At 39.9% G+C, this 67,579-nt stretch overlaps 3 protein-coding genes across 5 annotated transcripts; 2 read left to right on the top strand and 1 right to left on the bottom strand.

The window, feature by feature from the left end:
• Positions 1–722: 722 nt before the first annotated feature.
• CHMP4C (charged multivesicular body protein 4C) lies at positions 723–20,994 on the bottom strand. Its single transcript, XM_075213723.1, has 5 exons — positions 20,633–20,994; positions 7,629–7,806; positions 4,862–4,976; positions 3,233–3,341; positions 723–1,265 (listed from the first exon to the last, which is right to left on the bottom strand). Exons 1-5 carry the CDS (start codon positions 20,823–20,825, stop codon positions 1,201–1,203), a joined length of 660 nt encoding a protein of 219 aa, XP_075069824.1. The 5' UTR covers positions 20,826–20,994; the 3' UTR covers positions 723–1,200.
• An 11,019-nt stretch (positions 20,995–32,013) lies between these two features.
• ZFAND1 (zinc finger AN1-type containing 1) lies at positions 32,014–44,807 on the top strand. Of its 3 annotated transcripts, none has more exons than XM_075213722.1 (8): positions 32,014–32,242; positions 32,996–33,038; positions 34,403–34,442; positions 35,291–35,380; positions 35,506–35,597; positions 36,922–37,043; positions 37,563–37,718; positions 44,152–44,807. In XM_075213722.1, exons 2-8 carry the CDS (start codon positions 33,017–33,019, stop codon positions 44,320–44,322), a joined length of 693 nt encoding a protein of 230 aa, XP_075069823.1. In that variant the 5' UTR covers positions 32,014–32,242; positions 32,996–33,016; the 3' UTR covers positions 44,323–44,807. The 3 variants fall into 3 exon arrangements, with proteins under 3 accessions (XP_075069823.1, XP_075069820.1, XP_075069821.1); XM_075213719.1 differs by having other exon boundaries at positions 35,291–35,418; XM_075213720.1 differs by lacking the exon at positions 32,014–32,242 and adding an exon at positions 32,541–32,759 and having other exon boundaries at positions 32,791–33,038.
• A 6,079-nt stretch (positions 44,808–50,886) lies between these two features.
• On the top strand, positions 50,887–63,898 carry LOC142157860 (aquaporin-4-like). The gene is made up of 4 exons (XM_075211390.1): positions 50,887–51,338; positions 56,774–56,938; positions 61,825–61,905; positions 63,027–63,898. Exons 1-4 carry the CDS (start codon positions 50,973–50,975, stop codon positions 63,213–63,215), a joined length of 801 nt encoding a protein of 266 aa, XP_075067491.1. The 5' UTR covers positions 50,887–50,972; the 3' UTR covers positions 63,216–63,898.
• Positions 63,899–67,579: the final 3,681 nt, after the last annotated feature.

Raw genomic sequence — 67,579 nt, 5'->3', positions numbered from 1 at the left:
ATAACAAGAACTGACTGTTCAAGTGCTGCCTAATATATCCCACCCCTTGACAGGTGCCATGTTAATGAAATAATCAATATTATTAATTTCACTTGTCAGTGGTTTTAATGTTGTGGCTGAACGGTGTATACTGTACTGTAAATGTGTGTGTGTGTAATATTACCATCTACTGGTCACTTATGGTATAGCATCCTGGAAAAGTGGTTTCATTTTATACTGTACTATTATGGTATAGGCATTTGCCTGTTTACCTTTAATCAAGAGCGGAGATGGAAGAAATATTTAGCATGAAGTTTACACGGTGGGTTAGAAAATCTGAATTGGGGCAGACTCACTTGCAAAAGCCTTTGACAATGCAAACTGCAAACGCAGCCATTATCATTCCTTTATTATTCAGCTAACAATGGTAATGCATCCCAACATGTGTTCCCAACATGTGCATCCCAACAGCTACCACACTTGGCATAGTCATGGGTTCTGCCTTGAGGGGCTGAGTGTATCCAACTTTTTCCAGCTGGTTACAGAATGTGATGCTCCAGAACTGCTTTATTTATTTTATTTGCTGAATTTAGTTTTTTTCCAATGTACTCCAGCCACATTAGGTACATGCTATAATCCCTAATACACAGGATTATAATATTTTACATGGTAGCAATAAATCTATTATTCCTTTAGTCTGCATTGGGAAAAATGTAAATAATTATTACTCAACAGTCCCCAGATTTTAAGCAGAATAGTGTTTTATTAAAACCACCAAATAATAAAGCACAAATAACCCTTAAATACAGTTTGCAGTGCATATCACATGTACAATATAGTGGTTTCAAAATCTTAGTCATATACTAACGTTTATACATCCAGAAAATAATTAAAGAAAATACTAAGGTCATCACAGTTCATACCATACAGAAATGACTTGGTACACATGTATGTATTGATGTTTGTATTTATGTATATACATATGCATGAACAATTGACATCCTTTGTAAATGAAACAAAAGACAAAAGCTTCTCCAGCTACAAGTTTGCTAACTTGCAGATCTCCAGCATTCTATATCACTTATAATTCCTATAGCAATCAATTATAATTCAGTTAGAGAGGCACAGGTTCATTATTCCTGAGCTAGAAACAGACACGTGTGTGTAAAGTTTATTACATCCTGTATAAAACTGTACAAATAATAGAAGAAATGTTCCTGGTTAAGTAGCCCAAGCCTCCAGCATGTGCATATCATCATCATCCTCCACCTTTCTCCGGGACGATGCTATAATACAAACAAAATTAGTTTAGAAAAGAAACTGTCATTAAGCTGTATCCATATTCAAGTTTTTTATTATTGTCTTGGAGTTTTGAGATGTCCTATACAACAAACTGCAGTGCATGTAAAAGCGTAAATATCATTTTTCTCATCCATCCAAGGCGTTGGGCATAGAAAATTATTTCTGCTATGTTTTCATGCTCCTACATATGTTTGTAATAATAAATGATACAACCATGTCTAAACAACAGTGTTTGGGGGCTTTTTATTTTAATATTAAAATGTGGCTTGTTCCTTCTGACAACATGCAAATAAGATACAGTCTGTTCTCCTGATTTATAACTTGATCAATTTGACTGATGTCATCTTTTGGCTGGGCTGCAGCAAATGTTGTTATAGAGCATGATAATGAAGATACATTATACTAGAATTCTCAGTCGGCATATTCCAGCATCAGATTGAGTACCCAGGGCCTGATTCATTAAGGATCTTGAGAAACTTCTTATTTCAGTCTCCTAGACAAAACCATGTTACAATGCAAGGGGTGCAAATTAGTATTTTGTTTTGCACATAAGTTAAATACTGACTGTTTTTTCATGTAGCACACAAATACTTGATAGCTTAATTTTTACACTGAAATTTAAGGTTGATATTTGTGTGCTACATGAAAAAACAGCCAGTATTTAACTTATGTGCAAAACAAAATACTAATTTGCACCCCTTGCATTGTAACATGGTTTTGTCCAGGAGATTGAAATAAGAAAACCAGGAGATTGAAATAAGAAGTTTCTCAAGATCCTTAATGATTCAGGCCCCCAGTGATCAGACTCTGCTATACTGCTAGATTAGGGGTATGTAAAACAAGAGGTGTGACAGGGATCAGACCTCTGCCATATTGCTAGTGTGGTATGGTGGAGGGTGATGGTAATATAATAATAATTTATAAAAATAAACAAATTTAACATTGTAATTTTAAGCTTCATTTACATATAATTCTGTAGTTTGCATGAGAAGGAATGATACTTTCTTAGTGGTACATGGGAAAGCATATAAATTACCTAGTCATTAATCTGCAAAATTAACCCATGACCTGATAGTCCTTCGATAATCCTGATTTTTGCCACTAATATTTCTTAAGCAAAATCTTCCACAAATTCATGCTCTTAAAGTACATGGATGAGCAGTTATCGTATGGCTGTAGTACAAAACTGAATGGCTACCTTTCACATGCAAGGCATGGGCTTTGTAGCAGCACGGTGGCTTAGTGGCTAGCACTGGGGTCATGAGTTTGATTCCCGACCATGACCTTATCTGTGTGGAGTTTGCATGTTGCATGTTGCCCCTGTGTTTGTGTGGGTTTCCTCCCACATTTGAAAAACATACTGGTAGGTTAATTGGCTGCTATCAAATTGATCCTAGTCTCTCTCTCTCTCTCTCTGTCTGTCTATATGTGTGTATGTTAGGGAATTTAGACTGTAAGCTCCAATGGGGCAGGGACTGATGTGAGTGAGTTCTCTGTACAGCGCTGTGGAATTAGTAGTGCCAGGACATCTGTTTTGTGAACGGGCAGAAATATATATTCAATAAGAAGCCATATACTCTATATACATGAACATAGTTAGATCCATGCAGGTTATTAATTTGTCTTCTCAGGACTTATGTGGCAGACCTGCACTGTGTCACACAGACTTTTCCATTAAGTACATTGTGGTACCCATCTGCCAGGTCAGCAAGGCAGTGGGAAGACGGCTGGAGAGAAATTGAGTAGGGAAAGGGCTGGAACAGGGAGGGTAAAAGGCGGAAAATATTTGTGGGCTCCCCCACTAGAGAGCCGTACAACCCCAGTAATCTCCTCTCTGATTCATGTAAATATCTTTATACTTTTTCTGGTCACAGAAGAGACAATAGAATAGTGAGTACAGAATGCATAGTTTCTAAGGAGATTCATTTGCCGGTTTGGGAGAGCTCTTTACCTGGTCTGGAAGGCAGTCTGGTGGAAGGAACACTTGGCAATGTGACACTGGCCAGGTGTTTGTTTAGATCCTCTTGTTCCATCTCTTCTAATTCTGCCAGCAACTCATCCTGCAAGGATAACAGAGACTCTCACTTCAATGCTCTGGAGCACAGCACAATAAACAAAGGAAGATGGTTTGTACAACACAGACATAAATAACTAACCTGACGACACAACACATTACAAGTTGCTGACAACTTAAATGTATTCGTAGCAGGGGCTGGGGGGCATTTTATTTCCCTTTAAAATAAGCTGCCGAGTCGAGTCTTGCCCCCCAGGCTAAAATTTGCCAGCCCTCCCCTGATTCATAGTGAGATGTAAAAGATAATTAATTTATTTACTGGGCTTTCTTCTCACCTCTTTCTCTCGTTTGTGAAATTTTCTAGATAACAGTCAGTGACTATGTGTCACCTTACATTACAGAACTACCGGTGTGTAGGATCCCGACTCAATCCTGAACAACTGATCAGTGGTCAAGTTTCCTGAAATGTCAAACTCTCCATTACTAGTTCCAACTAGCCAGGAGGACTACACATTAATCGGTGCTGATGAAAGGTTATTTTACAGAGACTCTGCCCCTCTTTGGTGCTGTTAGTGTATGTGTGGGGGAAGGGTTATAAATTTAAAGCAGTGGCAGAGCAATTCCACATCCCAAAATAAGTTACTGGTGTATGTTTGTAAGTAAAATCACTGCTTCCTCTTGCAGCTCAATTTTATACAGCTAGACAATACTTGTGGTCGTATTTAATATAAATGTTTTTTTATTCACTTGGCCAATAATTAAAAATAAAGTTTTCTTTTTAAGGAATGTTTACCTGCAACTTTCTCAAGCTCAGTTAAAATTGTAACATGTGGCGGATTCTGGCCCAGAATACCGTCACCTGAAGTCCGACTTCAACCCAAATTGAGCAAGTAACATAATTGCTGGTCTATTTATGAATTTGCGAAAAGCCCTGTGGCTAGCAAAAAAACGGACATGGGGAAGTCCATTTAACAATGTTTATGGCTGTACCAGTATTGCCACATTCCTTGTTCTGTAATATAAATCTCAGAATAGAGATAACAGGAAGAAAAAAGAATGTAAAAAAAAATGCTTTATTTGAATAATATTTTTCAACCGTCGAGCATTTTAAAATATTAAAAAAAATATTTTTATTTATGTTTAAACTATTTTATTATTATTATTTTTTTTACTAGTGGAACTGAAAGCCCAAGTCTGGGCTGTGGGTTCGCTTGCCCATACACGAAGCGGATAGCCAGCTCACCCATGTCCATATCCCCTGAAACCGGCCCTGTGAAGTCAGTATCATTAACACATATGTAATATCCAAGTTTAATGTAAACATTTGTTTACTACTGCGATATTATATATGACAACCCCCAAGTAAATCTGGCCAGACATATGCAGATTTTATTGGCCAATTTGATAATTTTTTTGGCTAGATTAGAAGACTGTTACACAGTGTATTTCCCTGTCCTGCCAAATCAAAATGCTGTTCTGTCATGACGGATGGTTATGTAAATTGATTCGTAATAAGCACAGTGCAGAATTCCTCTCAAGTCCCCAAATTGCATCATTATCATTTACCTCATCAAACTCTTCACCGAAACCGACTGGGCGAGAAATGGCGTCAGAAATTTCTGCTGCAACGTCCTGCTGCTCGTGGATATCCTGCATCAATTCATCAATCTTATCTAGATCCCTGCAGGTAACAATACATGTTATATTATAAACAGATTCACTGATATCTAGCACAATAAATTACAAATACAAATATAACAATCTTTTCAGGTTTTTTTAGAGCTAGTTAAAATTAATTATTATTTACCCAATTAAAAGTATACATTTCTTAATTATCCTTCGATATTTCTAAATAACAAGTCCCATGATGCCATGCCTGCCGATATCTGGAAATGATAGTTCAGAAACATCTGGCAACATTTCATCTCATAGTGTTATAATAATACTAAACACTTCATAAACCATCCTACAGACACTACACAGGGCTGGTTATAGGGCCATTGTGAATGAATCTGCCTTTAGTGATATTGTGAACCCTGGAATTATTCTGTTGCCCTCTACAATGATCAATAAGTAAAACATCATCTTTTCTGGTAAAACCACATACGGGACAGTGCTTTTATTTTTCAATTCTAAGAGTAATCTTTTTTTTAATGGCAGAGATAAATCAATATTTTATCCTTTGTGCTATCGACACGCTGCAGACTGATCAAAAGAAACAGTAAAAAAGTTAAGACCTATTTTATTGGATGAATGAGAGGACAGATATCAATAAGTAGCCTTCACAAAATGAATATATCATAATAGCAGAACCAGTCTAATTGTGAATTCTTTCCTTAGCTGTGTAGTCCCTGCAGGGTTACTGGATATCTAGCTCATGAAAGCCATTGTTATATATCTATGAGGTCTGGTGTATAGGTTGTAAGTCAATTAAAAGTCAGGCTAGAAGCAAACCGTGTGACTGTGTCTTGTGAGCTGTCACACTGACACCAGAGTCTGGCTTGTGATATCTCCTATGAATTAATCAGCTACGTATGTAATACACACTGGAGTTGGGTTAGCTTTTTTTTTTAACTGTAGTGAAAACACATCAAACGCGACATGACATGACATGTATTTGTTACTGGAATTTTTACTAGAATCTGCAGCTACAGGGGTAGGCGGTAATTGCATGTAAATACAACAAGATGTGTTCCGCTAACTATAAAGCAAACAGAACTCTACTGCAACGCTAATAATCTGCAGTGGAGGTGGTGACAATAGAAACAATGTCAACATATAGGGGTCTATTTATGACCCCCAGCATTGTAGCCATCAATATGTATCACTGCAAATCGCAGAAGTACATAGAGAAACAACACTGCAAATTAGTATGCCGGGGCTGCCCCCTTCACCGGCAGCCTAACACTGCCAGCGGATGGAAAAAGTGCTATACACATAGCGCATTCCCTGTGAAGGATCCAGCTGCTGGATCCCATTGAAAGAGATCAGTAACAGCATCCTGAGATAGCATTACTTTGCTGCGACAAGCAAATACACTAATGCTGCTGTTCTAGCCAGTTTTGTATACATTGGCATCCATCCTTCTGTCGATTTCTGCCTCTGTTCATGAATATGTCATTTAACAATTTAAGAGTTCACTAGCTAGTGACACAGTCTATATATTCACTAGCAACCAGTTAAAACAGTGAGGCGTGAGGCACATGTTTTTTTTGTGTACCCAATGGCTAGTTGGAACTAGTCCTGGTAAGTGCACTACACTTAGCAATTAATGCAATTCTCAGGTTTAGGTAGTGTTGAAAATACTGAGACATGCGCCACATAGTTCCCATGTCTAAAGCTGGGTACACACTACAGAATTTTCCACCAACTTTTTATGCCGAGCGATTTTACATGCGATCGATGTTCCGATCGCTCGGTCCATGGACTGCATACACACTAGCCTTGTTTAGGACGATAAAGGGAAGAGAGGACGTTCCTTTAGCGACTTTTTACAGCCATGTTGTCGTGAGCAATGACTGTAATTTCGTACTCACTGTTGTGGATCGGTCAGAAACTTATACACACTACACAATGGAAACGAGATTGGAACGAAAATATTTAACGGTACGACCAACCAAATGAGGCGACAATCGTCCACTTGGGCAGACTTTCGACCATCGTGTCACAACACATACTGACCCGACTTTTGAACGAGCGGCTGTATGTCGGCTGATTGAGCCGATTATTGGACGAAAACCGTGTAGTGTGTACCTAGCTTAAGTGATGTCACTAGATTCTACTGGCAATGATAGGCTCATAGGGAAAACTTACGTTAAATCAAATGCTGAAAGGAATAAAGTAATTCTTTAAAGCCTAACAAAGGTTCTCGAAATCCAAGGCTCCAAGAAGTAATGTAAAATAAAAAGAACTCTTCTACACGCTTTGTGACAAGTTTTTGCTGTGCTGCAGAGCTGTTGTCTATTAACACTTGTTAAACTATAATAGAGTCTTATGGGAGCATACTTCTAACGCTGTACAAAGTGAGGACAAGGTTTTTTCTACATTTTTAGCTAACATTGTTTTTCAGTATAAACGAATTGATTATTTATAGTACTCCAAATAGTATATAATATGTATAACAAAGAAATATAATTCTGAGCTACAATAGAGCCTAGAATGTATTGAATAATACTGAAACTGTGTATACGTAATTGTTTGTGCCACGGAGGTTCCGGAGCTGTGGACATTATTTCAAACTCGCATCGTAAGTCTAAGTTTTATTTTACTTTGTCACTGATTTATAACAAGTCTACCTCTCACGCACATTACATAAAATACAAGACATGCTTACATGTTTTGGTGGACTGTTTTCATTGCTTTTGCAGCATAACCCATGTTTTTCAACACCTCTGTGTTGGTGTGGGAGTTCTCAAGTGCTTCTCTCTGGAATTCAATAGTGGAGAGGGTCCCATCAATCTGCGTTAACTGCTTCTCCAATCTCTTCTTTCTCTTCAATGCTTGTAATGCAGCTAATGAAGACAGACATTTAGCTGTTAAAGGGGACTTGTAGACATCAAATAGTTGTTGTTAATATAGATGTATGATTCACCTCTACTTTCTATCAGACAGTTATGAATTAAATCCCATTGGGACTAGTTGCTATCCCTCATCACAGTGAAGGAATACAGCATGTGTATTTCAAATGTGTCTGGATGTACAAGGCTGATGTGATGACTACTGTCATAATCTGCCCCATTGTCTTGTTTGCTGATGCTCCAATGCGATGACAGAGAGACTGTACACACAGGATTCCACAAAAAGTGCAGAACTGAACCTTCAACGAAAAAAATAATACATAACCTAAGTAAATATACAAACTTCTCAAATACAGTTAAGAGTTACTGAATCTTACACTGTAATAATAAAGCAAAAATTAGAAGATGCTGTTCCAGAATAAAGTACTCCAAACCGTTTCTAACAATGTTATTGATAAATGTGATGTTTACAGGCCTTGTGAATTGTGGAACATTATTAGTTATATAACTGGCCTGCATTAGATAATAGGGTTGGTAAATTATTGAAATCCAATGCACATATGATATATCAACATAAGGAAAACAGAATAAAGTGACAAAACTTATTTCAAAACATGTTTAAATCAGTGTTAACCGACAGCAGCTTGTATAACGGATCTTTATCTGTGTGCGTGTGTGTGTTTGCTCCATGTCCTCTTGGGAGCTCCTGTGCTGATCTGCAGGGCCGTAATGATGGAGGTATGGGCGATGCAGCCACCCAGGGTGCAAGGCCAAGGGGGCGCAACACCTGTCCACTATATGCAGTCCCCCAGATAGACATTAAGCCACGTGTCATACACCGCAGGGCTGCAAATGCTCAGTGGCAGGGAGCTGGGACAATGAGGAAGGCATGCGGCTCAATGCTACCTGCTGTCTGCATCGCTGAAGTGAAAACATGATGTCAGGACGCTGTACAGAGGAGCAAGCACGGAAGCAAGAAGAAACAGGAAGGAGACAGACAGAACAAGACAATGATAGAGCGGTGACAGCAAGAAGAAGACAGAGCAAGATGATGGCAGAGCAAGAAGAAGACAGAGCAAATAGAAGCAGGAAGGGTATCTGGGTGGAAGGAGGCCTGTTTATAAAACAAGAAGAGCTATTGATTTAATGTTGGACTGGTTGGGGTTAGGATGGCCTATCGTTTATTTATTGCTCAACTTTCCAGGAGGTGAATAGTAACTATCTCTTTTCTAAACAGGGACCCAATGTTCCAGGATCCAGTCAAGCAGCAACTGAGCTTAAGACACCAGCAGGAGCACCAAGTAGCCAAAGCTCCAAGAACAGGTAGGAGAGTGCAGTGTTGGAAAAGGTCATTGCACTTGGAAAGGGCTAGGCATGTATCCTATGGTGGTGTTTTCTTACAGATGTACGGAGGACTGGGGGTAGCCAGTACAATGGGCCTCATTTAGAGTTCTGAACAAGTCTAGTCAAAGGGTGGAAACTTGCATGTTACAATGAAAAGGGTGCAAGTGAAATTTCTTTTGACGTGCCAGGAAAATACTGCCTGTTCTGCCTGTAGCACAAGAATACTGGGCAGCTATTATTTTAACACAGTGATTTATTTATTTGTAATCAATAATTTGTATTCCTAGATATGCAAATATCAACATGTGCAGCATGTACAATTGTAAACAGAATGAAGAGTCCAGATAATGACTTAACAATTCTCAATAAACATGTATTCAAGGGGGTATATTTACTAATAGAACCAAGTTAAAAGGCTTGAAAATGGTTCAACTAGTTTGTATAAATCATGTTTTAATTGCATTTATATTTAAATCCGAAATTGAGTGTCTCAGTCACTGAGCCACATTACTATTGTTATTATCCTTCAGCTATAAAGCACCAACATATTATGCAGCAATCATGATATGCACAAAATACGTACAATGGCATGAAACAAAAGGTAAAAATGTCCCTGCCCAAAGAAGCTTACAATCCAAGAGCTGTGGCATATACTTACATAAGGGTAGAATAACAATTGTATCGGTCATGGGAAAGTGCCTGTGGCTGCTGTAAGGAAGAAGCAGTATCAGCCATTAATAAAGCAGTCACTGGCAATTTAGTGCAGCTTATGGTGGTATGGTACAGTTGGAACATCGAGAAACAATGGAATGTGTCACTCCTCCACTTGAGATTTGTTGGTGGCACCAAAGATCGGTGGCTCATTGGTGATACGCTCCTCAGAGGACACAGAGAAGGGGGTACACCACTAGACCTGCACATTTTGGGGTTCTGGCGATTCAACTCTGGGTAATTGTTGGGCTTTCCAATGCGGTAACTTAAGCACAGACGGTATGATAAATCACCGGCTCATCAACTGCTCATAGTTACGGACCCACACTTTCCTTGACTGTGATGATTCATAAATAAAGCATAGCCAGGGTTGAATGCTCTACCAAATAACTAACTACAGCTGGTACTTTCTAGGTGGCAGATAAGCTGTCCTGAGAAATTAGGTATAGTGAGAACTGAGAATGGTACAGTTAGTTAGTCAGGACCACCTGTCAACATATACTCAGGCTTATCGGGAAAGGCAACGATAGAGTGAAGGCCATAGCAGTAACATTTGTATTCAATATGTTCAGCAATTGAGCAAAGGTTGTAGTCCAACACTCATCAACTCTACTTTGAAATTTATCACTGTTATCACAACTTTTTTAATGTTTTACATTTGTGAGAAGAAGATTATGTTAGAGGTAGGGCACAGAGCTGATCTAAAGTGTAGCCATCACTATCTGCCATCCGTATTCCAAGAAGTGACTGTCTAGTCTCTACCTCCCACACGAGGAGGTAACGGGCTTCACTGTGGAAAAACCAGCCTTGCCCCACTGGGTAGAGCCTGAGAGCTAGTGACAGTGGGGATGATACACAGGTATATTTATCATTTACCATTTTCCTGAAAGAAAACCTAATAAAATTCAGGTACTCCTGTTTCCTCCCATAATCCCAAAACATACTGGTAGGTTATTTGGATGCTGACAAAAGTGAACTTTGTGTGTTCGTGTGGTAGATAAATTATACTGTATGTTCCAATGGCGCACTGTGTAATATGGTTGTACTATATCAACTACCTCAAGGAAGAATGGTAGTAACTTAATATTTCTGCACTGGAGTTGAACAGGAGTTGAACAGAACACTTCTTTCAGAAGCTGAATGATGGACACCAATTCTGATGACCAAACTCTATAACAGGCTGACTTTTTGTTGGTCAGAGCTGAAATAGGAGCATTGACGGAGGTGTAATATATATATATATATATATATATATATATATATATATATATATATATATATATACATAAATAACATAAATAAATTGTCATTCATTGTCAATAGTAATTTGCAAATCCCAGTAAACAATGCATAGTTTTCAGACCTCTGTGTTGGATGGATAGTTCAATACTGCTGTTTGTTTCTCAGGGTCTATTTGAAGACTGGACACAAATATAACACATTTCAAGGCTCAATTTCTGGTGCATTCCCCTTCATACAATATACTTGCATAGGATTTTTTGGGGAAGATAATAGTGGTCTCTAGAAGTTTGGAGCCAAGTAATTATATGTTATTTTTTCTGAATACATTCCCTGAAGCGGACATCAATTTTATTATGAAGATAAATGAGCTTGTGAGGGCATGCTGGAGCACCACAGTCTGCCAATTTATATTTGATCTTATGTAAAAGGCATTGCCAAAGAGTGGTTACCAGGGCTTTGCTGTTTCACCCAAGTTTCTAGGCCAAAGTGTGAAAAAGGGTAGCACAACATTTCCAGGCAGTAGCTTCAACTATATAGCACAGTGATTATTTAAATCTCTATAGGTCATTGGATATCCTTTGTAACAAGGAGACATGGAATATGTAGGATGTAGAATGCATGTATAGGTGCAGGCATGGCAACTGCAGGAACAAATTTAACATTGAAACTGATGCTTGTAGCAAGTAATGTCTGAAGTGAGTCTATGTGAGTAGACAGACCTTGCACAAACTGGATGATGCGGTATTGCTTGACTTCCTGCTTCTCTATTTTATCAGATAGGTCATAAATATCTAAGGTAGGCAACAGAACATCAGCGGGGTCCACTGTCACAAATGCTAACAGTGGACCCACATTGCTGCCAGCGGGTGATACTGGCTCACCTAGAGCTCTGGTTCCAATGAGTGTTTAGATCTTGTGAGGGACCCCCACAAGGTGGCAATGGACACTCACAGATTGTGGCCCCCAAGTTTAATAGGCAGCAGATAAAACCAGACAGCACTTGTACAATTAGGACCATACAAATAGATGAGAAAAGCCATGTGGTCCGGCAAGCAGCACAAACTTAGTCAAGATTCAAGCCTCAGGTCAGTGTCACTAAAGACTATGATGACAATTCAGTAACAGGTGGTCAGAGCAGCAGGCTAACAACCGTACCATGTAGCACCCAGACTATTTGTTTCACAGACATAGAAATTAGAGATGCTCAGGCTCGGTTTTCTGAAAACTGAACCCCACCAAGCATGTCCTCGGATCTGAATCGAGGCAAAATGTCATTGGCAAAACGTTGTCGGATCTCGCGGGTTTTGGATTCCATAAGTACTTCCCTCCCCAGGAGATCCAGTGCCATTACTCACACAGAAACAGAAGTAGCAGTGTTCTTGTTACTCTCCAGTCTCCAGTGACATTGCTCAGTGCCATTGCTCACACAGAAACAGGAGTAGCAGTGTTATTGTTACTCTCCAGTCTCCAGTGACATTGCTCAGTGCCATTGCTCACACAGAAACAGGAGTAGCAGTGTTATTGTTACTCTCCAGTCTCCAGTGACATTGTTCAGTGCCATTGCTCACACAGAAACAGGAGGGGGTAGCAGAGTTATTGTCACTTGACAAATATTGACTGGAAATTAATGTTATTGAGGTTAAAAATAATGTAGGAACAAAAAAAAGAGCCAAATAATGTGATTTTAGCATTTTTTTAGCAATTTAAAAAAAAAAAAAAAAGGGATCCAAAACCAAAACACGTGAGGGTGGTTTTACAAAAACACAAAGTTAATACAGATCCAAAACCAAAACCAAAACACAGGGGTCAGTGAGCATCTCTAATAGAAATGTGCATTGAGCCATCTTTTAAATCCAGCATCTAGTGATATCAACAGGTAAGACCCAAATGTGCAGACTTTTATAAAATCAAAGAAGGAAAGAACGTGGGGCCAAGAGATGTCCGCAAGTGGGCGAAGCCATTCAGGTGACACTGCAGCAAGCAGCAGATTACAATGGGAAATTACATTTTTTATACTACTGACACTCACCCAAACACAGCAAGCATAACGAATGACTGGATCCTGCATTGCCACCCATGTGTGTGACCAAATTGTAAAGTGATTTTGTCAGTCAGATTGAATGACAGAAACAGACCCTGTATGATCAGATTAACACGAGAACTGAATTATTGATTGCATAAGAGAGTATAAGACAATCTTACTTGTTTAAAATATTGTTTCTGTGTAAATGATCAATCAAGTTAAACATTAATATCTAGCACAGGTGAATAAAGGTTAGGATTTTAATGTAAGAAAGGTCCCCCGCTGGAGCGGACTAGTGCCTCCAAGAAACAATTCCCAGGCTGCATTGTACCTAAGAAAATGTATTGCAAGAACCTTTTACATGAAGGGGACTAAATAAAAAAATGATGTGTCCCCTGCCCAAAGCCCCTACTTGTCCCTCAGAAGCAGAGGGGAGGGTTGGGACAGAGCGATAAGCCAATCTGAAACAAAGAGGAACAACGGTGGCTGTGAAGTGTCTGGAAATGTGGCTGCATTCGCTCAAAACAGTGTGCCTCAAGCCTACAAAGTAGCTGGCAAGACCAGCCCAGAAGATCCCCAGGGACAGGGGTCAGCACCCGAGGAAACCCAGCAGTGCCATGGCTGATCTGATTCCTGGGCTGATCTGGCTGAACTGGGTATTGCCAGAACAGACGGAAGAAGGCTAGGCAATAGAGCGTGTGTGGTATGATATGAGGTAGGTAATCCAGCAGGTATGCCACATCCCTATCCAGTTGCGCAAGTACCCCATTCCCGGTGCATGGTCACAGATGGTCCCCATTGTAGCAAGGATATCAAGTACACGTGAGTGGTCAGTGAAGTAATGGGAGCACAATAGAGGGATCTGGGTATGTTGGAGGGGAGACAGTTTGCAGAGTGAGCCTGGACTGCTTGTGGAATTGGGCCATGGACCACAGTAGGGGAACCTGGTGAACTATCTTACTCTACCAGAGAGAGGCTATATCACTTTCTCAAGCAGGAAGTGAAGAAAAGATTTGGAGAGACAAGTATGTGGTAATATTTGTCTTACTCCCATTGGAATTATTCAATCTAGACCAAGAGGAAAGGGATATGAGTAGAAGAGAGGAGGATAATTAGAGGCAATATAAATGATTTGCAGGAATTATGGGAATTGTCCCAATCCTTTGAGATTCTGGCTATTGTCATTTTGGAATAGAAGCTGTAAAACTGCTTGGCTTATAGGGCCTCTGAAAGTCAGGGCTGGTTGCTATATTATTAACAGCTCATTAAGAAAAGGGTCCCACCCAGGATAGAGCTGTGATAACCGAACCATTAGTCTATGGGTGAGGTTGGATTTCATGCAAAGGGTTAACAGCCTTTTCCAGGGCCTGTTGGCGCTTCAGTAATGAGTTTGGGCATTGGATGGACCAATGAGGAGAACATGCTGGAAGTTTACTGGCAGACGATGAAAGTGGGGCCTCTCAGATTCAGACATGAATGTTCAAGGTGTGGATGAAGCCTTCCGCTCCCTAAGTCTATCTAAAGGGTAAGAAAGGGGAGACAGGGGGAACCTACAGGGAACAGGCTTGATACCAGTTGCTTCTGGATATGTTACATTTTGCAACAAGAATTATCCCTATGCGATGGATCTTTAAACACAGCTTAGATAAGAAGTTAGGGTTGCGGCTCACAGAGTAAATGAGGAACTTAGGAAGGATTTAAGAATATGAGATGAATTTCTGTGCAGTTTTAAGGAAGGTCAATGTGGAAAGCACAGGATGTGAATAATGGGGAACTACACTTGTTTACAGATGCAGCAGGGGCAGTGGGGTTCGGGACATACTTTCAAGGTAAATGGTGTAATGGTAAAAGCAGAACTGACAAATAATATGGTAGTAATAGTGTTGGTGGTGGAGCTATGATGAAAACTCTTCCAAGACCAGAGAGTATGTGTTCATGAGTTTGGTTATACTATAAGTACTGTGGCTTAGTGGTCAGCACTTCTGCCTCACAGCACAGGGGTCATGAGTTCGATTCCTGACCATGGCCTTATCTGTGTGGAGTTTGTATGTTCTCCCCGTGTTTGCCTGGGTCTCCTCCAGGTGCTCCAGTTTCCTCCCACATACTCCTCCCAAACATACTAGTAGGTTAATTAGCTTCTATTAAATTTTCCTTTGTCTCTCTCGATCTGTGTGTGTGTGTGTTAGGGAATTTAGACTGTAAGCTCCAATGGGGCAGGGACTGATGTGAGTGAGTTCTCTGTACAGCGCTGTGGAGTTAGTGGTGCTGTATAAATAAATAGTTGATGATGATGATTCATCCACCCTTGTTATTAACCTGTTAGAACAAACAGTGTTTAATGGGAAGCACATCCCAGTGGTTGAGAATGAGGTAGCTGATGCTTTACCTTAGTTCCAGATGGACAAATTCCAAATACTGGTAACAGAGAAAGAGAATATGGCTGCAAGTTCCCAGAGTTGCTCTTGCAGATGGCTTGTGGTGGTACAGTCACTGGCAAGTGTCATAATATACAGTATTGAATGAGTGGTGATTAGCCCCTCTAGCTACTCCCTGATTAGATATCTTATCATATATTCCAACAGTCATACAATATATCAACTCTATTTTGTCAGGAAACTGCTCCTAAACCCCTTTATCTGTCACAAACCGCCCTCTGCGCACTTGTGACTTGGAAGCTTACTGTAAGGGAACACACGGGATTCCAACTCAAATCTCACACTCACCTCTCTCTAAGGCTACAGATTTCGCTGGTCCCTTCTTAACACACTCTTCACACCTCTCAGCAACTGCCACCAGCTACGTATAAGACCCGTAGCAAACCTATGACTTAATCACCCAATTGTGCACACTCTGTGCTCTGGTAGCTAAACCCTTCACACACTGGTTTTTAAAGAGTTAATCCAGCCAAGCAATCTGTCTCTAAACAGGCAATGAATTTGTTTAGAGCAATAAGGACAGAACTATTAATTTTTAGATTTAAAATACAAAAAGTGCAAAGCTTACAGAGAATAAAAAAACAGTTAGATAAAGATTTGACATACAAGTAAAAACTTGCAAACAGTTATAAAAACAAATGGGATGAAAGTACAGAGCATCACTTACATATAATAATCTGTATGTCTGGGGCATGCAGAAAAGATGGACAGTCCGTCAATTAGATTGTACCCCAAGAAGCTGACAGTTTGTCCATTCAAAACACAGGTTTTTAAGCAAAATTAAATGGGATGGTCTTCACAGGGGCTGTGTTTAATGCTAACAGGGGGTTGTGGCCCGTGCCACTTTTTCAATCACCATTTGCATGTTGCCTGATTTACTAATCAATTCTACTATGTAATATAACTTTTTGTAGAGCGTTACATCGATCCAATTTTATCATTACTAAATCCCCTATGACTCTGTCCATCTTTTGATATCAAACACGCCTAAATACAGTGTATTTGCAGCTTACACTCGTTTCCTTGATTTCTCTGTGGGCAGAATTCTTAATTCAACATATTAGCCGCCCTTCATCATGCTATTGAGGAATATGTGGTTGATCACTACTTTATTTGATTTTAAGGGGCATATTTTAAAACTGAATTCTTTTTGTCTATATTACATATAGCCTATGTCAGCACATGGCCTTTTTGCGCCAGACCACATGCTGAGCGGTACCTAAAGGTCTATTCAGGTGTCACAACCAGGCTATATGTCACCCTGGGAGCTCTTTCAAGCTGCCCCCAGGTGACACTTCTACCTTCTCACACTGGGATGTGTAAAGTCATCAAATACATTTACATCAGACTCTCTGACTTCACATTTTACACTTTAACTAAACTTATCAATGGATTCATTTGATATAACATATTTACACTGCAGTTATGATTTATCCCTTATAAATAACTGCAAGCTCTCTATGTTCACGACAAGTGGCAAAGCTGATTGGCACAGTTTGGCGATGATTCTAATGTATAGGAACTATTGCTCTGGTTTTTAGGAGACATGATATGCAGGAAACTGTGGTTGTCTCTGTGATCTAGTGCACGGCTGGTTTCTGCCTAAGTGTCAGGGAATAATGGACCTGACAAGCATTTATATTGGAACAGGCCATTACAGGGTAAAGAAAAGACAAGGTGGGAAGTGGTGCATGGAGACCAATGTCATTTGGGATACATAAGATCAATGGGGGCAGTATTGGGATATATGCTCCTCTGAGTTTAAAGTTAAGCTTTTCCCTTGGGCCTTTCTCTCTGGCCTTTTTCTGAGCATTAATAATAGGGAAGCTAATGTGCAGGTCAAATTCTAGTATGAGAGAAAATGGTTTACGCCATGGTATATAAGGCATGAAACTCTGGCAAACATCAAGGAACGGCGTTCAGAAAAAGTTACTTCTTCTAAAAAGAGGTAACTGCAAACCTCAAAAAAAAGAAAATCAGATAAACACTATAGAAGTGCTAACACTGTTTTTAATACTGTGCTATAATAAATATATCAAGCTCTGGTATGTAAGGTTGAGATAGTGGTTGATATATTTTCTATAGGACAGTATTAGGAGCGTTGTCTGCAAAAACAAAACAGTGTCTTGCAACGGAGGGATGCGCAGCAGTCAGGGGAAGCATTGCATTTGTGTTGAAGAATGTCCAAGATGGATCTTTTGTGGAAAGTCTGCAAGATGGTCCTTAATGCAGTACCAGCCTGTCGGATGTGCCCCTCCGCATGCTGGAACCTGTACATTGTGTGAGAGAGGGTCCACTGACAACATGAGGGTGGGAGTTTATTGTCTCGTTTTCAGTTTATATCCATTATGTTATTACCATTTATTTATATAGCGCCACTAATTCTGCAGTGCTGTACAGAGAACTCACTCACATCAGTCCCTGCCCCATTGGGGCTTACAGTCTAAATTTCCTAACACACACACAGACTAGGGTCAATTTGATAGCAGCCAATTAACCTACTAGTATGTTTTTGGAGTGTGGGAGGAAACCGGAGCACCCGGAGGAAATCCACGCAAACAAAGAGAGAACATACAAACTCCACACAGATAAGGCCATGGTCGGGAATTGAACTCATGACTCCAGTGCTGTGATGCAGATGCGCTAACCACTTAGCCACCGTGCTACTCCTTAGCCACCGTACTGCACCTGATGCACCCAGTTTAGACATTGTATATCTTATCTGGATGCATCAGGGGCAGTGTATGGGTCAGTTTCAGGTTGGCCTACAACAGATGCTGCCCGATGGGGTTTCAGTGATGAAATGATTACAGTTAGATGCATTTGCACATCAGAAAAAGACACACTAATAAAGCGTACTTGTGTGTTTATACTGAGAAAGACGACTTTCAAGATGCTTAGACACGGTAGTGTTAATACCAGACGTGTGCTGAGCATTCAAGTGTGTGTCCTTACGGCCGATGATGGCGTAGAGATATGGCTTGGCTAAATACTAAACTTGCTTTACTCTATTTGTATACAATATAATAATGTAATGGAGCGTCCTATACACAAGAAAAAAAACAAACTGTAAAATCAAACTGTAATCTTCTTTCCCGCAGTTGTCAAAACAGAAATGTCAATTAAGTCATTTGATTAGATGGCCGTGACTTGATATACTATAGCCGCTGCACTAGTAATATTATTATAGCCATACGCGTATTGAGAATCACGTTGTTTCACATCCTATGTTAGGCCTCAATTTGTGTGTTTGTTTGCATGTTTTTAAAGTAAGTGACAGGGGGATGAGGATGGAGTATAAAGTATGAGTACGCATAGGTGACTAAACTGCTTTATCAGTTTATGTAATCATTACATAATGTAGCCAGTTTGCATCCATGTATTGGTGTCTGTTCTTGGGGGTCTATTTATGCAACTAAAAAGTGTGTTCAATCCCCAAAAACGTCAACCGCAAATTTCTTATTTACTATCGCTGCATCGCAACAGATATCATAGACATTTGCTGCTTTGCATTCCTCTTCGTTTTACTGAGCAGTCCCCATAACAGTGTATGGGCACTGCTCAGTAATGCTATTTACTAAAGTTTGATAAAAAAAAAATATCGTTTTTTTTAAGCTGAAGTTGGCGTACATTAACATAATTGAAAAATTTCACTGAAGACAGCTCTGCTCCGAAGAGCGCATGTGTGGAGGGATCATGTGATCCCTCCCTGTCACATGCTAATTTGACTTTCTTTGTTTTACAATAAGCTGCTTTGTCTGCATGCGTGCGTTTTGCGGTCGGGGCATGCGCACAACGATTGCGAAGAAGCCGAAGAACATCACTGAACGACCGCAAGAGATAAAAAAAGTGCTAGGTAGGTGATACACTTCACAGGAACAGCTGTTTTTCGGAACGGCTGTTCCGGTGTTGGTTTTTTAATAAATATGAGAACTAGTTCAATCCTTATCAATGCGATAAGGAGTGAAAACTATTTTTCATTTTATGCGGTTGTTGGTAAATGTGCCCCTATATGAGTTACAGCTATGTCATTGTGTGAGTGAAAAAAATATGCTATACGTAAAGTCAAGAAAATTACTTAGACCAGCGTGGAAAACCCTTGAAAATATGCTTTATAGATGGAAAGGACAAAGGGTCTCAAGAATTGGAAATAAAGGGTTCAAAACATTGTTTGGCTGTGGCACAGAGTGCTAGTAGAATGTCATATTTTTACTGACCACTATATATTGTTTTTACTGCAGGATGAAAAATGTACTGATGGATGGTCACCCTGCCTCATATGCTTCACGAAATACATAATACCAATGTGTCAGATGATAGGGATAGCCTCTGCTCATCAGTACTAATTCCTTTCAGGAGCTTTGGGTATCCAGAAAACTAGACAAAACAGCCCTTCTCTTTCTCCAAGATACTATTTCACGTCAGCATTCTCTTCACTAATAAAATAACTTAATTATTCATTAGAAGACACAAACGGAACAACTTGAGAGTACTAACATTGAATGTCAACATTTCTCCCAGCAGAGATTATGAAGGAGAGCAAACTGGAACATAATGACTGTAATCACAAGGCCATAAAAGAAAGAAAACAAGTTACGCCTTTCCTGCTGAGTCCTAAGAATAGACCGGAATCCTAAGATGTCTGTTTTCTGTTCAAAAATCTCCCCTACATTTTCTTAACCCTGTGGTTTCTTTATGAACATTTCTGTTGTCCAAAGTATTATCAGAGAGGCATCCGATGTTAGCATAATAAAACAATCAAACAATGAAAATAAACTAAAAGTAAAATAAAAGAGTAAAAGTGAAAAGTAATGTTAATAGAATAATTCAAATATATGCTGTTTGATGTCTGTGTAGAAATGTCTGTTGTTGTATATAAGTTATATTGAGTATTGTGTAAGCAGATATAGACATTGTTAGTTTGGAACACATTATAAAAATCTGAATAATAAAGTTAACAATTTGTTGACCAGACTTGAAAAGTGGAATAGAATTTATGTAAACAAAACATGGTTTTAGTAGCAAAATGATAACAAACACAACTACTAACGTCCCCTCCACTCACCTCTCTTGTTCTTGGTTCCGTGTTTCCTTGCAGTTGCCAGTTCCTGCTCAATCTTCTTTTCCAAATACTCCTGCTTTTTAGTTAACATTTCCTCTGTTTCCCGGAGTTTAAACAGAGCCTCTTGGGCACTGGGGCCCCCTTTCTTACTTTTGGAAGAACCAGAAGGCTTGAAAAGTTTTGTGATCTTACTCATGTTTATGTCTGATTTACTGACTAGCACCAGTTAAAGGAGATACATCCAATACTAAAAGATATCCTTCAGACACAATAATGGATACAGGGAGAATTGTCCTCCAAGCTGATCTGGTGTCAGGCACCTGTCATTTCCTGTCGTGTAGAACTTGAAAGGCAACTTCAAAGATCAACCTGGTAGAAGAGGTGGGGCAAGCAAGAATATGATCAAGTGACTAGTTACGTAACTGAATACCTGTCATATAATCACCACCTTACTCACAGCAGACTGACTGAAATGTGTTTCCTTTACACAATGCAGCTATACCAGAGAGTGACATACTGTTTGTGTTACATTAAAGAGTAATTAAACCCACTATTTAACATTAAACAGTATATAACAAAAGCTGTGTATTTCTGAGCTGAACAATATACCTGAAAAACAGACGTGTTTATACTAAATATATGTATATTGTGTTCTTATTACAGCAGGTTGTCGTGTTTAAGGTGTGTCTCTATGAAACAGCAGAATATGAGAGACAGGCTTGCACTGCAGAAATTTAGAGTGTGGTCTGGAGGACTCATAGAGAAGAGCAATGACAGTAATGTCACAGCAGCTTAACTGACTTAAATTTCACCTTTTTTTCTTTGTATCAGATCCAGTTTTGACAGTGTTGTAAACATATAGGATAGCTACAGCCGTCTGTAATTGTTTCAGCTGTCTAATTACGTTTTAATGGTGTAGCAGAAAATTTTAGGGTAACACTGAAAAATATATTTTACTTTAACGATTTAGATATTAATTTTTCAATTTTGGAATTAAGTGATCCTGGCATTTTTTATAACTTGCTGTAAGTAGCACAGAAGGTGGGAGATGAAACGAAGATAGTACCACAAAATTATACAGACACAAACTACATCTCTGGCATCGCTAGCTACTAATGACATTCACAATTTACATGAAAACTGAACATGTTAGAGATAAGGCACACATTCAGCATAACACACAAATAACCAGATCTGTATTTTAAAGAGCAATATTGGCATTCATATATATATATATATATATATATATATATATATATATATATATATCTATCTCAAACACTATATATATATATATATATATATATATATATATATATATATATATACACACTTGGTGGTCACTTCATTAGGTACACCTATACACCTGCTTATTAATGCAAATATCATGACAGCAACTCAATGTATTATTTGCTCAGACTACTGCAATTACTATAGGCAATCTCTGCTTGTCTCTCAGCTAGCAAAGTAGGATGTTTCACATACCACACAAAGGCTTGGACTACAAGAGAGAAATAAGTTGTCACATAGGACGGATGGATAGCTGCTTTTAGACCCAGTTTATCCTTATCTAGGGAGTCTTACCTAGTGCTGCCAATAATCATGATTTTACTAACACTAGTAAAGGCATGTAAATGGTATGGAGATGGAACCTATTGGTTCCAGTGACCCCATACCCACTTGTACTTGCGGTTGGGAGAGGTGGCGCGGTAGCATGATTTTGACAATGTCTGCTCTATTAACTTGCATTCACTGTAAGAAACACAAGGGGTCAATGAAGCACAATAGCAGCAGCTTACTGGTTACTACTGCATGTCAAAGTCGTATGACATGGAGCACAGACGTTGTAGGCTCATTGGAACCAATAGGTTCCATTAACATACCCATTTACATGTTTAAAAATGCAAAAAAAAAGATAGATATATAAATATTTTATTAGAATTTATTTTCAACAAACAAAGCATAACCGGTAAATATCCGCTTTGGGCCTGATGCAGAGTTGGTCGCAAATTGAGCGTAATTTACGATCAAATATGCTGCAAATAAAAATTGCTTATATACACACATTGGCAGAGCCATGTTCATCGTAAGACCCATGCACGTCTGCACCAACATAGTATGCGCCCGGGTTATGCCAGACAAGTCACAGATACTTACAGTCCATTTGTGCCCATGTTTTTGTTCATTTGTTTTATGTGCAACAAATGCATTTGCTATTAGGCATCAATATAACTTTAAAACCTCTCTATTCCAGCAGAAACAATTCCCAGTCTCATGTACAAAAAAAAAACGTTTTACTTAGAAGCACACAAAAGTATATTATACAACAATCAGCCTCACATTAAAAACCACCTGCCTAATATTGTGTAGGTCCCCCGGGTGCTGCCACAACAACTCTGACCCGTCGAGGCATGGACTCCACAAGACCTCTGAATGTGTCCTGTGGAATCTGGCACCAAGAGGTTAGCAGATTCTTTAAGTCCTGTAAGTTGCGAAGTGGGGCCTCCAAGGCTCGGACTTGTTTTTCCAGCACATCCTACAGATGCTCAATCGGATTGAGATCTGGGGAATTTAGAGACCAAGTCAACACCTCAAACTCTTTGTTATGTTCCTCAAACCATTCCTGAACAATTTTTGCAGTGTGGCAAATCACAGATATATTACTGCATGCACTCATTTAGAAAACTACAGTTCCCCAGAGTGCCTCTGGGAAATTCAATGCAAATTGCATTGGCTATTTTGGGGTGGACAAAGGCTCACTAGAAACCCTGACTGCACTAGAAGCATGCATAGATGTTTAGATACTGCAACAAGTTGCAAAAGCCTGCCTGTAATTGAAAGCTTCAAAATATTCTTTGGGGGGAAAGGGGAGGAGCCAAAAATGGACTGTTGGAACCTAGTGGGTTGTGGCTGCTGGCAGTGAGTTATGCTGTGTGACTGTTGGCTGTGCTGATGAAGGATCTTCCCTCAAACACCCACTGAATGCTATTGCTAAACTGTTGTCTTGAGGGATGATTGCAGCCAAAGTATGTAAAAGCCAGCCCAGAAATAAGCATCTTTGGAGTACAGGAAAATACCCAACTTGCCCATGCCCATGAGGTGTCAGCATATCGCATATGAAGACAGATAAGTGTATGGTTTATTTTCCTTTTCTATGTTCAAATTATTTCAGTGAAATAAGTGAGACATCAAACTGTATTACTAAAACCTCTGACCGGGACTCTAATATTGCTATTGAGAGGTTATGCTGCTGTCTGAAGGGAGAGATTATTCCAGCCAAATCTGCTGTATATAAAGTTGTCTGCAAGCTGACGTAGTGTGCAAGGGACATAGAGAGAAATAATGTCACAACAGTTTGTCTATATTGCATCAGAAATTTGATTCTATTGTGAAACTGCCTAATATTGTTGTTGAGGAGACAATAGCAAGTTGTTTAACTCTACAGTTGCTGGAAGAGATTGATTACTGATTTAATCTTGTAAATCAGGTAAATAAGCTTAATGTGTCCAGCTGAAAATTTGCTTTAACCTGCAGATTTCAATTTACCCCAGTGGGTTCTTTCTATTGTAAAGTGTCCCTAACCTACAGTCGTTTCTGCTAAAGCATCTAACCTGAACAAGCTGGATTCATCCTTGTTGCATCTCTACTGATTTTGTATGATAAGTGTTGTATAATTGTACTAAAAGTCTATTGTGGTTGATTTGTCTAGATAATCTGCTGTAGCAGCATTTAATGTAATGAACTAATTAACTCGTTAGCAACCGGTTTTCTCTCATCATCTAGTGAAACACATTTCACTGACGGTGACCTATGTGTTGTTGAGATTTATGTTTGCATATTGCTGATATTGTGGAAACAAGTTTCTTAAACTGTTATTTATTATGTGACATGATAAAAAAAACATTGCATATCGATGGCAACGTGGTATAACTTCTCTACACTACAGCTACTTATCTGCCGCTATGGTAAAACCTTACGTCACAAGCAAAGTGAATAAACCTACAAGTTTATGCAGTTTTAGCCCTGTGTTCCTTGTTTTATTCCAAAACTACTGGGGGAACCTTTGCCTCCCTGCTATACCACAGGGCCTGTAGAATCCTTCATTAGAAAACTTCTGGGGTAGCACAGTGGCGTAGTGGTTAGCACATCTGCCTCACAGCACTGGGGTCATGAGTTCGATTCCCGACCATGGCCTTATCTGTGTGGAGTTTGTATGTTCTCCCTGTGTTTGCGTGGGTTTCCTCCGGGTGCTCCGGTTTCCTCCCACACTCCAAAAACATACTGGTAGGTTAATTGGCTGCAATTAAAAAAAAAAAAAAAAAAAAAAAAAAATTGACCCTAGTCTCTCCCTCTCTGTCTGTCTTTCTGTCTGTCTGTGTGTGAGTGTGTGTCTATAGTAGGGAATTTAGACTGTAAGCTCCAATGGGGCAGGGACTGATGTGAATGAGTTCTCTGTACAGCGCTGCGGAATTAGTGGCGCTATATAAATAAATGATGATGATGATGATGATGGGGTGGCAACCATCTGCCTCGTTTCAGCAGGGCACATTGTCATTGTCACTGCCATCAGGGAATACCGTTGCCATGAAGGGGTGGACTTGGTCTGCAACACTGTTTAGGTAGGTGGTACGTGTCAAAGTAATATCTACATTAATGCCAACAGAACATTTCCCAAAACATCTCCCATAGTGAATCCTGCTTCCTTCTTTTCCCCTTCAGTGTGAGTCTCACTCTCACGAGATCTTCTCAGTAAGTAGCTTGCAGCGGCCGCGGAAGGACTGCACTGACAGGAGGAGGTAGGCGCTTTGAGGGGGGGGGAGGTGGGCAGTGGGCGGCTCACAGGGGGGGGCTCATGGGGGAATGGAGGCCCCCTTAGCCCAGGGGCCTTCATTCCTTAATCCGGCCCTGGTGGCCAGACATTGTCGTTCCAACCCCTCAAACACGTTGAGGGGTTTGAGGTTGAGCAAGGAGATGGAGTTTGTGTTTTGCATACGAGTATATCGATAGAATAGACTCCAATAGGTGATTTTTGTACTTTAGGAAATTATTTCTAAAAACGGGAGTAGAAATTGTGGAATAACTTGCAAGCTTCATAGTCTGTATAAAATTGAATTTGCATAGCGTTACTCCATGAAGATGCATCAGTGTCTTCCTGTAATCATTTATTTCTGGGCTGTGTGACAAGGCAGATAAGCACGTTCCAAGCGCTGTAAATCAACCTCAATTAGGCAATTATGCAGTATCGTTTCTTTGTCTCTTCGCTAAACCAATACATTGTATTAGCACAGTTGAACCTCAATATTATTTATAAAATATGCACTTCTGTAAACTCCCTCTTGTTCATTATCCCGCCTGGCTAATTTGCAACCATTTTAAATTTGTTTGCAAATGCATTTGTCTTCTGAGACAGTAATTTGATTTCCTGGTTGTTTTTACCCTCCTGCTCCAATTGAGTTCCTTATCTTCCTTTTGACAGCACTTAGGAATTTTACACTATATGAAACCCAATCCTCTGAGACACTGACACTGCCAATGCTCTTTAGTGGGTTATTCACTGGGATTCAAGCTAACTTCCAACAAATAAGCTTTTGTTTGTTACAGCTAAAGAGCACGGTGTGAACTGAAGAGGAAAAAATATGAGCTAGAATTATGAAAAGAAAAAAAAAATAGACTTTGTAGAAAATAAACAATACACTCATTGAAAAAGGTATTCAGTGATACATGCCTACAGAAAATTAGAAAATGGTAGCTGGCACTGAAATATAAAAGTGAAACTATGGTTATACCCAGAATGCACCGTTTCTTATATACATAGCTGAAGTAATTTTTTTTAAATGTATTTAATTGTTGACGACTGTCTAAGGCTAGGTACACACTGGAGGTTTTTCAGCCAATCGTTGAGCAAATCACCTGATAAACAACCGCTCGGCCACATATTGCGTTAGTGTGTATAATCACACGATGAACAATAGTCGTTCCAAAGTGCCGATTGTCGTTTCAATTGGTTGGTCGTACTGTTTAATAATCTCGTTCCAATCACCTTACGATCATGCAGTGTGTATGCACTCACTATCATGATCTCCATAGAGTTTACAGAGTCATGGGGCTAGATTTACTAAACTGCGGGATTGAAGAAGTGGAGATGTTGCCTATAGCAACCAATCAGATTATAGCGGTCATTTTGTAAAATGCACTAAATAAATGATGGCTAGAATCTGATTGGTTGCGATAGGCAACATCTCCACTTTTTCAAACCCACCGTTTAGTAAATATACCCCATGGTCTTTTCAGCCAATGCCGGCAATGCACATGTCCTGGTGACTAGGTGTACAAAGCGCTGTAGATGGATTAATTTGTTAGTTTTGAGACTGAATATTTCATTTCAGAGTCACAGAAGCTAACGAAAATCCTAATAACATGTAGATAGCCATAACAAGGCGGTAATAATCAGTGTGACAGGAATGAATGAATGCATATTGTCCTGTCATTCTCTAAAAGACTAGAGGACACAGATCTGAAGGTAATTCATGTCAGTGTGTACGCATGAATCACCCGACCGGTTGGACCTTCAGTCGTAGGTACAATCGTAGATAAGGGATTGGTCAGAAAATTCTCCAGTGTGTACCTAGCCTAAGAAATCAAGAATCATAGCAATTGCTCTGTATTCAATTTGCTCACTGAATATTAAAGACAGTGATAGATTTGTGTTCAGCTCAGTTATCAGCAGCTTGTGAGCACAGGTCAAGTCACTAAAATTTGGTTGTATACACAGATGGGTAGGGAAACTGCATAAGACTCTGTGTAAAATTGTATGTATGAAAAATAGGCCATTATAGTACCTTATATGGGCATATAAGACCTGACCACTTAACATTAAAATACAAGTCTATTATCTCCTCCATTATTTGTTGGCATATTTATTGGAATTCAAGATGAACAGTGAGTAAAATACAGTATACACAGAGTAGTACAAAGTAAAATATACAATGTAAGTGTTACAAACTATCTAAAAATATAAAATATACCAGTATGTTACACATATCAAAATATAATGACTCATACAGTGCACAGGACAGATGCTGAGACGTCCACCAAACATACAGAGGACAAGGAGTGTAACTGTATATTTGTCCATATTGTAGCCACAGAAGAGAACAAAACAGATCTACCTCCAACACTTTATGGAACCAGAGAGAATTGAGCAGTTGGTCAATCTTGAAAACAAGGATTCAAACTTCAAATGACAAATTAGGGATCTTATCTGAATTACTGATCTTCTTTCTTTCTCCTCACACCCCCAAAGATTTATATAGTTATAACACCCAAGAATAGTTAAACACTTTTTATTTTAAGTTTTTATTTTATTTATTTTATTTTCCAGCTATATTCTAGATATTGCCTAGAAAATAACCTGAACTGATTCAGTTGATATAGATGTCATTACATTAGGATGCACTAGGAAAATATCATTTTAAAACGTAACTTTAACTCTCTTAAAAAATGATTTCCATTGTTTCGCAAATACTTCAGTGAAATATAACATTTAGATAGAAAACAATTAATTAGTAGGGAAATAGGTGATAAGAAAATTAGTGTTTTAAAAATTGGCTGTAATTTCTAAAATGTGCAGATATTACGATGTCTGATATTTATCTGCAATTAGTATCTTATATTCCGTTCTGTATCGTTACTTGCTAGCTTGGTGTCTTATTATCCATCGTTTGGATCTTGACGATACATGCTAATGAGATTTCATTTGATTAGTAATACATTTATAACAGTCGATGTATGGTCCTATTATCACTTTTTATCCCCTTATATGGTTATTATACTGTAACACAGAGCATGCAGTCTCTTTCAATATTTTGTTATCACCTCTAGAGCAATACAATCAGAACTTAATAGTGTGTGTCTTTATGTATAAGTACTATACTTTAGACCCAGTAGTATCTGGATTAATGGATTAGAGATTCATATATTAAGACCTTCTTGTCCTTCTAATGCTGGACTTGAGGTAGCAATTACATTTCTTACAGATCTCATATTAATTGAAATATATTTTGCTATAGAAAACGTTGTATGTTTAGTGGTTTGCTTTGTTCATGGTATGAAGGTAATAAAGTGATATTCTGTATTATAGTAGTTATTATATTTATGTTCTCTATATTCTACCGTGTGAACCACTGTATTTCAGTATTTATTGGATTAAGTTCAGTTGTCAGCGTAGAATCCCGGTTCCGTTATAACACCTAGTAAGTAGTTCCCCGAGATTCACTGGACATGTTGTTTAATAGCCGGTTCCTGTCCAGGCTTATTCTATCCAGGGGTGAGTGTAGATAAGTGTTTTCTTATTATATTGAAATAAGGTTTTGCACATATCACTAGATTTCTTATCTTGTCCAAATCCACTACTTTAAATCACAGATGAGTGCTGATCCCTCGTTTCATTCATTCGTTGTGCACATCTGTTCATAATTCTGATTATAATTCTTCAGTACAATATATAACTCTGCGAAATCCAAATCTGGGGGGGGGGGGGGGCAGTCATACCATATATTGGAAGCATATCTATTGTGAAAAAGAAATGTATTCTGTCTGTGGTGACCTTGGAAGATGATTGATCTGATCCCTATTTACATAATCTGATCAGCAAGATGAAGATCATAATGGAGAACATCTTGTTGACAGTTTATCCAGTAGTCGGGAATGAGAAAAGCCCAAGCTGTATAACGAGACCTTTTTGGGTCTGATATATTGGTCTGTACTGATAAACGCTTCCTTTTGGTTCCTAAAATGTGTGTTTCAATGTATAATGATGTAGCCCCCTGCTTGTTGGTTAGTGGTGTAGGCACGTTTCTCCTCACCACCTCCTTTACAGTGCACTGGGGTCTACTACCTGGCTCTAGTCTCTCTTGTCTCAGGTCTTAATGGCCATGCATGTGAAGTGCAGCTGCAGCAACTGTACTGGGGTACAGATATCAGTGTACACATACAAGTTGAAGTAAAAAATGGGATTCCCTGCCCCACTCCCACTTGTATTATGCTCCTTTCCCCTCCCTGCTTGATTTGCACACCCACTTCATCCATTCCAAAATAGCTCTACATGCCACTAACATCCCCACTTGCTCCAAAATTCCCCAAGCCCTCAGACATCCACTTCCCATAAGATGCCCCCACATGCCACTCTAACCTTCCACTTCCCACAAGATGCCCCCACATGCCACTCTAACCTCCCACTTGCCAAAATATGCCCCTCTAACCTCCCACTTGCCACAATATGCCACTCTAACCTTCCACTTGCCACAATATTCTCCTCATGTCTTGTCGCTGGGTCTGGAGCTCAGAGGAAGGAGGAAAACTAGGTACACACCTATGCAATCCTTCTTCAGATGCAATTCTATAATGATTTCACCAACAATTGAAAGTCCAGATGAGCACGCCGATTCATGCGTACACAACTTACATTCAGATCGTGATTTTGTATGCAGATATCTGCCTATGCTGCTGGTCGTGAGTTCGTACACACTTTAACATTTGCCAAAAATCATTCCATTGTTATCGTGATTTTTAGGAGGTTTAGAAAACCAAATCAACAGATGTGATGTGTTTTGGGGGTATATTTAAGAAATCACAGTAGTGCACTATCGTACACTTACCGTGGAAATCAGGTCCCGATGTGCCCTCCGCAAATTTATTAAAGGTGCATCACAGCAGATATCATGGATATCTGCTGCTTTGCACTCCTGATCGTTTTTGCGAGCAGTCACCATTCAAAAGTATGGTTGACTGCTCTGGCCGCAATCTAACAAGTCCCGAAAAAAATTTTTTTTCGGGAACTTGTCTTGATAATGTACGCCAGCTATCAAAATTGAAAGTTTTCAGTGCTGACAGCTCTTCTTCCAAGAGCAGAGCTGGACAGCGTATGTGTGGAGGGATCACACGATGCCTCCCTGTCACTCACAGCTCTCTCTCTGCAACGATAGTTGCAGAGACAGAGAGGGGATCTTTGTGCGCATGTCCAGTTCTTGGAACTGCACATGCGCAATTGAAGAATGAAGAGAACGAGGAGAAGACCCGGAGACAGCGCTTCCGAAGAGGGGGGCAAGTGTGATTTTTTTTTTATCACAGAAACAGCAGTTTTTCGGAACTGTTGTTTCTGTGATCTGTTGTTCATAAATTTGAGAAATAGTTCAATCCTTATCCATGCGATAAGGATTGATAACTATTTCTCACTTTTGCCGAACATTGATAAATGTGGCCCTTGGTGAGATAAAACAAGGTTCATGACAGCGTACACACTCTTGTAATATCGTGAAGCGGGTGACCTGCCCGATAACTGCATAGATGTATACCCAGCTGAAGACCATAATTACACCGCACTCTGTCCTCCTGTGATTAGATGTGACGCATGACCTCCCAGCATTGTGCAGAAGTCAAGCTATGGAGAAAACAGCTTTCTCCCAACACGTTCATTCTTATGATAACGAGCAGAGACTAAGTAAGAGCGGGGGCATAGAGCCGAGGTAGCATGTAAGGGCTTGCTGGGCTACCTGCTTCCCAACACTGATCTACAACATCACCAGTAGGCACAGCCCACTATCACATTCAGCCTGCATTCATGTTTCATATAACTCCTGACTGTAGGGGGACATGGATTATTTACTTTTTGAAATAAATTATTTTTTGTGTGCAAATATTTGCCTCACTTCAGCTGTGCTTCTGTCTACATGGAGCAAGTTTTAGAAAAACTTTTAGGAAAAGTACTGATTTCTGCAGCTTTCAGGTGGCAAAAGTATCAGATCATTTTGCCAATCTTAATGAGTATCACAAAATAACGAGTTCAGTCTCCACTGCTTTGTGATTCAATGTATCGATTATCCTGCCAAAGTAAATATTGTTTTTATGAACCTTGCACAAGGATTGCTATATTTTTGCATCTACCCTGTAGCAGTAATGAACAGTCTTCCCTGATCATCTTATGCAAATGTCATTCCATATTTAGCCTTGTAAATCTATATACACCTCTGTACAAATAAAAGCACGGAGTACAATATACTATTAAGACGCTGGACCTTCTGTTCGTCATTGACCCATAGTCTAATGGTTGCAGGTTGTTCCATTACAACACAACCTGTGTTACAGTTTCCTGCGTCTCACTGCAGTCTAGAGCTGAGCCAGGCAACCTGGCTCTATCCAGTTGTTATAGAAATAAAATCCTCAGCACACCTTGCCAGCGCATGCTGAGACTACTAGTTCCACAACAGCGGAAGACTCACACACTGCCAGCCAGGTGTATTGGTGAAGGGAATCCAACCAGCAGGGGGAGCTGTCTCTTCTTCCGAGAAGAGCTGCATGCAGCTAATAGACCCATCCCAGGATCGCGTTCTGATGACGTCATTAGACGAGGCCTGACGATGATGTTGAGGAAAACGACAAGTCGTTGATACTTTTAATATTTATCGTTTAAAACCCAAAACAGACATAAACGTCGTTTATTCTTCTCGTTCATTTGTAGTTATTAGTGTATGTAATAGGTATTTCAGATTTAAGAGATCGCTATGGCAGAGCTGGAGATTGGACAACACTGTGATGTTGAGAATTGTGGTCAGCTAGGTAATGATATGCCTGTCAGTAATTGTAATGTCAATATTTGGGTAATTCATTCTTGTATTTTCCGATTCTCTTCAAATTTGGGCTCAGTGGTTGCTGTAAAAATATGATTCTATTGCTGACATTAACAAGTCTGTTATTAATATGTTTGGTATGTAACTTACCTATGCCATGTGCATACACCGGAAACTGGCAAATGAAGTTTAAATGATAATTGTAATTGTTAACTTCGTTAATTGTTTATGACTAGCCCAGTCGTAACTTTTAAGATAACTGTATGCAAAACATGTGCAGTACCATTTGCAAACCTAACTTGCTAAGAATCACAATTATTGTGCTTGTCAGTTCTGTATGTTCTGCATGAAAAACATTATTTTATGGATTCAGAATAATGACTAAAAATATAATCATGTTCTGTTACTATTTCCCCACTGACTTTCCAATTGCAATTACCCGAGTTAAATTAGGTATCTGAGGGTCCTTAACTTGTGAGACAGGGATATCACAACCTTGGATCCTTGTCTAAACCATTCCAAACAGTACATCCACAGTAGTTACTAATCTTCCGGTAGTACCATTTTCTTCAAAATTCCAGGCACGGCGTCACTATTACTCAGTTGACAGGTGGACCTGACCGTTCCCCTTTTTGTTTAGAATGTAGGACATACTGTGGCAGTCAGCCTCAGAGGTTTCCATTTCGCATTAGCACCAAATTTTAAAAATCAAATAATAACTCTTCTTTTTTTTTCTTTGCAGACTTTCTCCCTTTTGTCTGTGATGGCTGCTCAAGAGTGTTCTGGTGAGCATACCTTACTTTTTACAATATCTACACTAAATTGAGGTACATTGTATCAACTTATCAGTATCCTGTGCATTTTTTATTGGAATGTATGGAATTATAAAATGTTGCACTTGTTTGTTTGAGTTTATGAATAATCATGGGAGATGGAATATTGCTTATTTGGCCAAGGTAATCCCAAAGGGAAAAATTTATGTCAGCATTTGGGTATTGAGGAGCATTTACTGACACAGCATTTAGGTGCAACATTTGCATTAAACTATAGCAATCAAACAATAACTAGCTTTTATCCTCCTAGTGCAAAAATTATAAATGTAAAAAAAGGGCCTGGTTGCGAAAGTACTTTCCTATGTATATTCTGCACATAATGGTATTAGTAATAAATGAGTCCTATTGTGTTCAAAGGTGCAAATCTGCACTAAAACTATTACCAGTGTTCTCCCCAGCATCTATTTCCCAGATGCTCCACCTGGCTGGTTTTTCTTGCCACCCGGCTCTTGGAGCCCAACAGAGTCTTATTATAATAGAATAAACCATTGTTTCTCCTATTAGGACAGGCATTATGTGAGCACTGCAACCAGCAGTGTGTGTTAGACCACTGACCACCAGTCTGACCAGTCCTGGCAGGTGTGAGCAATAACCTCCAACATTTTTCAATACTTACATTTTCAATTTAAGTGTTACAACTGCCCCCGCCCGGCTACTTCCTAATGCCACCCGGCTGGCAACATTTTCTGGGGAGGACATTGTAACTATATATCAACATTTTACTTGGGTTAGTGTAAGACAGACAATGAAAGCAAATGGCTGATTGGTTGCTGTGGTTGTAGTGCAGATTTGCACCTCTCAGCAAAGTTACTAAATTATCCCGACAGGTCAGTGATAAAGTGCTGAGCACAGGGCTGCAGTACACATAGCAGGAAAGCAGAACATATTAATTGCAGTTTCCTTTGTCTTTAAACCTTTTTGTCGTAAAATTTTGTCCTGGTAAAATAACTGAACTAAAGCAGCCCAGCAGTGGTAAGTGCCAGGTGACACACGGTAGATTATGTAGTGTTGTAGGCACTATATACAGATAGAGCTTCTAATACTTGTGTCATTTGTAATTTTAATTAAGATAACACATTAATAAAAATTATAACGTTTCATTTTAATATCATTGGGGATGTCTGCAGAAGCTGGTATCCTTTGGGCACCTGCTTGGTAATTACTAACAAATATACTAGACTATGTTTGCTCAACGTTTCCTTTGTTGTATTTGGTCATTTAAATATATATTATTACTACTATAGAGCTGTAATGAGATCTGATTCACTTGGGAGAAAAGTTCTTTATATTGTTATCATTGTTCTATTTCTTTACAGCCTCACACACAGAAGCAGGGATTCCCATGGCTGTATCAAGGTAATAACGTGAACTGAGCCTTAGGGAATATAAGATGTTACGTGTACAGTTTATAGATGAGCAAAGCATCAAGGGGAGAGATCATCATTAGTATTGTTTATATAGCGCCTTTATATTACTCGGTGCTGTACAGCAAATAATTAATCACATCAGTCCCTGCCCCATTGGAGCTTTAATTCTATATTCCTTCCACATAAACACACACTCAGGTCTGTATTTGGCGGTCAGTTAACCTACCAGTATGTTTTTGGACAGTGGGGTGGAAGCCGGAGAAACTTAAGCAAACACAACAGATGCGGGGAGAACATACAGTCTGCACAGAGATCAGACCCTGATCAGAATTACACCCATGACCGTTGCTGTGAGGCAGCAATGCTAACCACTGTGCCATGTAGCTATAACTGTATCTCTCAGATTAATAATATCTGCAAGAATCCAGTACATATGTGTCCTACAATTACAGGAATTATATGTTGATTGTTGGTGATCAAAGCTTTATGTATCAAACTACCAAAATATCCTACTCTAAGCAACACAAGTTTATGTGAGGTGTCACCATCAGCAGAACAAATCATTATGATATTACGGCTTTTGAATTCACTAGGAGCCTCACTGAGGCATGGTGCACCCTCACTGAGGCATGGTGCACCCTCACTGAGGCATGGTGCACCCTCACTGAGGCATGGTGCAGTTTGTCACTCATGTCCAAGTGATGTCAGGAGTGAATTCACAGTGGGAATATTGGCTCAGTCCGCATAATGCCTCCACTGAGTGTAGGGGACACGTATACCTCTGAGACATTACTCCAAATGGGCAGCTTGTAAACTTTTAATCCTGTGTTGTTAAAGGTTCCTACAAGTGTCAGTGGTGGCGAGTCTGAAGGGAGCTCACAGTACCCCTGTACATACCAAGGCTGCAGCGGGAAGGAGTTGGTCCAGGTTTTATGTCCATTTTGTGAAAAGCATTTTTGCTTCAGGTATGTTCAGTATGATACATCTAATATGCTCTATGTACCTCACTATGTATTATTCTAGCTCCTATGTGGCTGCTTAATCTTTTACAGACATCGTCACCAGTCAGACCATGAATGTGAGAAACTTGAAGCGCTGAAACCTCGGATGTCGGCAACCCAACAGCTAGTGAAAGAAATTGTGGGTATGTAGAGCTGTTGGTTTGTTTTTGTTCTCCAGTGAGATAGAAAACGGAAAGTTTAAAAAGCAAACAAAAACAAAAAAACCTCAACTTGATATAAAACATTTTGCTATGTTGTGTAGATGACGGTGAGCTGTACTTTTTTAATTGTAAAGTTAATAGAAAGGTGTGTCTACTGTCATGTGTTTTGTTTCTGGTATAGCCCTGAGAGATCACCCTGGCAGCTCCCAGTCAGCCATGGCTGAGGCTACAGCACCTGGAGTGTTTTACATCATTAGAACCTTTATAGGTTGCCTATAGTACAGTTCCGTCCTGTTGTATTGAACCTTCGTGCAAGATGAAGATTTAAGGTCTGTATTCTTGCCGGGCGAGTACTTTTCCTGATCCAGCACCTGGAGTCAGGTTGTCACCGATAGCGTCGGGAGCCACAATGGAACGCCTGCATTGGGGTTACTATGGAAACCAGGCAATATTTCAACACAGGGGGCTGCCTTCATAAAGGGGATACCTAAACTAGGTCTCCCCTGCAACCCAGCAGTAAAAGATCACTTGTAATAGTCATTTAATGCTAGCTGGCTCCTCGGATCAGGGCCGACTGCACCTTTGATACAAGAAAAATAAAATAGTATAGACTCAAGTTATGAAAATAAATAACAGTAAAAAAAGATAAAATCACAAATCAAAAAATGTCAAGACTGTCGCCAGCCCAGAGTGACACTAAAAAATTTCATTAGCATAATTCGGAGTTGTACCGGAGTTAAACAGGAGAGGAACATTCTGCCTATTACCACAGCTACACAAGGACAACAGACCGTATTTACCTGAAATTCCATATTCTACTCCTGATGTTTTCATCTCTCCCTGGATACCAGCTTCACACAACATGAGGACTGTTTTGAACTCTGATCTTATTTTCTACTTGGCTCATTAAAGTTTATTTTATTTGTCAGTTTATTTTCCCTGCAACATCCCTTCTGTTTAATCAGCCTGCTGTACCACTTCCTCAGCCACTCCCTACCCATGCTACAGCTATTTCAGTCCCCTACCTCAGCATTGTACTTTCAATTCTACTCAAGGCTTTGTCTGCCATCATAATTATGAAGAAATAAACGGAGTTTGAACCACTTTCCTCTCTCATAACTCTGCAAGAACTCAGCTACTCCATCACCTGTTCTTTATTACTCTCCATTCAACACTTCCACCCACATCATTACTTCAAGCTATGTTTAAACTTTGTCCCTATGACAGGAAGTGGGCATTTCCATACATTGGTAAAATTTCTTATGCTGGTCTGTTCACAAATAGACAATGTTTATCTAATTTTCAGATTCGAAAAAGTCTGCTCCTCCAAGCAAAGTACGAAGGGGAGCTAAAAATGCAGAGACCGCAGCAAAGGTTGCCCTGATGAAGCTGAAGTTACACGCAGTGGGGGATAAATCTTTACCTCAGGTAAGAGGTCCACCAGAAATTTATTTTTTTATTTTTTGGAAACAGAAGAAGAGGGCCTATTTGTTTTTTTTTATTAATGAATAATGCCTACAAGTTAATTTGCTGATGCGCTGGGGTTAAAAAAAATCTCCCATAGTCGGGAAACCATGACACTTATTAGTTCTAAAACTATCAAGACCAAAATAGTGAGAAAAACACTTGTCGGTCTCATACAGTGGTGGAAGCCATTTTGTTGGCTATCCCAATATTCCTGAGAACACAGCTTACCGATGCACTGAGAAACTGAAATAACCGAGGAACTTCACTGGAAACAATATTAATGGAAATGTGCCATTGTTTGTTAGTAAATTCAATGCCTTCTCATGAATGTTAACTCAAAATGGCTGCCACCACGCTAAGTAGTATAAACATTTATTTTTAATTATAAGGCACACTTACTGTAATATCACACTGGTGGTGAAATAGATACCCTTCTTTTGCTCAACATGAACAATTGCCTGGTACTTTTGTACATTTCAGTCAGAAAGGGTGTACTTTCAAGTCTACTTGCCCCAGGGTGGAAAAGAGAAAAGCAAGCCCATGTTCTTCTGTAAGAAATGGAGTATTGGCAAAGTTGTGGATTATGCGGCTACGTTAGCAAGCCTGAAAAATGACAATAACAAAGCTGCAGCAAAGGTACGTTTTGTATGTCATTGTTATTCCTTTACTTATACCTTCTTGCCACTAAAGTAACACTTAGTTAAAGGGAGAACACCGAGATGTAGTTTAGTTTCCATTGTTTAATAACGCGCCCTTGAGTGAATGTATATTTTGTGCCCGTTGCTTATGTATAATTTTAATTATGATTACATAGACATAATTAGAATTAAGTATTGCCTGGAGAAAACAGGGCAATCACCTATGTGTTAAAACTTGTAAAGTGGATCCTCAGTCATTAATTTGCTTGAAGCAGAGATTTACATCCTATGGACAGTTAAACTACATTTCCACCTTCAGAGTACTTTGTTATGGGCGCGCACAAACCCTCCTGCAGCATTTACTAAATATTTATATACTAGCTTATTTTTGAGTTTTTGTGTCCTAAGTTGGTCAGGCAGAGAGGGTTTGTTTCATTGATCTGGAATATAACGCATAGATCATTATCATCATCAGCTATTTATTCAGCACCACTAATTCTGCAGCGCTGCATAGCGAACTCATTTATATAGCTGGTCTCTAGTTACAATATTATCCAATGCAGAAAGTTGTGTTGTAACCCAGTGTACCAGAAATAAACTACTTGGCCTGATGATATAAATGTTGGCTGGGTCCTTTCTATTTCAGTAGGGTCATTATTAAGCATCAGCGTTTTTTTGGTGCTACAAACTTAGTGATAATGGGCCAATTGCCTAATACCACATTGTGTGTGCCCAGCATAAAACTACAGTACAAAGCCAGACACACAAAGCAGTGTGTGTAGTTAAAGTGGCAAGAGGACATGTGCAAGCCAGTGTATTAAAGTTACATGAAGGTAGAAAATCCTTTTAAAAACTATACTTTGATTCAGGTGTACTTATCACTCTGAAACAGCAGTGTGTAATCTGTATGCTTGATCCAGAGTATGGGTGAGTACACACTGCAGAAAATTTCTCCCGATGCGATATCCTTAATGATTTTACAAACAACTGGGGAAAAAAAGGGTCCCGATCAGCATGTGGATTCATGTGTACACACTATACACATTTTACATGATTTACCTTCATGTCTGTGCTCTTCATCTGTCATAACCATCGTCTGAAAAGATCGGGAATCTGCACACTCCGTAGAGATCCATGGACACTGCTGGTCCTGAGTGCATACACACTGCAGAATTGGAACGACATCGTTCCATCATTAAACAATATTTTTAGTTCAGTTTAAAAATCAAATGAAACGATACAATGTGCTTTGGAACGATAATCGTTCATCGTTGGAGCGTACACACTAATGCGATATCGGGCCGAACAGTCGTATATCGTGTGATTGGCCCGATGATCAGATGAAAACCCTGTAGTGTGTACCCAGCCTTACTACATGCGATCATTCACATTGTACTCCTGCCCCCTCGTTATATTATCTGTCAGTACCACTATTATTTGGTCATCCATACAGCAAATGGGCACTTCTTTTCCAAGTATTCATGTTTAAGCCTGTCCCTTAAAATCTTCACTAGGATTTCAAACACACTAGCACCTGAGGACTCCATCTATAAGCAGTTTGCCCAGCTGTAGTACAGTCATCTTTACAGAACTTCTTTCTGTATTGTACCTAGTAATTGCTTATGTTGTACTCTGTGCTTACAAAGAACACAAGTCAGTAAATCTGATTACAGTATATATAATGTGATACAAGCAGTGATAAAGTTATTAAAGGCAGATGTATATCTCAGATTGTATGTTGTAAAACCCCTGGGAGGTTGTTTTGTTTGGGAAAAACTTCACAGAAATTGTCTTGAGATGTAGGAAAAGCTGGTAAGGGTCCCTGAGGTTATGAATGGAGAGAGAGGGTGGGCTCCATTCATAAGGCCCATTTAGGGTTTTCCAGCATACCAGACACTCTGCTGCTAATCAGGAGTTGCACCTATGAAGTGCTGTTAAAAGGCTGCTAGGCATTTCAATCAGTCTCTGACAGTCTGGGGAGCAGGTGGATGCCTGCTGAGAGAGACTGCAATTTATGACCAGTAAGTGCTGTTGTTTTGTATATATGTGTCGGACACTAGGTCCTTCACTTCAGAGAGGGTGGTGTGTATTAGTTAGAAGCCAGACAGGCTAAGTCTTTTGTTTGTTCATGTTTTGTTTTATTTTGTTGCTGGCGAATAAAAACTAGCTGCGCTTACTTAAACCAAAGCACCTTGGCTGATGTGTTTGAAGGGGCAGCCATCTACCTGAGAAGACAACACTCTCTCTCGATCTCTCTCGATCTCTCTCGATCTCTCTCGATCTCTCTCGATCTCTCTCGATCTCTCTCGATCTCTCGATCTCTCTCTCTCGATCTCATAGTGTCTGGTATGCTCCTCATGGAACCTGTCAGCAGTACAGTCTGTACAGATGGAGACACTGCTCATTTCAGTGATTGGAAGTACTCAATGCTCATACATAAGAAATTGACAATGGGAGTCATGAAACCTATAATATCCCAAAAAGTAAAAAAAAAACAAATATATAGATCGATTGTAAGCTTGCGAGCAGGGCCTTCTCACCTTCTTTACCCAGTTTGTTTATTAGTTTACTATGTTTGTCCCCACTTGTAAAGCGCTACGGAATATGTTGGCGCTATATAAATAAATGATGATGATGATGTACATAAATATATATAATTGTGCGGTCACGCAATGCGGTTGTGGGACTTTAGTGATTAAACTGACAGCAATTCTCACAATCTATCTTTCCATCTGCATCTTACAAACTTTTGCTTTCTCGCTTTTTTACATATTTTATTGTCATTTGCTACTCTTCTGCATTTGGTTAACACATGCTATTGTATGCCTTGTATATATTTTTTTAATATTTATTTATGTTAATAGTCAAGTTGTTAATAGAATAAGGCAGGTTATTCTTAAATGTCGCCAGGTGGGTTGTCAGTAAGTGAGAGAGGGGAGAGGAAGAGACGTCTGGGTTAAATGGTTAGTTTACGCATGTATAATGTTATCGAGCTTATTATGTTTAGCCAAAAATGTCATTGTTCCACCAGTAACAAGGATTAGACTCATGGGCACCCTCTCCACAGGGAATCAATGGTCCCCAACCACCATGGGGGAGGACACTTGGGAATAGGTCTCCTGACCACATATCATAGCCTCACTACTGCACCAGTTCACCCTCCTTTAGCCACACCACCATAGGAATATTGAGGGGAGTATAACCTGTGATTTTAAATTTTTGGAAGTGTACATGGCTTGTTGACTAGGAACTGGGCTTCTGTCCAGAATACAGGCATTGTGCTGGCCCTACCTTGCGGTAGAGGGGTAACTATTGGTCCGAGTGGCTGGGATCCTTTGAAGAGTCATTGGAAGATGCTGTGTCTGGGTGCATACTTCTGTACGAGTTTTAACATCCACCTAATAAACTGTATATCCGCATAACCTGTACTGTCCTCACCCAAAAGATGCGTTTTGGTTGAAACAATGTGCCTAGGATAGATGTGATATTTAAGAAGTAAATCATCGTGTGTTTCCTTTGTCAGGTGTGAATTTGAAATATTTGTTTTGCTAGTCAGATGTTCCGGATAGATGAGAGGTGCTAAGATTTCCTAATATATTGTCTAAGGGTCAAGCATTAGGTCACAGTCGAGGATCTAGGATTAGGTCACAGTCGAGGGTCTAGGATTAGGTCACAGTCGAGGGTCTAGGATTAGGTCACAGTCGAGGGTCTAGAATTAGGTCACAGTCGAGGGTCTAGAATTAGGTCACAGTCGAGGGTCTAGAATTAGGTCACAGTCGAGGGTCTAGAATTAGGTCACAGTCGAGGGTCTAGAATTAGGTCACAGTCGATGGTCTAGAATTGGGTCACAGTCGAGGGTGTATGATTAGGTCACAGTTGAGGGTGTAGGATTAGGTCACAGTTGAGGGTGTAGGATTAGGTCACAGTTGAGGATGTAGGATTAGGTCACAGTTGAGGGTCTAGTATTAGGTCACAGTTGAGGGTCTAGTATTAGGTCACAGTTGAGGGTGTAGGATTAAGTCACAGTTGAGGGTGTAAGATCAGGTCACAGTTGAGGGTGTAGGATCAGGTCACAGTTGAGGGTGTAGGATCAGGTCACAGTTGAGGGTGTAGGATCAGGTCACGGTTGAGGGTCTAGGATTAGGTCACATTTGAGGGTCTAGCATTAGGTCACATATGAGGGTCTAGCATTAGGTCACAGTTGAGGGTGTATGATTAGGTCACTGTTGAGGGTCTAGGATTGGGTCACTGTTGAGGGTCTAGGATTGGGTCACTGTTGAGGGTCTAGGATTAGGTCACAGTTGAGGGTCTAGCATTAGGTCACAGTTGAGGATTTAGGATTAGGTCACGGTTGAGGGTCTAGCAATGGGGTCACGGTTGAGGGTCTAGGATTGGGTCACGGTTGAGGGTCTAGGATTAGGTCACATTTGAGGGTCTAGCATTAGGTCACAGTTGAGGGTGTATGATTAGGTCACAGTTGAGGGTGTATGATTAGGTCACAATTGAGGGTCTAGCATTAGGTCACAGTTGCGGGTCTAGCATTCGGTCACAGTTGAGGATCTAGGATTAGGCCACAGTTGAGGATTTAGGATTAGGTCACAGTTGAGGGTCTAGAATTAGGTCACAGTTGAGGGTCTAGAATTAGGTCACAGTTGAGGGTCTAGAATTAGGTCACAGTTGAGGGTCTAGAATTAGGTCACAGTTGAGGGTGTATTATTAGGTCACAATTGAGGGTCTAGCACTTAGGTCACGGTTGAGGGTCTAGATTTGGGTCACGATTGAGGGTCCAGGATTAGGTCATGGTTGAGAGTCTAGGATTTGGGTCACGGTTGAGGGTCGTCTAGCTTTAGGTCACGGTTGAGGGTCTAGCTCTAGGTCACGGTTGAGGGTCTAGCTTTAGGTCACGGTTGAAGGTCTAGGATTAGGTCACAGTTGGAGTGTCTAGGATTAGGTCACAGTTGAGGGTGTATTATTAGGTCACAATTGAGGGTCTAGCACTTAGGTCACGGTTGAGGGTCTAGATTTGGGTCACGGTTGAGGGTCTAGATTTGGGTCACGGTTGAGGGTCTAGGATTAGGTCACATTTGAGGATCTAGGATTAGTTCACAGTTGAGGTTGTAGGATTAGGTCACGGTTGAGGATCTAGGATTGGGTCGCGATTGAGGGTCTAGGATTGGGCCACGGTTGAGGATCTAGGATTAGGCCACAGTTGAGGGTCTAGAATTAGGTCACAGTTGAGGGTCTAGAATTAGGTCACAGTTGAGGGTCTAGAATTAGGTCACAGTTGAGGGTCTAGAATTAGGTCACAGTTGAGGGTCTAGAATTAGGTCACAGTTGAGGGTCTAGAATTAGGTCACAGTTGAGGGTGTATTATTAGGTCACAATTGAGGGTCTAGCACTTAGGTCACGGTTGAGGGTCTAGATTTGGGTCACGATTGAGGGTCCAGGATTAGGTCATGGTTGAGAGTCTAGGATTTGGGTCACGGTTGAGGGTCGTCTAGCTTTAGGTCACGGTTGAGGGTCTAGCTCTAGGTCACGGTTGAGGGTCTAGCTTTAGGTCACGGTTGAAGGTCTAGGATTAGGTCACAGTTGGAGTGTCTAGGATTAGGTCACAGTTGAGGGTGTATTATTAGGTCACAATTGAGGGTCTAGCACTTAGGTCACGGTTGAGGGTCTAGATTTGGGTCACGGTTGAGGGTCTAGGATTAGGTCACGGTTGAGGGTCTAGGATTTGGGTCACGGTTGAGGGTCTAGGATTTGGGTCACAGTTGAGGGTCTAGCTCTAGGTCACAGTTGAGGGTCTAGCTTTAGGTCACGGTTGAGGGTCTAGGATTAGGTCACAGTGGAGGGTCTAGGATTAGGTCACAATTCAGGGTCTAGCATTAGGAACTGCACCACCTAAATCTGGATAGTTGGGGAAAATGCCTATGTGTTGATTTTGATATCCTGAGACTTGGGGTGTAACCCTGAGAGTTACAGGTTATGGCCCTGATTACAAACATTGACTTTAGTTATTAGAAATAACCATGTGATGGGTGAGAATAACCAATCCCATGTTACCACCACTACAATGCCCTGTTCTCAGCATGTACAGAATGTGATCTGTCCTGTACATGACATTTTTGTGTTCCTGTATTCACTGCTTAGGTCCAATCTTGACAATTAGGTGACTGTTATTTATCAATGTGCCCTATTTTACCTAAATCTTCACTCTAACCGTGTTTTATGTCTATTTTTGACTCTTCTCATTTTAATGATTTGCAATTCTGTAAGTTGATATATGTTTTATTGCTGGTACATGTGAAATCACTATGTCTCAGGTTTTGTCCTTATCATGACAGAGTGCTTTAAAATACATTGGTATGGTTAGTCTTTTATTATTGTGTTAGATACATATGTCATATACATGTGGTGTCACTTCTTCCCTACAGAAGCTGAGAGTGTGTCACGCGGAGACAGGAGAGACTCTCCCATTGGACAGCACCATAGAAGTGTGGCTGTCTAGTTCCGAGAATCCCTTGTACAACGGTGGTAAAATTATCATAGAGTATCTGGATAATGAGTGCAACGGCATTGAAGATACTAATTCTTATTTTATATAATGTCAGAACTATTAATATAGACATTTTAAAAATGTTCATATTTATACAGTAAATGTTTATTTTCACTTCCTGTTTTTACCATGTTCTTAATAAATAACTGTATAGGATACTATTTTCCTGTTATGCTCGTGTTATGGTTTGTGTGATAAAGGTATTATTTACATGCATTCAGAAATGACAGGGTCCTACACATAATATTTAATGGCACATTTCACAAACTATGTGTTCTTCCAGTTGTGGGTTAGGGTTTTTTTTTTGTTTTATTTTTTTTTTACCCACTTACACTTTTTTTAGATTGACAGATGATTAGATAGACAGAAAGAATAGAATATATCCTTTGTGACCACTAGGGGGAGCCAACATGATTGCATATATAGAAATCCTCTGTATTTTCTTCCATGAAATGAGTATCCTCTTGTCCATATACATGCTTATGTGAACTCTGTTTACTATGTTGTACACAATGAAACGTGCTAATTTCAAAATATGTTGCCTATGTTGAATGAACTAGGATTTTACTAGTTTTCTGCTTGCAGGTTACCTTAGAGACGGACATTCTGTAATAAACCGAAACTGACTAATACGCATATTGCACCTTTACCTGTTAAGAGAGATTATAAGGGACATGTTTGTACATCGGTGCTTGGTATTACATCACAGAGGTCAAAGGACCAGTCAGGGAGTAACTAGTGTTAGTCCAAGGTGCCCTGTCCTCAAAAGTCTTTACTAGGTGAACTTGCTGTACACACTAAGGACTAGAATTACTAAACTGCGGGTTTGAAAAAGTGGAGGTGTTCCCTATAGCAACCAATCAGATTCTAGTGATCATTTATTTAGCACATTCTTCAAAATGACAGCTAGAATCTGATTGGTTGCTACAGGCAGCATCTCTACTTTTTCAAACTCGCAGTTTAGTAAATATACCCCTAAGTGTCCTAATATGTGCCTTGCATGAAAGCTGATGTGGCCTTTCATTGTTTCCCGTGTCGTCATTGTAATTCATTATATTTTAGACATAGTGATCCTATTTATGGGAAAAACCCTTATGCAGAAAATATTTAGGAGTAGATTTACTTAAGCTTAGAAAAAGGAAAATTGGAGGTGTTGCCTGTAGCAACCAATCAGATTCTAGCTATCATTTTCTAGAATGTACTGGCTAAATGATAGCTAGATTAGTATTGGTTGCCACTTTTCCTTTTTAGAATCTTTAGTAATCTGCCCCTTAGTCCCAAACATTCCACATAATAGATCCAGGGGTAAATGTATCAAGCTGAGAGTTTCCTGGTGGGTTTGAAAAACCAATCAGATTCTAGCTATCATTTATTTATTACATTCTACAAAATGATAGCTAGAATCCGATTGGTTGCTATAGGCAACATCTCTACTTTTCAAACTCGCTGGAAAATTCTCAGCTTAGTACGTACACATATTTATATATAACGAGAGGGTCGCTATACATAGCCATTCTCGCTAATGATTTGAAGCCTTCTGACATAGAGTCGCTGATTTATGAGGAGGGGGAATTTATATGATTACACATCACATATGTGACACATTAGTTATTCCCCTGGTTGCTAGAGATAATAACCTATTCCTGCGACGCTGGCAGCCTCTGTGTCTGGCACTCTGACATATTTATTTTGGGTGTGTCAGTTCAGGCCTAACCTGCTGGAGAGTCTTCCCTCTGTCCGTTCTTAATGTGACTTGGTTATCTACCTCCACATCTACAAAGGTGGCAGCCGTTAAGGCTCATTTACAAACGGGCTCAAATGCTTTTTTCTGACGTCATGTTCTTGCTTCAAAGCAAAATGCACCAGCTTCTACAGGTAAGAACATGAATTTGCGGCATGAGATGGAGGCATCCACGGAGGTGTTTTCAGTCTTTGATGGGAGGTATTGGGTGAATCGGAGGAAGAGGTGAACCTACTTTTGCACCCATATGGAAATAAGATTGCAGGAGAAGACTAAGCAAGAGACGGCCTTTTCTTCCTACACAAGAACCTGATTGTTGAGCATCTCGGAGGTTGGACCTCATCCTATGCTTACAATGAAACACATCTTGCGTCTTCCATTTACACGTTTATGGAAAAGAACATTTCTAGGAGAACTTTGACCAGTGAAATAATATCATCCAAACCCAGAAATAAAGACAGTCCGATATCCCTCAAAGTTACGTAATTAAATTTTTAGAAGATAAGTGTAAAAGTTAAAATCAGGGTAGAGGGTGGTGCCAAAGTGATATTAGACAGGACTTTGACGTGACCTTTTTAATCACGTATACTTTTTCTGAATGATCCACAAACAACAAAACTTGTTACGTCCAGTTCTAAGAGGGCAGTTTCCAGCACCGGAAAGTGGGCATGCCCCTTGAAATGTGCATGATGGACAAATTGTCAGTTCAGGTCCACATTGTTTGTGAGTCTTAGTGCTCGTTCAGTGGTCGGCAAAGTCTTGATTGTGTATATGGGGCCATTTCTATGCTGTGATAATCAGTTTGTACTGGACACAATTGTTGTCTGTTTATTTTGAAGGTGATTTACATTTTTTTTTCCAAGTCCCAAAATAATTGAAGAAGCTCATTTACTCATTAACAACAATGTAAGAACACCCATGTGTGTGTTCAGATTGGGCGAGGACTGGCCAAGCAGCTGCCTGTTAGTGTAATAGAAGGATGCCAGAACACATGGACAGATGTTGGTGCCGCATGTGGGATATTGGGCCAGGGTCACCTGTGATAGAACAGTGTGTGTTGCCAGTAGTATTGAGACCTGAGACAAATAATAAATGAAATGCTTCAAAATTATTATTTGCTAGTGTACGCAGTAATTTTGTTACCTTATGAGTGGTACAGATGAAGTATTTAAAAGCCTTTGCTTTGTTACAGTCTATGACTTATTGATTAAATACACTTTCAAGACTTGTATACCTGCACAGCTCAGTTATGTGAAATTCAAGTACAGGCCGAGATATGTTCTAAAAAGAATTTATGCCTTGGGCTATATGATCATATTTAAAGGCTCATTCCACCCAAAACTAAACATGTAGCTGTGGAGGGAATTGGGTACAATACTGCTTATATGCAAAATGGTACTTACCTGCGACCACCGGATTTAGCTAGTCATCCCATGGATCCAAGTCCAGCGCTGAAGTGTGTGTCTCCTGTTTGTCAAACTATCAGCAGAGTTTTTGAAAATCCCTCTTCACTAAACGTTACATTAGATTCAATTTGGCTTTCCCTATATACACAGTTGTAGAATCTCTGTGCTATAGTAATAGTCTTGGCAGCAGATTGTGTTTCCTCAAATTTCCCTGTGATAATTGCATTATAGTCACAGCGGTGGTAGAAGTTGATTTGGGGTGTATACGGTGGTATGCCAGACTACCTCTTCTCCTACTGCCTTCATTGTAATACTGTCACATTCCATTCCCATTACATTTTTCATACCGCCACTTCTAAATTTCATCATCATTTATTTATATAGCGCCACTAGATCTGTAGCGCTGTACAGAGAACTCACTCACATCAGTCTCTGCCCCATGGAGCTTACAGTCTAAATTCCCTAACACACACACACATACACAGACTCGGGTAAATTTGATAGCAGCCAATTAACCTACTAGTATGTTTTTGAATTGTGGGAGGAAACACGGGGAGAACATACAAACTCCTCACAGATAAGGCCATAGTTGTGAAATGAACTCATGACCCCAGTGCTGTGAGGCAGAAGTGCTAACCACTAAGCCACCGTGCTGCCACTTCAACCACTGATCATATGAATTTGCACAAGTTATACGTGTGATTGTGCCACATTTCCACTGACTTCACTGTTTTTAGAAATGCTGAGTATAAAAAAAATGGCACTTAATTGATTTTACCAAGCATTTTGTGAAGATGTATGATTAGTGAAAACACACTTAATTCATAAGTAAATGCTGGTGGAAGTACAAGTGCCTGACCTTTAAAGCACAAAGAAAAGCAGCTGTGCACACGTTCTAGTATTACAACCATTGACTCTTGTTCCGTTTTAGGGCACTAAGAGTCATTTACTAGTCACAAACTACGACATGTTTAGTTTTGAGCAAGTGCGCCTATTCATCGACCCAGAGAATGTACAGGAGCCCACCCACATGCTGCTTTTGGGATCTGCCCCTGTATAATGGCGATACGCCTATGTTTGGAGTGTAAAAATGTAACTTCACCGTCCAACCTACGTCCACTTTTGGGACACAACTTTCTTTAACGTTTACTTTTCTTATTTTTTATCTAAAACGCTGCTTCACCGAGCATCATATCTTAAATTAAGCATGACAATGAGATGATATTAGTAGTTACACTTTTATGTGTGTTTGTTTTATTACAGTTTACTTTGTGCTCATATAAATGTGCCTACCCCTATGAAATGCGTCTGTATGGTACAAAAGCCGTCAGTCCCATTGAAAGTATTGGATGAACCAAAAAGCAAAAGTCCTTGTGCACAGGAGAACAGGGAGGGGGGCTCTGTGGACCCTGGTTGCAAATGCACTCCCTTCACCCTGGAGTCATATCTAAGTATCTTATCCTACAAAACAAAATACTGTTTTTGCATCTGGGAATAGTACAAGACAAATTAGTGCTCAACCTGCATTATCTAGGAAAGTCTGAATTGCTCAGATGGCCCCAGCAGACTGCCCACCCTCTGCCGTAGACACCGCCATGCTGTCAGATGCATACGCTTCTCTTATAAACGGGAGCATTTCCACAGTGCAGGATGTCACAAAACAACATATGCTCATCAAGGGCCCTTTTTTCTATTGTTATTTGCAAACTTTTCCACAGAAGGATGTTTGTTATATATACACTGCTGATTTGATTCATCACGGCACGCATACTGAGCCAATGCACTCCTGAATTCAAGGACCAGATCACAATATAAGATATGTATAGTTCTGCTCTGCTGTACTACAAAGCCTCTGTGGATTATAAATTCACAAAAGAATGCACAGAAACAAATATATATAAAATCAATGCCACCAGTTAATAATAAGGGCATTAATGATAAAACAGTAAAAAAAAAACATTTTGCCATGGAATACATTTATTAGGATGTTCTTTATGTTTACTGAATTTTTAGAGTAGTTCCAGTTTCCAAACATATGTTATAGCATGCATACAAGACTGTCATAACTAGTACTCAGGACTTAGAATAACCCTGTAGCTGGAGCAGGCGATACGGCAGAAAAACAAGTAACTTTGTGGTGCCCAGAACTTGATTCGGACATAGCTGTGTGTGCTTGATTATGGCACACCCTTACTGTAAACTGACTATGACTAAACGCCCCTTCTACGCCATGTTCACTGCTCAAAATTGCAGACTGTCCTTTGCGCTCGGAGAAGGAGCGGTCAGGGCTGCGTTTACTGGTCCAGTTCTGGGCATGTGCAGAGTGATTTTGTGAACGATAAAGTCAAAAGCGACAGATACGTGCCTTGACGTATCAGGCCCTGCATGTCTACATTAATATAAGGAAACATTGGAATCCCTTGCAATTGCCCTGTAAAATCAATAAATGTCACCCACAAGAGGGAACACACATACGTAAAGGTACTTTTTATTTTGTGTTTAACACACATGTTTGAGACTGAAGCAAAAATAATTTACGAAGAAGTTTCCCAGCATATTACATTGTATCCATGTGAACAGTCTGCACTAATTTCTTCTGTTTGAATAGACAATAATTTAAAAGATCTAGACAAAATGTGTTTTCATGCACCAACATCCTTATTTACAGTTATTAGCAAATCCAGCTCAAGGGTGAAGTGGCGCAAGTGCATTTTCCCATGCAGGGAAATAGTGGCTGCTTTTTCATGTATCACACAAATAATGGGCATCTGTATGACTTAGAGTTGTGCTAAGATGCCCCCCCCCCCCTCCCCCAATTTGGTGTACAACACCACTAATATAGATGACAATTTCAGGGGGTGGGGGCTTGATAAAATAAAAAAAAAGGTGATTCAATAATGTTTTGGGAGCAGCCATATGAAAAGAAAAGTTTAAATGGTGAAACTCCCAGCTGTGGGAGTACGGGCACTTTAAATATGTGATTATGGCTACTTGATTGAAAGAAATAAACACCAATGAGGGATATGAATTACCCTTTGTCTATTAGTTTAGCAACAGCCTATACAATTTGCATTGATCTGACGTTAAAGTGTGATTTATTAGATTTACTCTCTATTAGTCAGTTACACAAGTGTTTACCTTTCCTAGTTCACCTCAATTGGAATGTCCTAATAGCTCCTGATATCTCTCCAGGTAACAACCTCTGCAGCACATGGAATGAATGGGTGAATGGTCTACAAACAAAGTCAGTTAAAGATGATCTGGGTGGGTGGGACCGAGAGTGAAATCCCATAACAACCCCCTTAGGTTCTTGTTTCTGTATCTAGTCCATGTTTTCACAAGCCTGCTCTTAGGATAGCACATTACATTCCTTCACGCCCTAGACAAAAAAGGTATTACTTGCAATGCGTTTCATGTCTGCAGGGAAGGGTCACCAACACGTCACTACTTGCTCAACCAGTTTTTCTGCTGTCTTATTGAAATACCCAAGCCCCCTGCCTCAAGTGTCTTTTATAACTCACCAGTGAGTCCACTAACCACGCTGGGTGCAGGATGACGGCTTTCAAAGGAATATGGACAAGACAGTTCTGGACCTCCATGGCTGGAGAATTCCTGGCAGTTTTCCTTTTTCTGGTTGTAAGTTTAGGATCAACAGCCGGGATGAACATTCCTGGGCCCAGTGACACTCACATTGCCTTCTGCTTCGGGCTGAGCATTGCCATATTGATTCATTGCTTTGGACACATATGTGAAGCCTTCTTGAACCCTGCCGTGGCAGTGGCTATGATATGTACTAGGAAGATTACAGTGGCCACAGGAATATTCTATATTATTACTCAATGTGTAGCCGCTATAGCTGGAGCTGGGGTGGTCGCCCTCATTACACCACAAGATAAGTGGCCGGTTGGAATCACCAAGGTCAGTGTAATTTATAATATGAGTTACCTAGAATTAGGTGGACAAATTGTGTGACTACAGAAAAGTGGTTCCATGTGTCCTCTCTATGAATTGGGATTCTGATTATTAGTGATGACTGTTTGTATCATTATAAGCATGTAACTATCTATTTAAATATAGCAGCAAGAAATATATTAATAATATAATTAAGAGTTTAAGGGCTTCTGTATTTTGCAATGGATTGTGTCAGGTAATTCATCATCATCATCATCATCGTCAACATTTATATAGTGCCAGGGAGATTAAGATGGTAGTTGAGGAATATCATAAACTTGCCTGAAGAGGTAGGTTTTCATTCATTCAAATCATTCTTTCTATAGTATTACTTTGCATAATATGAATAGTATATAAAGTTTTTAAATAGTTTAACCATTTACTAAAGGCATATTGAATATGTGAAAATTCCTACTATAGCATCTTGGCCTGTTTGATAGTGTAAGTAGCTGAGTACAATGCATTGCAATCTGTATTGAGCTGTGTTAATGCTGGAGTGGATCCCTGAAGTGTACTGAATAAGCTTACAGACACCACATCTCAAGAGCATTGGAAAGAAAAGTTCCCTACAAATCACAGTCTGAAATGTTTTCAGTTCTTTTTTGCATAAATACCTGTTACTCTTATTATTGGGGCAATCACAGGTTTCATGAGGATGCTGGGACATAACACGACTGTTACATGTAATAAATCACCAACAAGAAATCTATTAAATAAGAAAATGGCATCTTTATATTACAAAGTATAATGCTGTATGTGTTGTATATAAATGACATGTAGTGAACCAGTTGTCCATGGACATATTAATTAGAAGGTATTAACACAACTTTTAAACAATAAAAAACTTTTATATTTATTTATTTTTGATTTGGAGTCTCAAAGGCGGATTTCCATAACAGTGGAAGAATCGGAAAATGTTCTTAGAAATCCTGATGGAACGACTTCACACTGACACTGTATTCTATTAGAAGTCTTTATTTTGAATGCAAAAAAGGATCCTTCTTTATTCCTTAAAAAGTTGTTTTGTGCTCGGCCTTCTTAAGATAATAGACATTATATAGTTGTTCTCTACTTTCTGCAGACAGGATCAGTTTCATACTCTTATGTGGAGTGCCACATCAAATATGTAAAAAAATAACTATGTGACATTTACTCTCTAGAAATCACAATGTATTGTGCAACAGCCACGCCAACAATTTACTTACTAGCATAAGATGTGGTGGGAAAATTGGGGGTATAAGGAAAATGTCCATTTCTCCTGTTTAATAAAATATCCTCCCAGCGTATATATTGCAATCCCCTCTCCCTCTGGGTTAAAGGGGCATTAAACAACATAAAAAATAGTATGAAGAAACAGTATACAAAAAGAAGAAGAAATGTAGAAGCAAGAAACAACATGTATGTGTGGGTCCACAAGGCTTGTGACTTTGGTTTTCTAGGATAAGGGTTTTTTCTGAATTCACAGCACAATGTTTTAAATCTACTGAAACACGTTTTACCACTTTTTCCCCCACACGGCTCTTTTTATTCCCCTCCTTATTAAATTGTTTAGCAGAGCTCCTCTTGGTAGCCTTAGGAAGAAACACTTTGTGATCAGGTCTGTGCCTATGACAAAATCACAATACAGCAGCAATCAGTTACATATTCAGAGATTATTTATTTCTATACTTTCTGTTCAATATTATATTTATTTAAGTCGTGTTTTTGGAGCTATGACTCCCTGGAATACAAAGTCTACTAATAGGATTTGGGTGGATATATATATATATATATATATATAACACAACAATAGATATACTCCGGCGCTATCTACCACATCAGTAAGTATTGCAAAATTTTTCGTACACTTTGTAGTATCAAGTACAATTATAAAATAGTCCCAATAATATTAAGTCCACAATCACTTCACTCATGTGTGAGTGGCAGCCGCATGGAAGCCTGTATCCAGATGGTCAATCCAGAAGAAGTTAGTCACTGAAATAAAGGCGCCTGGCCTGTGCTTTATTTCAATATATATATATAGGACTCGAGTATTTAGGAGCCGACAGACTCTATTCAAATTATGACTCCTTGAGAAAGTCTTTTATAAGACGAAACGCGTCGGAGGTTGTTCTGTCATTTGTTTCCTGTGATCATTCCTTATATGTCTGGATCGTTGCCGGCTGGTACCTTCCATACTACCTGTGATGTCCATGGGACAGATAAGCTGATTTTTAATGTGTTTTATGTACGGGCATTAATTACTAAAGCTGCAGTGTGAAAATTATTGTCCAAATTAAATTTTTAATCTACTAGAGATTTTTAAGTGTGGTCTTTGATGGTATCACACTATTGTGGTTTTAATTTCGAGTTCACAGATATCTGGATATCAATAAATCTGTTACTAAGAGGGGATATCTGCCATCTAAGATCGCCTTGAATCCTACTACCCAACTGTGGTGCCATCAGAGGGATTTCTCATTATCACTTTGGCGTTTTTACTTTGAACATCTGGTACGAGAACTACATAGATTGTGGAGAATATTATTGTATATCACGTTTAATTGCACTATGTTTGGCGCCCCCTGTCCTTTGTTTTTCTTCTATCAGGTCTGACATTTGCAGACAGGTGTCGAATGACTGGGGAGCTGCCTATTGATATAAGTATAAAACTTATTAACACGGTTTTCACTTGCACTGAGCGCTCTTTTAGCTTAGAATTATTGTGTATCATATATATATATATATATATACAGGGATGAGAGCTATTGTACGCAGAGCACCACTTCCATAAATTACAGAGCTTCTGATGCCCCAGCTCCACTCCTTTGGGCTTTACCTAGACCATGTTATCATGTAAGTAAACAGCTAGACACCACCACTAGAGAACACCAGTAAGACCTGGCCACTCGGTTCCTGCCTTTATGTAGCCTTACAAGGGTTGGTCGCATTGCATCAGGGGGATTGGGAGAAGGAGAGTGATCACCTGACCAAAACCCTCCCATGAGATCCCAGCTCTGCCCCTTTAATTTCCTCAGACCAATATGGCTTTTGGTGCCCTTAAGAGGTCACACTGATAATTGTTGGCACATTATAAGCACAGGAAGGGTTCTTTTCAGGGGCAAAGTGACAACTGTCTTGGGCCCAACATCACATGGGACAAACCATTATACAATAAGACAAAAATGTCACTTAATATCATGCCTAGCAGGTCTGATTGTGTCCTAACAGAAGTCTGATTGGGCCGTGCTAAATTCTAAAATTAGAGGTAAATATGAAATAGCATGATCTGTACTAGTTTAAATGTAAGAAAATGAAAGATAAAGGTCTTGTCTTGTATTCTTCTCTTGAAAACGCAGCTGTAATTTTTCCACTAGTGTTCTGCCCTGCGCTTATGTATGTCTTCTGATGACTGTATTTCCTTGTACACGCTCTCATGCAACTTTTACTAAGTACATTGCTCTTTCAGTCTAGCTCCGTTCTGTACGTTCCAGCAATGCGTTTATATAATAAGGCAGAGTGGTTTATTTATGTTGCCGTGGATTAAGACAATGCTCTGCAGAGCTTACTGTGTTGGGTATGTTATATATATATATATATATATATATATATATATATATATGGAATAAGTTTGTGTCGTATCCCATGGCAACAAAAATAAACAAGACCATCTGATATAATACATGGTTGAAAAATAAAGGAAGGGAGCAGGGAACAAAAAAGGTGGAGTTGTTTACTTCTGTGTGTAGTAAAAGGCTACACAATCTAAGGAGGCCATTATGTTAGGTAGAGATATGTCTCTAAAAATGCAATATTTCTTCTATAACTGTAGTTGTAGTGTGTATGTGGGTGTACTATATATAAATAGAGCCAGGAATTGATGTCACTTATGTCATCTGACTCAGTTTGGAAGTGTTCTGTGATGCAATACATAACTATTAGTGAGAGGTTCTCTACAGTAAGGGCATTCAAGATATGGAATTCACTGCCAGGGAAGATGTGATGGCAGATTCAATTCAATAGATATGTTTAAGAAAGGGTTAGACAAATTTTTAGCTGAAAAAGGTATCCGGGGTTACGGCCGTTAATTAAAATGAAGGGTAGTAGTGGATCCAGGGAGAAGTAGGATTGCAATATTGGGTCAGGAGGGATTTTACCTGATTGAAACAGATTGGCGGTTGCTTCATATGGATTAATTATATAATATACGAGAGGGACCTCAGGAGCTCCAAAATAGGTTGAACTTGATGGACTGGTGTCTTTTTTTGAACCTCATCAACTATGTTACTATGTATGTTACTATGTAATTCTGTGAAATACTCATATACATATACAGAGCAGAATGGTATTGCGCATAATGACAAATCAAAATCATAATTCTGAACTCCGCACCTCTGTGAAACAGCCTGTTCTGTGGCTCATCTCTAGCACCCAGCTGTGAAGATGAACTCATGCAAGTGTCTTGTTTGGTTTGAAGTCGGGTGTATTATAAGGAATAATGTACTACGTACTGTAAAATAATAAGGATATTAGAAATCACCACGGAGTTCATAGACCAGTATAAAAGCGTTGTTGCCTTGTGTGCTTATAGGGTCATGAGAATCCTTGATGACGTCTAACATTCTTATATGTTATAGTTGTTCCTGTCCCCAGGGCTATACATACCGCCATAGCAAAACCAGGTGCTGTATGAGCAACCTAGGAAGGGTGTGACCCCACCGAACCATAGGAAGCGATGGGTTCATGCAGTCACTGTGCCCCCGTTCATAATCCAGCTCAGATGGGCTTGTGAACGTGTGGAGCCCAACTCACCGCCATCATCGTCTTCAAAGCCTGGCCCCCAAAGGATACCAGGGCACTTTTTATCTCACCCCCCTCTTGGCACCATTGAGTATTTAAGTAAATTAAAAGAACTGAAGATGTTTGTCTTTTACTTACATTTGCTATGCAGCTGAGTGTAAGTTCTGGTTCTGTTATCAGTCAGTTCAAGCTGCAAGTGGCCGTCAATGTTCTCACAGAGAGGGAGTAAATGGGAAAACTGTAATCAACCAGTAAAAAGTGGGGAGCTGAAAGTTATGCTGAAATGTTTATTTTCTAAATATATAATAGGGGGAGATTGAATTGCCTGTGATGTGGCACACGGACATCTTGCTGAGCACATTGCCAGTAATTACAGTCGGAATCTCTGCTCATTTTTACTTGCACCTAAAATATTAGCGGAGGTTCCAGCCATAACATAGACATGAGGTGTCTCCGTGAACGTTCTGGAAACACAGCTCAAACAACTGAATCTCCCCTATAGAGCTTTAAATGTAAGTGCTTTGCCCGATTATACTATGTAAGTCATGTATTAGTACTTAAGTCTGTAGATATGCATTGAAAGTATAAACCAAGTCTCTTTTCTCCCATTTTTCCACTAACAGGAACATGACACCGTTACACATGGTCAGGCCCTTCTTGTGGAAACTCTCATCACTTTCCAGTTAGTCTTCACAATTTTCGCTTCATGTGACAAGAAAAGAAAAGACATCAAAGTACCCATTCCTCTCATCATTGGCTTGTCGGTCACCATCGGGCATCTCTTTGCAGTAAGTGGACTTTTTTTTAATATTAGATGTCAGATGTTTCTATAGGAAGCTAAATGAAAGCCACAATTTACAAGGAAAATAATGTTTCTATTGTTTACAATTTAAATTCCGCGCTTTCTGCAAAACTTCTTAATTCTTTAATAGGCCACAACTTGAGATATATTGTGAATGTAAGATTGGATGAATAATATGCATGTTTTAGTATAGAACCAACACTACACATTCCAGGCAGGAGATAATGCTCTAATGGTGGTCACGCATTAAGCTTTTAATCATATAACAGCTACCTCCATTGCAAAGGGTATCACTCTTTATGGTCAGCGATGGCGGTAAAAAAGGATTTCAATCGACCTAGAATCAAACATTAAGGTGGGAATTTTATAATTGTTGAATTGTTTTTAATCCGCCCTCTCTAAACTACCTTCTAAACTTGATGGAAGAGCAAAAATGGATAACTATTAATACATTCATTGTAGGTCATTTACAAAACACACCCAAGACACACCACAAACTATCTTGGTTTTGTACCGGTGCGATTTACTGTCCCCACAGCGCACATCAAGGTGTACGTGGAAAGGTGAACTTTGCATAACTGTAAAAGTCATATCTACGTTTATCCTCCTACACCTTAAGTACCACCCCTTCCAATTAAATAAATATTTTTGTTTTTTGTATAGCCTTATTTATGACATAAATAAATCATGAAAGGTGACATAGGAACTGTTTTTATTACATATGTCACTTTTCTGTGTGTGAAGCCTTTCATGGCATTTTTTGTCAGTTACCTGGATCAATTAAGAAGGCAATGACAAACACAATAATTGGGGGATTGTTCACAACAGTAATATAGTACAATATGTAAAAAGCTGAAGAAGGGGTTGCTAAAGATAGCAATTCTAATCCCAAAATGCTTTTAAGTGCATTTTTGTTTGTATTCGCAAAGGAGGAAAAAAATCACGGAATAGTCTATATACTACTTAAGTGTAGGAAAAGGTGCAGTTACATCCAAACAAGATTAAGACCAATAACACACCTGCCCCAGGGGACATTCACCCATGTGTGCTAAAGGAACTAAGTTCAGTCATTTTTAGATTACTGTTTTTCTGTTTATGGTCAGTGCACCAAGACTGGTGGAAACCAGATGTGGTACTAATCTTTGCAAAAAGGAAAAAAGATCAGAGCCACAAACTATATACCTATAGTTCAGTTGTGGGTAAATTATTTGAATGGATTCTAAGGATGCAATTCTGAAATATATTGTAGAAAATAGTTTATTACACAGCCAGAGTACAAGGTTTAGGGAAAAAAATGTATGTGGGTAGATAACTAGTTGAGGGCAAAGGGTAGTTGTAATATTTCCAGACTGGGCCAAGGTTCATCCAGATCAGTATTGGTCCCCTCCTTTCCTAACTTTTCATTAATAAGCTTCTAGATGGTTTAGTGATCTGCAAGATGGAACAGTGATGGGCAACAGGCGGCACTAGGGCTGCATGCCACACACCAAGCCTGCACCTGTGCTCCCAGCTCCTTCCTGCTTTATTTTCAGATCTGTTTCTTATAACTTGTTTAAAATGCCTTTTACTATGTTATTACAGATAGGTGTCTCTTTGTTGAAATATATTATTTTAACGTATCATTGAAATTAAGGGTAATGCATGGACCTTTTGGTGGTTAAAAGGCCTCCCAGATGTGTATCAGTTTGACCATGAATGGTTTAGAATGTAAGATGTCTATATATCCCTTATGACACTGTTACTGTATTTAGGGTTATTAACAGTCAGCAGAATAGTAACATGCTACAGAAAGGTGCAGATAAAAGGTCAAATTGTGCCAGCTTACAGGACACTTAGACCCCTTCTTTAGGCACTGTTTACAATTCTAAGTGGACTTAGAAAATTCAGTGACATGAAGCAATGAAAATCATGTGGGGGTATAAGTCAGGACAAATATAAGTACATTGGAGGAAAATGAATCATGGAGACTGCTCTTAGAAGGGTTATCAGAATCAGATGCTGAAAATAAAATCAGAAGACCCTTTAAATATAATATTTGTGCTAAAAGGCAAGACTCAGAACTAGAGTGTTTTTATTCATAATTTTAACGGTTGTCATTAATTTGCACTTATGTGTACCTTTGCTGAAATTCCTTTGGATCAGTGTTTCCCAACTCCAATCCTCAATGACCCCAATGGCTCATGTTTTGTGCATTCTGCCTGGTGGGAAAATGTCTTACTCAGTGATATCGATTTACTCACCTGTGTATGATTAAATACATCCTCAAAACATGACCTGTTGGGGGTCCTTGGAGACCAGGTTTGGGAAGCATTGCTCTAGTTGATATTGCTAAATTCATGTTTAAAGTTCAGATTCCAAAAAATGGAATAGGTGCTACGGTAATCTCATGGAGCTGAGGGACACAGAAAAGCTGGTTGAACAGCCATGTTTTCACCTACAGAAAAGACATGAACTTGAAAAGGAATGGAACTGCACCCAACATTGCTATGTGTATTACTCATCAGTCAATGACAATCTCTAAAATAACTATATCATGGAGGCCCAGTTCAGTTCTAAAACTGTTCTAAATGGTAGAATAATATATATTCAGTGATTTTTTTTTTTAGTTTGTTTATTCTGTTTGTTCCTACATAGGAGTCTTTAATTGTTTTTGATTATGTTGCTTGTAATTGCTTGTAAAACAAACCAAAACATTGCTCCCTATACTCTGCACACCACAGTATGTGTATACTATACCAGTTTCTCGTTTCATGCATTACATCGTTTCAGTTATGTCTGTATAATTTTGGCTGTTTACATACATACTTCTGCCTTGTGTTACTATATCTGTATGAACATGTCATTAGTGTGGAGTTGTATATCTGCTAATCTTGTACCCGTCCCCTACACACAAAGGAGGCAGCTATTTCGTGGGCTAATATAATATTCAGCTTATCACTTTCTTAGAATCCTAGTGCATTGCTATTCCACGTTTTCATGAATATCAGCCCACAATTGGCTTCCACCAGGCAGTGTGGGCCACAGGTAGCCCTTAGGTTGTTGTTGTGTAAACAGTCTACATGAAACTTCTGCCTTCTTGCAAGCAACAAGTTGGATATTTCTCATGATAAATAACCTGCTATACTAACCTGCAACATAGGTATGTTACTTACATCACTTTCACCTTATATCACAACTTCCACCAGCTTGGGTACCAGTGATAACTGTAAATACATGCTCATAAAGCATGGATTTAAAGACATTGTCTTAAAGAACTACATATGAACCATGGAGGTAAAATACATTGCTACCCTGAAAGTCTACTACAGCAATGTTAAAAAGTGAAGTATCACTATCCCACTCTATTAGACTAGTGAAGCTCCTCCCAGATGTTTAGGAAAGTGTCAGGGGTGGAACACAGAATCACCGGACCACATGGGAGAATTGGTCCCATCAGCATCTCGGGCCCCTGTTCTACCCTCTGAAGAGCAGAAAGGAGACTTCTTCTGAGCATATGCCGGTTCAGAACAGGCACAGCAAAGCCCTGATTGCTCCAATCTCCACGGCTAGGGATTCATTGTGTATGCGCCAGACCAGCATTTACTCGGTGGCAGGCCCCTGCTCTGCACTCCCAGAGGCCTCAGGATGGTGGCCCAGCATTGCCCAACCCCTTCCCCTCCAAATATGTGACATCACTGGCCCTGTCACTGTACATGCACCAGACCAGCATTTACTCAGTGGAAGGCCCCTGCTCTGCACTCCCAGGGGCCTCAGGATGGTGGCCTGGCATTGCCCACCCCCTTCCCCTCCAAACATGTGACATCACTGGCCCTGTCACTGTACATGCACCAGACCAGCATTTACTCAGTGGAAGGCCCTGTCACTGTGTATGAATCAACTAATCCACACTGTGCATTTCTGCAAAGTTATTTCCTTCCAGGATTATTGTAAGGATGTCACCATCGCCATGAGAAAGGTGAAGTTATAAATATAAATGTTTACGCAATCAAAAAATAAATCATGAAATAAGACCCACTGTTGCATAACTAATTTTGTTAAATGGCAAAATAAATTCTAAGTCACTAATTCAGGAGATGAACAATAATAATTTCCTAATTGTAAAATCCTGTTAAGAAACACCAGGGGATGCTAGGAAGGCCAGCTTGGTGGGCAAGGGCGGATCACTCCAAGACCATGGTACGCAGGATGACTATATTGAGCCGGACAGTGAAGAAGGCTGAAGACTGCACAGTCCACAATGAGCTAAGATCATACCGCCCAACATGCAAGTCCCCAGTAGCGGGAAGATCATACCGCCAAACATGCAAGTCCCCAGTAGCGGGAAGATCATACCGCCCAACATGCAAGTCCCCAGTAGTGGGAAGATCATACCGCCCAACATGCAAGTCCCCAGTAGCGGGAAGATCATACCGCCCAACATGCAAGTCCCCAGTAGCGGGAAGATCATACCGCCCAACATGCAAGTCCCCAGTAGCGGGAAGATCATACCACCCAACATGCAAGTCCCCAGTAGCGGGAAGATCATACCGCCCAACATGCAAGTCCCCAGTAGCGGGACAGGGGGGCGTAGACACGTCACAATGGGCGAGTGGCAACACCCTGAGAGGGCTGCCCATTAGATCCCTCCCTTCTCCCCAACGTTCCCACCCACAGGACAGACATGTCAGTTGGGAGGTTTGTAAGATCCAAATGTTGTGTTCCAAACACATAGACAGGAGCCTGGGATGTTTATTCTTAATGTAACTTTATTTACACCTAATGCTCGGCGATCTTCATTTATCAACGTGTTCCTGTTTTTCTTTCTGTACATGTTGCTTATTTAAGTAAATGAAATTCTGCACACACACATCCTCACCTGCACTCTCTTCTTAGATTCAATATACAGGTGCCAGCATGAACCCAGCAAGATCTTTAGCAACCAGCGCTGTATTTAACAGATGGGACAATCATTGGGTAAGTGTGGAAAACACTCTATTACAAAAACAAATTAATTATTTGCATTTATGCAGCATGGTAACAAGGAAACATTGCCCAATCAAAGTAACTTTAAATATAACATGCCTAAGACTGTAGTTGGACAGATGTATGGGCAGCCCGCAATAAAGTGCATGTAGTGCACTCACTAGATGTAAGTGCATTCACTAGATGTAAGTAAATAGAAGTAAACGCAAAATCTGCAGGGTACACACTTAAACGTGACATATATAGCTGCACATTCTCATGCACAATTATTATATATTTGCTGAATTTAACAGATGTAAAGTTAAGCATAGCAAAATGAAAACGAGCACATTTGCACCTTGGCAAATCCATCTTGCATTAGAGGGGAGGTAAGTCTAAAATGTGGGGACAGATTTATAGTTGGGATAGGGCATGCCCTAGATCAACTTTAAATTTCCGTGTACAAATAAAGCTATCAAGTATTTCTGTGCTAGATAAATAAAAGGCAGTATTTTCCTTACATGCAAAATACTGAACTAATTTGCACCCCTTGCATTGTAACATGGTTTGTCAAGGAGCAAATTTACTCCTTTTTTTTTTTCTGCTTTGTTTGCCTTAATGAATCAGGCCCAGCATCTGCAAAAGTTTGGGCACCTTGTCAGTCAGTGCTAAGTGACACTTCCAAACAGCTTCCAAAGTTCAAATTTTACCAGGTTTGCCAAAACTTTTTGCCTGTAGCAGTAGAGTTACAAAATGACCATAGTATAATGACCGCTTTTAAATTGTACTAGAATTTCAGGAATTAGGGAGACATCACACAGATTGAATGGATATTTTTACTATTTAAATGTAATAACAATTGCTAATATAATGAATATGCATAACTATGTTTAAACATAATACAATACACAGAATATATATTTAGAGGACGCCTAATAAGAACCACTCTTTTAGGATAATAGGTGCTATAGTTAATTTCAAGAATTACATCAAAGCAAAGAAAAATAACTCAGAGTGATTTATGTCATGGAAAATGAAATGTGATCATTGGTTTCTTATGTGAGCAATTACTAACATTATAAGAACAGAATCTGTCTTTTATATTTTTAATGAGCTCTTGAATCTCCCAACAGATTTATTGGATTGGTCCCTTGATGGGCGCTATCCTCGCCGCTTTTATCTACGAATACATATTCTGTCCAGATCCTGAAGTTAAACAAAGATTCCAGGCGAGTTTTAAAAGAACACAAGTTGAAGACGAATCTGTTCAGCTGACGGTGAGAACGGGAGGAGAATATAACAAACTGGAGACAACGGCATAATCCCATCATAATGCCAGGATACTAAGTGAGGTTTTATGGAAAGAAGGGAGGGGTCAGAAGTTTGTTGTGTTTCAGCTCTTGCCCAGATGCTGATTGGCTACTGAGGGTTTTGTAGTTAAAGGGACACAATCTACAAATAAAAAAAAAATAGAACTTTTCATAGTTAAGCGCTAATTGATGCTTTCCTATATCTGCTGCCATTATATATACCTGTACATATGATATCTGGTTATAGCTGCTCAACTTTACATAATTACTCTGTAGTTGCCTGGAGTAAGCTCTCACTTCAGGGGCGCAGCAAAACTTATTACAAAGAAGACAATCTCGTTGTTTATTTCACATTTTATTTGTACCTAGTGTATTATAGCTCATGTAGTAAAGAAGATTAGTCAAAATACTTTTCTATTCCATTTTTGCTAATGTATATAAATTGCCGTTTAGACTATCATGTGTTAATTTTTTACATATATGTGCATCAGTTGCCAGAAAATGATGGTTTTACTATACAATGTCTACATTAAATTAATGAAACATTAACTGCATTATCTGTAACTTCAAAATACATACATGACCAAACTGTACATATATGACCAGGCTGCTGCTTACAAATCACTAAGTCAGTAAACTGAAAGGCTGACTTACGTTCATTATGCAATTGAAGTCACAGAAACATTATTGTCCCACTATCCTTATATAACCACCTAGGGGTAAATGTATCAAGCTGAGAGTTTTCCGGCGGGTTTGAAAAGTGGAGATGTTGCCTATAGCAACCAATCAGATTCTAGTTGTCATTTATTTAGTACATTCTACAAAATGGAAGCTAGAATCTGATTGGTTGCTATAGGCAACATCTCCACTTTTCAAACCTGCTGGAAAACTCTCAGCTTGGTACATTTGCCCCCTAGTTTTGTTTGATTTCAAATAGCCAATTGATATAGGTTAATTAAGAAGTTACTACAACTATGTTTCTGCATTTGTACCCAGAGGGAAATATGGTGAGACTTTTATTGACTGAGTAATGTTTATGTTAAAAGAGTCTCAAGATTTTCAAAAATCTTGCAACCTAAATATGATGACTTTAAAAAAAGAATTCTCATTTTTTTATTAATTTTCCACAGAGTACAGACTTGTAAAACATTTACATTTCATAATCTATGCCTATAAACGCCCAATTCATAATCCCTTAATTCCCAATGATGACAACAATGGAAACTATGTAGTTACTACAGCTTTTTATATTTCTTTGAAATTCTTACTGCCCAGCCCACAAGTCTCCAAGCTGCTAAACTCATTGGGAATCATAGAATATCCTATCTGTGCTTTTGATAATTGTTTGTTTATACAAGAGAATTATAAGTCACAACACAACAGAATTAGATCCACAACAGTCTGTTTCTACAAATAGCCAGCACTCTGGGTATTAACATGTTAACGAGTCAAACCCCACAAAACATCCATCTGTTTACATCTCCAAAGTAACCAAATGCTGGAATAACTTCCTTGCTTCATTTAATTTTTTGTTGCACAAAATGTCTATTTATATACATATTTTATGTTATTTTTTTACTATAGTAATACATAGAACATGATTAATTACATTTCAACATAGATTACAATAACTTCATTGACCTACTTGTGCAGTGTCGGACTGGGGCATGAAGGGCCCACCAGGGGACTGCAATGTTAGGGGCCCACCAGAGGGGATGTGGCCAGCCATCATAGAGGCGAGACCAGACCTAGAGGGGGAGTGGTCATCCCACGAAGGACAGATAGCACCATAGTGTAGTATATAAAGAATGCAGCTTGTCTGGATCCTGGTATGTTGGGGCAAGACCAGACCTAGAGGGGAAGTGGTCAGCCCACGAAGGACAGCTAGCATCATAGTGTAGTATATAAAGAATGCAGCTTGTCTAGTGGATCCTGGTATGTTATAGGGGCCCTATTTTCATTAAAAAATGGGTACATTTAGAAAATTTGAACCAGCCCCGGCGTTAAATCAATAGGACCCACGATTAATACTTAGGTCTTCCTCCAGCCCAACATTAAAGTAATAGTATTCCCATGTAATAAATAAACCTATTTACCTCCCTCCAAACAGCCCCAGCAATAAATTAAAATAGCATTTACGTATGATAAATATACCTATTTCCTGCAACCGTCACTGCCATTGAATAATTCATATTCACATTTAATAGATAGACCTCATGCTCCTCAAACTCAGCCCCACATTCAATTAATAGCCCCCAAACCACCCCAGTATTAAATTAAAGGTCATGTCACCCCATCTTAATTTAATAGGCCCCACTATTAAATTAAATTACCCCACCATCACTCCACAAATAAAATAGCATCCATTAAATAATTAGCCCCCACCTAAACTCCACCATTAAATTAATAGCCTACCTCCCACCCATGTACTAGGACAACCCCACTCCTTTCCCTCATATCACACACTATATTAAAATAAAACACTCCCAGCCCATCCTCATTTCATTCACACAATATAGCAGGCCCCCGTCACTCACACAGTATAGCAGGCCTCCGTCACTCACACAATATAGCAGGCCCCCGTCACTCACACAGTATAGCACATACTTGCCAACTCTCGGAAACAAGTTTCCGGGAGAGGGGGCGTAACTAGAGGGCGGGAGGAGGCGGGACGAGGCCAAATGTGTCATTTTGTTCCCGCCCCCCGCGAAAACGTAATTTACGTCGCGGGGGCCGGGGCCAAAATGACGCGATTGGCCTCGTCCCGCCCCCTCCCGCCCTCCAAAATGGCGTCAATCACCGAGAATTGCGTCATTTGACGCGATTCTCGGTGAAATCCAGGATGCGGGAGAAATGCCAACGAGCCCGGGAGACTGAACCGAATTTCAGGAGTCTATCGGACATTCCGGGAGAGTTGGCAAGTATGGTATAGCAGGCCTCCGTCACTCACACAGTATAGCAGGCCTCCGTCACTCACACAGTATAGCAGGCCCCCGTCACTCACACAGTATAGCAGGCCTCCGTCACTCACACAGTATAGCAGGCCCCCGTCACTCACACAGTATAGCAGGCCTCCGTCACTCACACAGTATAGCAGGCCCCCGTCACTCACACAGTATAGCAGGCCCCCGTCACTCACACAGTATAGCAGGCCCCCGTCACTCACACAGTATAGCAGGCCTCCGTCACTCACACAGTATAGCAGGCCTCCGTCACTCACACAGTATAGCAGGCCCCCGTCACTCACACAGTATAGCAGGCCTCCGTCACTCACACAGTATAGCAGGCCCCCGTCACTCACACAGTATAGCAGGCCTCCGTCACACACACAATATAGCAGGCCTCCGTCACTCACACAGTATAGCAGGCCTCCGTCACTCACACAGTATAGCAGGCCTCCGTCACTCACACAGTATAGCAGGCCTCCGTCACTCACACAGTATAGCAGGCCTCCGTCACTCACACAATATAGCAGGCCCCCGTCACTCACACAGTATAGCAGGCCTCCGTCACTCACACAGTATAGCAGGCCTCCGTCACTCACACAGTATAGCAGCCCCCCCGTCCCTCCCCCAATGCTCACATACTATAGCTGGCCCCCCTTCCCCTGTCACTCAAACAAATGGAAGGGCCCCCCTTCCCTGTCACTCACATATATAGCAGAGCCCCCCTCCCCTGTCACTTACACAAATAGCAGGGCCCCCTTTCATTCACAACTACCTTATTGCTGCAGCGCTGGAGACTCCTCTCTGTGTCTCTCCGTGGAGACTCCTCTGCCTCGTTCCGTACTCACATGCTTGCTGTGCGATCAAAAGTGAAACAGGAAGTCGCGTGTGCTGCACGGTGGAACGCACGCTACTTCCTGTTTCCTTTTTAGCGAAAGTGGCTGGTCCCTGTGGAGGGGCCAGCCACCCACTGACACCCTCCATGCGGCACCTGGCCCCCGGCCCCCACTGTCACCCATCGAGGACACAGGAATAATTTTTTAGCTCCACCCCACCACAGAAGAGGGCGGAGCTATCTGCATCAGGGCCTACCAGTGGATTCCCCGGCGGCCCAGTCCGACGCTGTAAACTTGTGTGGTGTAATGTAATGGAAACAAAAACATACATATTGTATCTGCTCCTATTTATATTAAATTTTAATTTGTAGATTGCTTGTTCCCTTTTCGTTGATTTTTCTTTTCGTTTTGGTTATTGTTTAACTCTTAAAGTAAACTTTTAGGTGCTTTAGTATTTGAAGTTCATATCTTGTGCTTTCATGGTGGAGCAACTTTTGGTAATAAATCTAAAAACAGCATGTGTCCTTTAAAATATCCATAATAATATTACTGTCATTTTGTGTAAAAATGGAATGTTATCTTGAACTCTGTACTA

This window comes from Mixophyes fleayi, chromosome 5, assembly GCF_038048845.1.
Source record: "Mixophyes fleayi isolate aMixFle1 chromosome 5, aMixFle1.hap1, whole genome shotgun sequence".
NCBI classification, from domain to species: Eukaryota; Metazoa; Chordata; class Amphibia; order Anura; family Limnodynastidae; genus Mixophyes; species Mixophyes fleayi.
Note: the sequence above shows the minus strand (reverse complement) of the source record. Positions and strands in the feature narration are given on the sequence as shown.

Excerpts from the sequence above, each read along its gene's own strand:
- LOC142157860 (XM_075211390.1), top strand. The coding sequence starts at position 50,973 with ATGACGGCTTTCAAAGGAATATGGACAAGACAGTTCTGGACCTCCATG. Across the intron at positions 51,339-56,773 it reads GGCCGGTTGGAATCACCAAG|GAACATGACACCGTTACACA; the intron begins GTCAGTGTAATT and ends TTCCACTAACAG. Across the intron at positions 61,906-63,026 it reads ACAGATGGGACAATCATTGG|ATTTATTGGATTGGTCCCTT; the intron begins GTAAGTGTGGAA and ends ATCTCCCAACAG.
- CHMP4C (XM_075213723.1), bottom strand. The coding sequence starts at position 20,825 with ATGAGTAAGATCACAAAACTTTTCAAGCCTTCTGGTTCTTCCAAAAGT. Across the intron at positions 4,977-7,628 it reads AAAACAGTCCACCAAAACAT|GGATCTAGATAAGATTGATG; the intron begins GTAAGCATGTCT and ends TGTTACCTGCAG. Across the intron at positions 3,342-4,861 it reads TCGGTGAAGAGTTTGATGAG|GATGAGTTGCTGGCAGAATT; the intron begins GTAAATGATAAT and ends TTATCCTTGCAG.
- ZFAND1 (XM_075213719.1), top strand. The coding sequence starts at position 32,188 with ATGGCAGAGCTGGAGATTGGACAACACTGTGATGTTGAGAATTGTGGT. Across the intron at positions 34,443-35,290 it reads ATTCCCATGGCTGTATCAAG|GTTCCTACAAGTGTCAGTGG; the intron begins GTAATAACGTGA and ends GTGTTGTTAAAG. Across the intron at positions 35,598-36,921 it reads GCTAGTGAAAGAAATTGTGG|ATTCGAAAAAGTCTGCTCCT; the intron begins GTATGTAGAGCT and ends TCTAATTTTCAG.